Here is a 71,840-nt window from a genome sequence, read left to right on the forward strand (position 1 = left end):
AGAATATTACTCAGACATAAAAAAGAAAGAATGCTATTTGCAGCAACATGGGTAGACCTAGAGAATATCATACTAAGTCAAGTCAGAAAAAGACAAACACCATATACTATCTCTTACATGTGGAATCCAAAATATGACACAGATGAACTTATCAAGGAAACATACAAACAGAAAACAGACTTGTGGTTGCCAACGAGGGGAACAAGGAAGGGTTAGATTGGAGTTTGGGACTAGCAGATGCAAACTATTAAATACAGAATGGCTGAACATCAAGGTCCTACCGTGTATCAGAGGGACCTATATTCAATACCATGTGACACACTCTAATGGAAAAGAGTATTTTCAAGAGAATGTGCATTTGGGTATAACTGAGTCACGTTTCTGACCAGCAGAGGTGAACACATTGTAACTCAATGTATTCCATTTTAAAAAGAAGTCTGAGAAGCCTTAAGTATGGCTGAGCATTCTACCTTGAACTGAAGTGTGGCAAGGGTCCCGAGGTAGCTGGGCATCTGCTGTCCCGCTGCAGGAGGGGCGTGGAGTCCCAGGCACTCAGGGTCACCGAGCATCACCAAGGAGAAGGAGGGGAGGCGCGCTCTGGCTCCGTCTGCAGCCCCGCTGCTTCCCGGAGATCTGGCAAAGCCAACTCCCCGCGTACGCCGCCCACTCAGCATCGGCGTTCGCCATGCGCCGCGGGAGCGCGAGATCAAGGCGCCTGGGCTCTGGTGTGCTCCGCCTGCTCTTCCGAGGGGTCCATGCATAGCGCGCCTTGCTCCCGGTTTCCAGTGCTGTCCCTTCGTGGCCATGGGACGCCGGGCGCTCCTTCTGCTCCTGCCGCCTATGCTGGCCTTCCTGGGCAGCCTGAGGGAGTCCGTGGCCGGTGAGTGGGGCCCGCAGGCGGGGACACCCCGGGAGGGACTGCATCCAGCTCCGCAGCTTGCGAGCGCGGGGCTGGTGGGCTCCAGCTGAGAGCTTGGGACGCTCTCACTGGGTGCGAGCGGCATGTCCCAGGTGCCGCGCGGTGAGTTTTTAGTAGGGAAGCAAGGCTGAGCCATATGGAAGGGCCCCTTACTTCTCTGCCTCTGACTCTTTAACAAGCCTGCCTGGTGGGCGGGCTCAGCGGAGGAATTCAAAGTCTTCAGATGTTTTTCTCTATCAGTCCTCAAGCCATGGGAAAGGAAGCCCTCTCAGCACCTGAGGCAGGTTGCACCCTTCCTTCTAGGCTCATTTCCCTAACATCCCAGGGAGTGGGACTGGCTTTCTAGCCCTGTTTTCTGATGGGGCTGCCACCCAGATTTAACCAGGCAGCACATTTAGCCTCTTGGAGGCCCAGGACATGGGGAAAAGAAGCTTCCTTCCAGAAACAGCCGAGGGGAAATGGAGTTTGGGCCCGAGGTGCCGTCAGCAAGCAAATTCTGGTGGCACTTATTGATGCAACTCAGGTGTAGGCCGACCCCAAGACAGAGGAGAGAGGTCCCAGAGTGACTGAGACACCCTCTGTGCTTGTAGGGTCGGTGGCTAGTGGCTTGTGACTGAGCCAGGCTTTTGAAGTGCCCAGCGTTTGTGAAACTACCCTGCAGGATTGCCCATCTCTAATGACAGGTGCTCCTGATTGACCCTCATGGATGGAGTTTTTAAATCATTTTGAAACTTTCTTGGTCAAGGTACTGTTGACTGGTTTGGAAGAGATGTCACGTAATCTCTGACTTGTTTGTCCTCAAGGGGTTTTGCTTCACCTGGTGTAGCATCTCTGTTGTGGCACAAAGCCCTTGGCCTCTGTGGTCTCTGCTCCACTCCTGAAATGGCATTTAAAGTTACCTACCTTGTCACTAAACATTGTTTTCCAACCCCTTCTGTTGTGAAGACATCTTTATGATGTCTGTTGTAGAGCAGGACATGGTCATGATAATTTGTATATTGACATACTATGAGGCGACTACCATAAACTTAATATGTAAATATATTAATAATAAATTTTTTACATATTCACAGCAAGCATCCACCTAAATTTGAAAAGTAATGTTTGGGACCTATCTCGCGTGATGTGTAGAGTCCATGTGCACATTTGGTCTCCAGACTGAGGCTCACCAGGGTAAAACAGTGTACCAGGTGGGACTCATCTAGCAGTGTGAGTCTTTGAGGGTTGACTGCAGCCCTAACTGGGGTCCTTCTGGAAGGCTCTGCTAGAAGAAGTAGCAAAAGAGTTGATACTTCATGAGCTCGTATGTGGTGGGTACTGTGCCAAGTGGCCTTGTATTCCTTTAATCCTTGTATCTTACTCTTAAATAGGATCACTTATTTACTACCCTCATTTTATAGACAAGAAAAACTGAGGTCCTGAGGGAGACAGTAATGCTCCTGCGGTCATGCTGTTAGTAAGTGGTCTAATCAAAGCCCCATCCTAGAAGCCTGACCGCTGAGCCTGAGATCCCATCTTAAGGGTTTATGACCTCAGCTGCTCTCAGTTGAATGGTTTTGATCAAGTCAAGTGGGATTGCCTGGGTGGTATGTGAATTGCTAGCAGAGTTGTTAGCTATTTGTTAATAACCAATACCTCTGGAGTTTTTCATTCATAATGTTTTTTATAAGCCAGCCTTTTAAAATCAGACATTTAGTAACTATGCTAAAAGCACTATCTTTAGAGGAATGCAGGTAAGACTAAGGTCTGATTCCTTAGCAAAAAAGGTGTGGTCTATGCAGTGGGCTTCCATTGTCAACTCCCATCACATAGTTTTGCACATGACTTTCTATCTCATATGCTCACATCTTCCCTGGGGTAGGACAGCTGGGTCTGCACTGCATCTCGAAGAGTCTGCTGCCAAATGGGCCATGTGGCTTATGTTTTCTTGAGACCCAGGATTGGCTTTTTCTCTTTGAGAGTTAGGACAATATAGTAAACTAAGTACAGTCAGGCCTTCCCAGTATTTCTTTCTGAGCACCACATTCCATAGCACGTTTATTTTGACCATTAATCATTCAGGATTGATAAACACAAGTTCATGACCTGAATAGAACTGAAAATAGAAATAAATGACCCACAAAGAACTGAAAACTTAACAAATATTTGTAACCAGGCTGTTGAGATTCTCACAAAGATGGTATCTGAGATCCCAAACCTAACTTCATTTTAAGCTTTATCTATACGTCTAAAAATAAAGTCAAGTGCTTTGAGCTTAACCTCTAAACTTACAACACTCTGATATATGGAATGATTGGCCAACGGGGACTGCTGTATAGCACAGGGAACTCTACCCAATATTCTGTGATAATCTATATGGGAAAAGAATCTGAAAAAGAATGGATGTGTGTATATGTATAACTGAATCACTTTGTTGTGTAGCAGAAATTATCACAATATCATAAATCAATTATGCTTCAATAAAACTTTTTTTAAAAGCCAGAATCAGAACTAGAAGTAGCTGTACCTTTATAACCACAAGTGTTAAGAATGAGCCATTCTAACAAGACAGCAGGGAGGTGAATGACAGCTCTCCAGGAGCAACTCCACAGCTTCAGAAAGAGTGGTTCCCAAGATCGTCACTGGCAAACCTACATGGCTTTTAGGGTACTGAACCCCCTGTTTGGGTTTTAGGGTATTCTGGGTAATAGTTGAGAGAAGAGAATATTGACTACAGCTTACCATGGAAAGTAAGATCCCAGGAAGCCAGGTGCTCTTATGACTTTGCTTCTCTGTCGTGCAATGCAGATGAAATCCAGTGTAACATGACAAGGCAGGCTGCGTGTGGTGGAGTTCCCGTGTGTATTCCTGTGGCCTGGCTCTGCAATGGAGAACAGGAGTGCCCAGATGGGGCAGATGAGCAGTGTGGTAAGTAGTGTCACCTGTGCCTTGTTGTGTAACATGCACTTACTGACACCTGGCCCTTATTGCCACGAGCCTGGTTGAAAGTCCGTTCTTATGGCTTTTACCCTCTTAGAGGGTGTTCGGAAATGTTGAGTGTTCTGGGTTGTTGCACATTTTCAATGGGGAAGGTCAGGGATCTCTTGTTCTTTCTTTCTTCCTTTCTTTCTTCCTTTTTTGGTCTTTTTAGGGTCATACATATGGCATATGGAGGTTCCCAGGTTAGGGGTTGAATCAGAGCTACAGCTGCCAGCCTACACCATAGCCATAGCAACGAGGGATCTGAGCCATGTCTTCGACCTGCACCACAGCTCATGACAATGCCAGATCCTTAACCCGCTGAGTGAGGCCAGGGATTAAACCTGCGTCCTCATGGGTGCTGGTCACATTCATTTCTGCTGAGCCATGATAGGAACTCCAGGGATGTTTCTTTAAATGTTGGCAGAACTGTTGTCCAGACAAGTGTGGAAGGCAATTGGGATGGAAAAATCCAGCAAAAGTCTGGCTCTTCCTCTTAAATTCAGACGTAAATGTCTGTGACAGTGTTACTTGAAATGGAATGACACAAAGAGTGCTCTATAGGAAACCCTGGCAGACCCCAGTGCACACAATTATTGTTGTTTAGTAAACTTGTCCAACTTTTACATGCTTAGAGATTTTACATGACTGAAAAAAAAAACAGCTTTCAAATTGGGATCAAAAGCTATAAAACCAATAGAAGTCAGTTAGCCATTTGGTAAATGTCTCCCTGAATAAAGTTCCTGAAATAAAGTTCAAGTTCCTCTCTTTGCTAAGAGAGCTCCAAGTCCCAGGTGGGACCATGGAGCACCTATGTGTGAGGAAAGCCTCTCCCCAGATGCCTTGCTCCCCAGTGCAGTGATTATGGAAGGGAACATCCCTCTTTAAAAGGGGAAAACCTCCACCATGCTTGGGGAGTGCTATGTTCTTTTTCTCTACCCCCACACACATTCCTGGGGTGCTCACTTATTGTAACTTATTTAACATGAAACCTAGGGTGTCAAAAATGGGTACTGTTACAAAATAGAGTAGAATTTTAGACTTGCAGAAATGCCCTGTGCTCAGCCTCCCATACACTTTATCCCAGCTCCCCAAGTTTACGTCCTTCAGCCATTCCACAGACTTAGGTAGACATACTTGAACATCTAATTAAACGCCCAACCCCAGTTCCCAAGTTGCCTTAGATCTTAAATATTGAGTCTCAAACACCAAAGGAATTCAAAGAAGTGAACCTATAAAACTGGACTGTCCAGTATAGGGGCCACTAGCCACATGTGAGCTTTTAATTTATTTAAATTAATATGGAGCTCCCGTCATGGCTCAGTGGTTAACGAATCTGACTAGTATCCATGAGGACTCGGGTTCCAGCCCTGGCCTTATTCAGTGGGATCCGGTGTTGCCATGAGCTCTGGTGCAGATTGCAGATGTGGCTTGGATCTGATGTTTCTGTGGCTGTGGCTGGCAGCTGGAGCTCTGATTTGATCCCTAGCCTTGGAACCTCCATATGCCATGGGTACAGCCCTGAAAAGACAAAAAAATAAATACATAAATAAATACATGAATTTATTTAAATGAATGTAAGAAAAAAATTCTGTCATACTAGCCACATTTCAAGTGCTTAATAGCGTGACCAGTGGCTGCTGTTTTGGACATCATGGATAATTGTGAAATGATTCCATTGTCACAGAAGGTTTTACTGTCCAGCAGTGTTACAGATGAATGATGGTCTGGGGGGTATGCTTTATTGATCTGCTTAGTGATTGTCCCTAAGGTAGAAGTACTTAGTTTTATCATCAGAAGTAACATGAAAAAGGATGGGCAAGTTTAGGGTTGACTCCAGTGGCAAGTCAGGAACTAATTATTCCTTTGCTAATGACAATATGTAATATGAAATCCAAATTTGAAAGCTGCCAGTGCCCTGACAAACACCTCTTCCTTTCTGCCTCTTCTTGGACACCACTGCTGGCCCTCAGAGGAACTATGTCGTGGACACCCTCAGGCCTGGCAGTGTGATGATGGCAGATGTATTGCCATTAGCTGGCTCTGTGATGGTGTTGGTGACTGCTCAGATGGCTCCGATGAGGTTGACTGTGGTATGTACAACTTAGTTTTACTGTCAATCATACTCTATTCATTAGCAGCTTTGATTAGCATCCGCAGTATTAGGTGAAACAAGACTGCCACTGAACAAAGCCTTGTGCCATCTGTGCTAAACCCAGATGTTCAACTGTCTCTGGTATTACAGGTGACTGTTTTCACCCACTCCAACATTTTTCAAAACTACCTAAGATTAAAACGATGATTAGCTTTATTGATTTTAAAAAGCTTATTTGGGGTGAAACTTCAGAATACAAAGCTGTGGCCACATCTCGGACAGCTCCCATCCTTCTCAATTCTTGGTTTTCTATGGATTAAAGTCATGAGCAAACAATAAATCCCTCAATAAGCAAAACCATGGTACAGCGGTCCTACCTCACTGAACCAGCTCCTGCCTTTTAGAAAGATTGGCAGCATGTCCAGACCGAAAAATCCAGTGTCCAGGAGATCCCCAGTGTCCCGATGCTTGGGAACTCTGTGATGGTGATAAGGACTGTGAAGGTGGATTCGGAGAAGCTCGCTGCCCCCATAACCGTTGCCTGACTGGGCAGTGGCAGTGCCGGAACAAGGTGTGTGTCCCTGACAGCTGGAGGTGTGATGGCATCGACCACTGTGGGGACTCCTCCGACGAGGAGGTCTGTGGTGAGTCCTGCCCCTCCCCCCACCTTTTGTTCCAAGGGAATGTTTTACTATGTGGGAAGCTTTCTTTGAGTTGTGTTTTAGTTCCTACAACCAAGACTGCCATCCTATATCTAAAAATGGGATGTTTCCTAGCAGTAACCAAGATTTACTTATCTTATCCATGGAAACATAACACAGTGCTTAAATAGTAACTCTGCAGTGGACACTCATAGCATTGCCTAGAATGTTTCCACTATTCATTTCTGGCCAGTGCACAGAACACCTGAACCCCAGTATCCAAAGAAAGGCTCCTAACAAAAGCCTTACATCCTTGCATAATGCATATGAAAGGGGAACTTTCCTCAATAAAAAAAAAAGAAAGCTCCCCCAAACTTGCTAAATGCTACATTCTTTTTTTTTTCCCCCTAAACACACAATGTAGTGGAACTTCCAACCTTTTTTTTTTTTTTTTCTTTTTAGGGCAATGCTGCAGCATATGGAAGTTCCCCAAATCAGAGCTGCAAGCTGCAGGCCTACACCACAGCTTACTGCAATGCGGCATCCAAGCTGCATTTGTGACCTACACCACAGCTCATGGCAACACTGGATCCTTAATCTACTGAGTGAGGCTAGGATTGAACCCACATCCTCATGGATACCAGTTGGGCTCGTTACCAATGAGCCACAATGGGAACTCCCTAGAACTTCTAACGATTTCATTCACTCTTTCTTCTCTACAGTTAAATCTGCAATATCAACTATGTTCAGAGTCTAACATAGTTAGGTTATATTTTATAACCTGCTTTCTTAAGCGAATACTTCTTTTAGGGATAGTGCTATTATTTGACTTTAATACCATTTCAAGTAGAACTATTTAGTGCTAGTTCAGTATAATTTTAATACTATTTAAATCCAGCACCTTGACATCTTTGCTATCACGTCTTAAGTCTTAGTTCCTGAAAACTCTGCTTAAAAAGATAACTTCCTTTCCTACCTAGGCTTCCCTTGAGTTATAGAAATATTACCACCTTCCTTACCCACTGTAAGTGTTGTCTATTTTTATCACCACCCGAAGCATTCATGAAAAAGAATGCTTAACTTCCTACACAGCTTCCTGTCCAGAAGGCACGGTTAAATGTGATGAGGGGAAATGCATCCTGGAATCCTTGATGTGTGATGGGGAAGCAGACTGTACAGATGGTACGGATGAACCCACCACATGTGGTAAGAAATCAATTGCTTGGCTTAACTTAGGGGAGGGGATAAGATGGAATAAATCCCTGCCTTAGTGATCATGGTCGCAGGGGGAGGGTGGGGGTACTCTCTGAAGAAGATGAGCTCAAATTCCTCCAGCAGCAATTACCCTTCAGTAATGGGTCCCTTACATTTGACAAGTTCCAGCCCCTGGCTTTGGTCTCCTGAATGTGAGCAAGTGTTACCAGAGCTATAGAAATCAAGAGCCATTGTCATGTTGTAGCTTTAGGGAAATAGACTAGCTAAACCCCTCAAACTATATGGCTCCTAAAATTCTGGAATAAAGCATACAGGCTTAGCCACAGAGAAGCAAATCATTTGTTGAAGACAAAATGGCATAAGCAATGAGATCCTGCTGTGTAGCACTAGGAACTATATCTGGTCACTTATCATGGAGCATGATAATGTGAGAAAAAAGAATCTATACATGTATGTGTAACTGGGTCACCATGCTGTACAGTAGAAAATTGACAGAACACTGTAAACCAGCTATAATGAAAAAAAAATCATTATGTATATTAAAAAAATTAAAAAATAGCATATTTCCTAAGGACTTAACCAAAGAAGAATTGAGAAATACTCTCCTGGTGAGGAGACTTCTGAGCAAGCAGTCCTGATTTTAAACCCTTGTGGTTCTCACTTTCAAAACCACTGTTGGGAGTTCCTGTAGTGTCGCAGCAGAAATAAATCTGACTAGGAACCATGAGGTTGCAGGTTCGAACCCTGGCCTCTCTCAGTGGGTTAAGGATCTGGCATTGCTGTGAGCTGTGGTGTAGGTCATAGACGTGGCTTGGATCTGGTGTTGCTATGGTTCTGGCGTAGGCCATCAGCTGTAGCCCCAGTTAGACCCCTAGCCTGGGAACCCCCATATGTCATGGGTGTGGCCCTAAAAAGACAAAAAAAAATTAAAAAATAAATAGAAGATAAAAACCACTGTTGGTTCCATTCAGGGCAGAGGGAGGGGGGCATCTGTCCCCAGTCATTTTGTCATCTGTCTGTTATTTCCCCCAAATCTGGTCTTAGACATTATGATGATACCTCTTGAATACTGTTAAAGGCCTCGAAAGAAGCTTTTCACAAAAGGAACACTTAAGAGATACTAAAAGCATAAATAATGAGACACAAAATACAGGTTTCTGGTCCTGTCTAGATAACTCACTGGGATTAGTCCATAATTATATCACTTCCTGGGCTAAGGGTCCCAGCTGTCCATAAATTCTAGAGAAGACAGAAAAGAGGTGGCTGGTCCCTCCAAGGGTGAACAGTGCACCAACACTTGGAGTTGTCCAGATTGTCCACCCAGAAATAAAGGCCTCTCTCCTGCCCTGTTTGTTCCTAACTTTCCCTCTTCTCTGAGTTCCCCCCAGAGTCTCCACATTCCCAGGTAAGAGGGTAGGTCAAAGCTTATCCTTAACCAGCCCTCTACTCCTCATACAAGTACAGAGGGTTGTGACACAGCATAGCTTACAAAACATTTGGTCTTTACCATGTTCAACTATACTGACCCTGTCCTGTTTCCACCAGGTAAAAACTGCTCTCTGGCCAGTGGGGGCTGTGAAGGGCAGTGCAGGGACACAGACTGGGGTGTCCAGTGTTCATGTGGAGCTGGATGGCGACTAGAGCCGGATGGTCAGAGCTGTGGAGGTCAGAATTCATTGATTCATCTTTACAACTTTTTATATTGCAGTAAAATGCATGTAACACGGCATTGACCACTTCCGTCATTTTTAAGTGTGTGATTCAGTGCCATCAACCACATCCATAATGCGAAACCATCAATACATCTATTTCCAGAATTTTTTCATCATCCCAAACAGAAACTCTGTACTCATTAAGCAGTAACTCTCAGTACCCCCTCCCCAGTAACATTTATCGACTTTCTGTCTATGAATTGCCTGTTCTAGTACTGCATAGAAGTGGGGTCATACATTATTTGTTCTTTTGTGTCTGGCTAATTTCACTTAGCCTGTACTTAAGATCCATCCATGTGGTAGCATGTATCAGAAGTTCCTTCCTCTAATTTTAAGGCCAAATAACTTTCCACTATAGGTATACAGTTGGCTTTGTGTATCTGCAGGTTTTGTATCCACAGATTCAACCAACTGAAGATTGAAGGGTGGGGGCATGGGAGGGAATTCCAAAGAGCAAAACTTGAATTTGCTGCATGCTAGCAACTATTTACACAGAATTAGAGATGATTTAAAGTATATGGGAGAATGTGCATAGGTTATATGCCAATACCACACCACTTTATATAAGGGACTTGAGCATCCATGGATTTTGGTATGGTTGTGGGATCCTGGAACCAATCCCACATTTTATCTATCCGTTGATTATTATTGATGCACATTCGAGTTGTTTCTACCCTTTGGCTATTGTGGATATTGCTGCTATGAACATTGGTGCACATGTGTCTGAGTTCCTGCTTTGCGGTATATACCAGAAGAAGAACTGCTGGATCATATGGTAAATTCTCTGTTTAACTTGTTGAGAAACTATCAAACTCTTTTCCTTTTGATGTTCTCACTGGCACTGCACACGGGTTCTGATTTCTCCGAATCCTTATCATTCACTCTGAATTAGGCTCTGGCTGACTTGACAAGGGACACATCCCCAAGAATGTTGCTAGGGTAACAGAGAGAAGTATCCTGTAGCAGCCACACATCTTGGGTCCCTGTATTGATGGATCTGCTGAGATACATTCACATGTGTGGGATTCTCTGGAGGCAGGGACCTCTCTATTCCAGCACCCAGCCCAGTGATCTCCACATAATACATGGGAAGTGGCCCCAAAGAGCAAAAATATTCAAGAGATTGTTCCTTGGTCCTCTCTCATTTATGACTCTCTATCCTCAGATGTGGATGAGTGCTCCATGGCATACAGCCCCTGTGGCCAGCTCTGTCATAACACTCCAGGCTCTTTCTCCTGTGGGTGTGTCCAAGGGTACCAGCTCCACAATGGCACTGACTGCAGAGTTACAGGTGAGTTTCGCTATGGGGAGCAAAGCTTCACTTCTGATGTAATCTTAGCAGCATTTATAGAGACGAGTGACATAGATGATTCACTTTAAGGTATTGGAGATGTCTACTATTTCCATAAAGATGCTTCTATGATAACATTAGTTGATCACTTTAGACTGTCAGTTGCTCTTACATGTCTCTAAAATGATTCAGTTTTTCTGTAAGATCCATAACCAGGTGCTCCAGAGACCTGGCCAATAATCTTAACTCATCCTATGCTGCTTTCACAATGGGACCCTTAATTACTTTTGGCTGCTATATCCAAGGCATGGAGAGAAGGGCTGATCCTGAAATCAGACAGAAAAGCTATAAAGAGCAGCTTCAGTATGCTGGAGTTGAGAGGAGGAATCAAGGTTTCAGGTGGTTTACCAGATTGCATCTAAATTCACCTTAGATCAGATTCTGGGGATATGTAGATTTTGACATGGGCCATGGGCCAACCTTTTTAGTTAAGGAGGATGGTGTGAAGGAAAATTTCACAGTTGTGTGCCACTCCTTCTACTTCTATTGCAGATGATGCTGTTAAAATTATTATTGCAGCAGATCGAGAACTTGGTGTCCTGGATCAAAGAACAGGCATTTATGAGACTCTAGTACCTGTAAAATCTAGGCCTACTTCTGTCGCCTATGATCTTGAGAAAAACATGTACTTCTGGGTGGATGAATTCTTAAATGTGTTTGTTCTTGGAAAGCCGAACTCTGTTCCTCTCTATCCAGGTATATTTCTTGATATTAAGAGCCCTAGCTTCTTCAACCTACTTAAACATGGTATGAGAAGCATATATGTCCACGTGGACATCTTTGGTGACTCCTTTGTCATCAATCATGAGAGTATATAATATCCTGATTGGAGATAAGTCTGTGTAGTTTGCTTCTCCAGGAGCTGTGTAGAGCGTAAGCTGAGAATGAAATTGCTATTAAACGATACCAGAAGCTTGGGGATGCGTGCTCAGGCCAGAGTTAGTCTCACTCAATATGTGACCCTGAGCAAGTTGCCAACTCCTTTGAACCAGTGTGTATGAGAGTAACAGCACTTGTCTTATTGGGTAACCATATGCATTAAACTAGACAGTGGAGGGGAAGAAGTGCTTAGCATAGCCCTGGGCACACAGGGCTATGCTAAGCACTCTAATAGCAGTTAAGAGGTAGGATTCATAAAGGTTCACCAGAGACTTCTGTAATGAACATTGTGCTAAACTGAGGTCACACTCTCTTGAATTTCTCAGTTATGCTTCTGCTAAAGTCTTTCTATTTCCTCACTGCCCGTGTTATGTTGAGAACCCCTCACGCAGCTGTGGATCTCATTCCCTGTGTCCTGTTTGCCTCATTGTCTGGCTTGAAGTCAGAAGACGCAGAACAGTTTTGTCTGAGTCTCTTTCTTCAAGGTGAGATGGTGTATAGAAGATTACATAAATATAATACTGTCTCTGTCCCCAGAACTTAAAGCAGTGAACAGCATCTCTTTGGACTGGTTCACGGGAGAGTTGTACTGGGCTAGCAGCTTTGCAAGGGTCATCTGTGCTGGTTTAAGTGATGGCAGAGGCTACGTCAAAATCTTGGAAAAGGATCTTGTGCCAGAGCAGCTAATTGTGTTTCCTGCTAAGAAGTAAGTAGTGCTTCTTTTGGAATATATCCAAAATCATTGGCTAGCTTGGATGTTTAAGTTGATAAGAGAACACTTCAACCTTTCCCACCTAGGTCTCATTTGCTCCACAAAATTCTTCATTTGAAGTCTAAATTGAATACATGGAGCCAAACTTTTCAGTCTACTGAGTTTAAGAGCAGAAATCTCCAACAATCTTAGCAGTACAATGATATGAGGTCTGTGCAAAAGACCAGGGGAGCCTGGCTGGTCAGCGTCGTACATACGCTCCCAAGGGGATTCTCTCACCCTTGTGCCTTTGCTTTTCTCAGGTACTTGTACTGGGTAAACCAAGGTGGGAAAGGCATGAAGACTATTGAAACGGCAGGGATGGATGGCTCTGATAGGAAGGTGTTGGCAGTGGTCGACATGGAGGATCCCACAGGACTGACACTAGACCATGTGGCTGGCAGGCTCTACTGGATCAGTGAATATAAAGAGGTACCACAGATGGGTCAGGAGGAAGAGGTAAACCCACCCATTCAGTAGAGGCTTGGTGTGATTGTGGTTAAGTACAGAGCTCTCTTGAGTCTTGCATCAACTTGGTGAAGTATCTTCTGGCCATGAAAAGTGAGCAAAGAGCAATATCTTTGAGTAGAGTCAGACTGTATCAGTGTCGGTTGGGAAACTTAGTGTGACTTTCTCTAAACATGCTACAGTCAAACCTAGCACTGGAATTTTCTGATGGTTTAGGTCCTATTCTATGTGGTACCTAGGGTACAAAACCTCTTAGGATGGCAGAGCATTTCCTTGAAAGCATGCAGTTAAGCACTTCAGCGTTTTGTACTCACATTTCTAGGTCTTACTATTATAGTCCATGCTACCTCATTTTTTGAACCCTCAAACTAAAAGTCCAGTAGGACATTGTGGCTGAAAGCTTAGGTTGGGGAGTCGTATTTTTAAGCCTCTTTCTTTGGACTGTGATTTCTGGCTGCTTAGGGTGCCTCTTTGAGCTCCCTTTGCCCTCACTGAAGAGAGGGAGAATGCCTACATCAGAACGCCACTGGGAAATGTAGTGGAAGAACTTGGTACCATGTCTGGATGCAGACAATAAGTTATAATTGCTACTTGTGCAAGATATTTGTAACCCCAGTTTGTACAAGAACCAGCCCTATCCATTGGCTTTGGCATTTGCCTCCATGGATCCTAAGATGAGGTCATCTCTCTCAAGTTGATATCAAGTAAAGATGTTTATTGGGTGTCCAAGAAATGAAGGGGTGCTAATATGGTCAGTCCCTCTTGCTCACGCTGCCCTCATGAGGCTCTTTAACCCTCCAGTCCATAGAGACGGTGAACGTGGATGGCACTGGAAGGCACACCTTTCCTGAAGTCTTCTTGGAAGGTGAAGATCCAGTGGGCCTGGCTGTGTTTGAGAATTATTTCTTCTGGGCAAATAAGCAACAACTGTTTCGTGCGTCACCCCATACCCCAAAGGAAAGGGTGGTACTGCTCAAGGCTTCTGTGTCTGCCTTCTCAGTGCTCCACAAATCCCAGCAGCCTAAGAGTAAGTCAGCGGATTGCTTTTAAAGTGCTTATGCATTAGAATGCTTACTCAAAGGAAACCACCTAAATTACTACCTCAGTCTGTTACTGGAACTTGCTATTTTGAGGCAGGGGAAATGTTCTGGGTATCATTCCAGACGAATCCAGTACTTCTGAGTAAGATGAGCTGAACAAAAATATCTACTGGGAAACTCATTCCAGGCATGTAACTTGCTCTTGTCTAACTGTAGCAACTGGAGTTTTAAAGTCTGAAATATACAAAACGGGTAATAAGCTGTTCACAGAAGGACAAGAATAGCTTACTCACTGACACATCAACGATAACAAAATGGAACCAAGCCAGCATCCTGCTGGTAGGAGGAAGTCAAATGTTCATTGACTAGGAGTTAAAGTCTTGTTACTCTGAAATTGTATGTCTGCTTCATCTCAGATAATGCTTCCTCAATGGTTCCAAGAAACTAACCAAAGTGGAGAGCCTGGAACCACTATTTACTTCCTGTAAGCAAGTCATTTGGCCTTAACTCCAAGGGGAAAGATGCTGTGGGCTGAAGCTTTCTGGGCCTGAACTTAATATAGAGAGGTCATTGCCACTATCTGAAAGGCTGGGGGCCATAGAAGTTCAAGGTTGACATGACTAACGTAGAAGGTAACAAGTATGTTGGGATTCGTCTTAAGACAAAAATGCCTTCACACCCCATGAGTCTTAAGTTTTAAATAGTACAGATAAATACATCTCAAATTGTATCTAACCTGTTTTTTATTTTAAAACAGGTAGATATCCAGCATGCATTCCAGGTTCTTGTAGCCACTTATGTCTCCTGTCCCCCGTCCATCCCAAGGGCTATAAGTGCGTTTGTCCAGAAGGGATGTTTCTTTTACCTTCTGGGACATGTAGTGGTAAGTATGCTGAGTCAAATGAGTTTGGTTCAGTAGTTCCCGTCGTGGCTCAGTGGTTAACGAACCAGACTAGTATCCATGAGGACACGGGTTAAATCCCTGGCCTTGCTCAATGGTTTAAGGATCTGGCATTGCCGTGAGCTATGGTGTAGGTCACAGATGTGGATTGAATCTGGTGTTGCTGTGGCTGGGGTGTAGGCCAGCAGCTACAGCTCCGATTTGACCCCTAGCCTGGGAACTTCCATATGCTGCAGGTAAAGCCTGAAAAGCAAAAAAAAAAAAAAAAAAGGGTTTGGCTCAAGAAGGCATGTTCCATAGCAGGTCTGAAAATAATGTAGCTCCCAGTTTTTGGACCAATTGACAACCTATTTTGATAATCAAGTTTTGTCACCAAAACACCATGATTAGTTTTTTTATGGTGCTAAGGTATATATTACAGAATTTACCATTTTAACTATTTGTAAGTGGCATTACATACATTTACAGTTTTGGGCAACCATCACCTCTACCATCTGCAGAGCTTTCCATCTTCCCAAACTGAGATTCGATTCCTGTTAGACAGTAACTCCCCAGCCCTCTCACCCCTCCTTACCCCTTGGCAATCACCATTCTTCTCCCTGTCTCTATGAATTTGACTACTCCAGGCACCTCATATAAGTAAAATTATACAGTATTTGTTTTTTTGTGACTAGCTTATCTCAGCATAATTCCTTCAAGATTCATCCATGTTGTAACAGGTATCAGAATTTCCTTTTCAAGGTGGAATAATATTCCGCTGTATGTATATACTACATTTTGTTTATCCCTTCATCCATCAATGGATATTTGGGTTTTATTAGCTTTAAAACAAAAAAAGTAGTTTATACCACTCAGTTCTAAAAGAAGGATTAATGACTGAGTTGGTCTAAGAAAGAAACTCTCCGTAGTTTTATGACTGTTGTGTATTTTGACTCATGTTTGTTATGCAGAGTGTCTGCATCAACATTGTTAACATAATTCCTCATGTTGCTGTTCTCTCGGTGAAATGGTAAAGGCTCCGTAATTCATTGAACATCGCTATCCAAATTACTTGACTTTTTTCCTGTAGAACGAACATACAGGTTTTAAAAAGAATACATGCTGTAAATGGGTTGATGTTCTAACTACTTTTGAAAAAGTTCATAAAGTGGGTAGCCATGGAATGTGATTATGGTATAATAAACTGTTGTACCAAACTCAAGACTTAGCATAAAATGTATTTTGAATATTATATGTACAGCTAAATGCTCTAAACGTTTCTTCAGATAAGCAGCAGAGCTTAAAACTCCCTGTGTTGAGCCTTGCATCCTATAGGCAGGGATTTGATGACATTACTGAATCAGAGGGCATAGCACCACAGCCTCATCCTCAGGATTCTGTGTTAACCTTTCAGCAGAAATTTAAAAGACTTGATGTCTCGGGAAAACTGAGCAACACTTTCATTTACCCAAATGACCCTCTTTTCTAGGGAAGCCAGGGCATTTGTGTTGTCTGCATGCCTCAGAAGTAGCTTTGTAAGGTCCCTTTCTAGGGGAACCTCAGCTTGAGAGAGAGAGGCATTGCTCCGGAGGGCTTCTCTCACAAAAGGTCAAACTCTTTTTTTTTTTTTTTTTTTCTTCATAGAGTTAAAACTAGTGTTTTCCTCTGGCAAACGTCTCTACTTGTTGAAAGTTGGTTTCATGGGAACTGCTATAGAGAGAAGCCTAGTTCAGGAGCATCCAAGGAGCATCTGTTTACTGGATATTGACTGGAAAAGAAACCTCATATACTGGACAGATGCCCAGGGACATCTGTTCCACTCAACTGGCTATTCAGGGGAAAAGCGAGCAATTTGGACAGAGCATACAGGTGAGTTGGGGTGGCTATTTTGGATTTTTTTCCCCTTACTTTCTGGCTCTAAATTTAACCAGGGCCACCATCCCCCAACACACACACACACACCAACCCAACCTGTCAACCTTAATACCAAAGAGTGGTTTTTAACAAACTTAAATATTAAGTGTCTCTGATTTACCCTTGTCCTTTTTTTTTTTTTTTTTTTTTTTTTTGGTGGGGCAGAGGTGACCACGGCATGCTGAGGTTTCTGGGGCAGAGATCAGATCTAAACCACAGCTGCAACCCAAGCCACAGCAGTGACAACACTGGATCCTTAACCTGTTGTGTCACCAGGGAACTTCTGCTTTAGTCTTGTTCTTATGAAGGATGTGCAGACTTTTAAGAGGCTTCCATAATTTGGGAAATCCTAGGGTCAGTGATAAAGTTTTTAAAATTCTATTTTTCTGGCCTTAAGCCTGGATAGGATGGAAATGGACTTTAAATACTTTAGCTTTGCATTGCAGATTTCTCTTACACTAATTTAGAAGCAATTTGCAATGCAGATTTCAGCAAGATATTTTCTTAATATGATAATATATACTTGCTCTCCCTTCACACACTCCTACATGGCACACCCCACCCCTAGTTCCCTGTACTCAGCCTCAATGCAAATATCTATTTTAGAAAAGAAAACTGAGACTTAAATTCCAGGGTAAATAATCTAAGTTCTGAATGTCTGTGCCATTGGGTACTTTAAGTACCAAGGATCTGCCTTGCTACAGGAAGTGCAGTATAGGAATACACAACCCTGAGACATCCTTCAAAGACTACTCAGAGCCCATGAGCAAGTGCAGAGCCTTCAAAGACTCTAGTCAGCCTGTGAGCAAGTACAGAACCTGGCACACAGGGGCCTTCAGACTCTGAAGAACTTTCAGGAGAAACTGAAATTGGCAGTGATCTTACAGTGCATCTCATGGATGTCTGGAAAACCCCTGATCATGGATTTCCTCCCACTTAATTAAAATCCTACCTCCCCCCCACCCCCCACGACTGGCTAATCTTTTATAATTGGTTTCTAGATTACAATGATTCTATTAAGAATTTGTAAGAGGGAGTTCCATTGTGGCTCAGCCGACTAATATCCATGAGGAAGAGGGTTTGATCTCTGGCCTCGCTCAGTGGGTTGAGGATCCGGCATTGCTGTGAGCGTGGTGTGGGTCGCAGAGGTGGCTCGGATCTGATGTGGCTGTGGCTATGGCATAGGTAGCTCCAATTTGACCCTCTAGCCTGGAAACTTCCATATGCCTCATGTGTGTCCCTAAAAAGACAGAAAAAAAAAAATTGTAAGAAACTGATCATTTCTTTTGAGCTGGCTCTGGTGAGGAATATTGAGTCCCTGCGGTAGGTGGCACTGAAATAATAGAAAATATTTTGTGGAGTTCTTGGTTGTGGCTCAGTGGGTTTCAGACCTGACTAGTATCATACTATGAGGATGCAGGTTCGGTCCTTGGCCTTGCTCAGTGGGTTAAGGATCTGGTGTTGCCATGAGCTGTGGCATAAGTCACAGATGAGGCTCGGACCCATGTTGCTATGGCTGTGGCTATGGCGAAGGCCTACAGCTGCAGCTCCAACTTGACCCTTAGCCCAGGAACTTCCGTATGCCACAGGCGTGACCCTTAAAAAGCAAAAAAAAAAAAAAAGAAGAAGAAGAAGAAAACACTTTGTGCTTCCTGTCCCTGGTTAGTGGCACGGAGCTCTGAAGACATTTATAATTTTCTGAGTGAGAGGAGCATCTGACACAAAGCTCCTAAATCCCTTGGAATTTCCTGGGTAATGGGAATAGCTTTTGTTCTAATGAGACAACTTGTGGTGGGTTTTGTAGTGCAACACAAAATTGAATTTAAGTCCACTTCTGTCGTACCAGATTCAAGACCAGAAAAATATTAAAAACTTTATCTCTGTGTCTAGGAAGTTGGTCACCAGAAAGACCAGGCCATGGCTAGAAGCTCAGAAGTTTCAGCCCCATTCCTCACTCTCTGGAGGGGGAGAGGGCCTGAAAATGGAGTTAATAATCATGCCTATGTAATGAAGCCTCCATAAAAATTCCAAAAGAATGGGGTTCTATAAACTTCTGGGTTGGCGAACACGTCCAGGTGTGTGGAGACCCCAGCTCCATGGGGACGGAGGCTTCTGCGCTTGGGGCCCTTTGGACATTGCCCTGTGTAGCTCTTCATCTGGCTGTTCACCTGTATCCTTTCTATCATAAACCTGAGTTTTGTGAGCCATTCTAGCAAATTATTGAACTTAAGGAGTGGGTTGTGGGAACACCAGTTTAGAGCCAGTGGGTCAGAACATGGGTGACAAGCCTGGTACTTGTGACTGGTGTCTGAAATGGGGGCAAGTCCTGTGGGACTAAGCACTAGGCCTGTGGGATCTGGTACTGACTCCAGGTGGATGGCATCAGAACACACTGAAATGTAGCTGTCAACTTGAAAAGAACATACAGTGTAAGAACTATGAGTTGAGTTTATTCAGAGTTTTACTAAGGTCTATGGCCCAGGAGACAGACTCAGAGGGCTCTGAGGAACTGTACCAAAGAGATAAGGGGGGAGCTGGGATATATATGATTTTTTTTTTTTTTTTTTTTGCTAGGAAAAACATGTCATTAGCATCAAAAGGTTACTGCTCATCACAAAGAACAGACATCTCAGACGTCTCATGTTAATGATTTTAGTGTTTTTCAAAGTATGGGAAGATATAAGGATCTGGACTCATTTGAATTTTTTTTTCTTAAATAATGTATCTTAACGGTCCAGGGGCCAATCTCCAAAGCATAGAAAGCTTCCTATTTTTTCTCCATCCTGAATTTTGTTCAGATGCATTGTTGGTGGGTGACTATAGTGGTTGATGGTTTGATTCTTATAGAACTGGAATGGCAGGCAACATTTTTTTTTTTCTTTACATAGGGCACCCAGCTTGTGATGCAGAATTTTTCTTGGTATGGGGAAAAAAGCCCCACACATCTAGTGTCATGAGTACTGTGGTATAGAAAAGGGGTTGAAAAGCATGACAAAGCCAGGCAGGCCTTTTCTAGGTAGTAATCAACTCAACTTCGGCTGTCAAGGCCCATTTGCAGATCTCGTGGCCTCCTTACAATTCTCGGGCCTACAGCTTTTGTCTTATCTTTACATCAAAGTGTACTGACATCTGTGCTGTTTTCCCTTGGGTGTGTTAATCTTGTCCTCATGTTGAAAATTGAGGCTGGAAAATACAGATGAAATTCTGAATCAAAAATAGGAGCGCTTCAAAAATTCTGTTTTAGGAAAGGGTGCATGCTTTTAAGAACCCGTGTAGAATTGCTCAAAGAACGTTCTGTGACCAGGCACACTGGGCTGTCCATCTTGAACCTGGTAGGCCCAAGGTAAAATCTAACTCCAGAGGAGAGCCTATGTTTTCTGAAGATAGCGGAGCCCAACAAGGGCAAGAGAAACGGAACCCAGTGAGGAGAGCCTATGTTTTCTGAAGATAGCGGAGCCCAACAAGGGCAAGAGAAACGGAACCCAGTGGGCCAGTCTTGTGCAAACAAGACATGTAGGCTTATGGAGAGTGATCTTTGCATTCCCCCAGTTGTCTCCCTTTTGTCTTTGACCCAGAGGTTAAGACAGCATGTGAATGTGTTTGAATGCCCTTTCCTTGTCCTCCACATAGTCTGCTCAGCAAATGTTGACATTCCGACTGGGCACTTGTACTGGCTGCCCTGTGACAGAAGTGCTATTCAGAAGACCAGAATCACTAGCCCAGATACTCAGACCCTGTACAGAACAGACAGCATCATACTGCATCTCCTTCTCGATTGGCCAAAGAGGCTGCTCTACTGGGTGGAAAGTGGGGAACACTTGCAGAGTATGACCCTGGATGGCAAAAGAAGACAGGAAGTGTGGAGAGGCACCTGGACGGCAGAGACCCACATGACCTTGGACCTGGGATCATCTAGCATCCTCTGGACCACCAAAGGGTTGGGTAAGCACGTCACAACCAGTGAGGTCGGAAGAAGCTTGAGGGGATGGATGAGAATCTTGGTTTTGTTTGTTGCTGGTTGGTTTTTGCTTTTTAGGGCCACTCCTGTGGCATATGGAAGTTCCCAGGCTAGAGGTCAAATCAGAGCTGCAGCTGCCAGCCTATGACACTGCCACAGCATCTCAGAATCTGAGCTGCATCTGACACCTATACCACAGCTCCTGGCATACTCAACCCACTGAGCAAGGCCAAGGATCAAAGCCACATCCTGATGGATACTAGTCGGGTTTGTTTCTGCTGAGCCACAATGGGAACTTGAAGAATGTTTTTTGAATATCATGATTTCATTCTTAGAACTAGTTAGACATAAACTGATTTTCATAGTTAAATACTAATTCTAGGCACAAGCCACCGACCTCCAACTCTGTTTTCTATAAGTCTAGATTTATGATTAAAAAGAAAGAAAACTTTAGCAAAAACGTACTTAATTTTGAGCACTACCAAAAGCTGTTTGTTTCTGCTGCTGTTAGGTAGAACCAAACTTTCATTGCAAACGAAGTACAGGTGTTCCAGTTGTAACTTGACAGCAGGTACAAATTATACCTTTGTAGCTGACTGTGACAGTCTTTTCACCCAGAAGCCACCCTTGAGACCTGGCAGCTGTGTGCTGACATCTGGGTATTGTAGAACAGTACGTGGAAGGTGGTCAAGTTACATCTGACGTATACATGGCAGACCTCGCTCTCCTGAGCTTTAAACAGCTTCCTTGGGTTATCTTTAACTGTAAAGCCTACGAAACTTGATCAGAAGACTCTGTGCTTCTTTTTACTATGGGATCATTGAATCTTCATGCCTCCCTGATGTCACAGGTTACTTGTTCTCTATCAGCGTCTAAGAAAATGACTCTTCCTTAGGGTTGCAAAGTCTGAGTCTCCTAAAAAATAGAACATATACTTTGAACAAGACCCAGAGCGACGGGATCATCGCAGCCCACGAGCCCTACCTGGTGACTGTGAACAGAACGGCTATTGTGTTGTGGAACAGGAGGGTGCTGGAGCCCTTCTCGGTGTCGAAAGAGCCACACATACAGAAAATGATCATCCTGGCAGAGAACCTGGAGGTTCCAGGTGAATATTCCCATGCTGGGTTATTCTTTAGGATCCACACTATCTGACTCTTCTCGGTGTTTTTTGAGGAGAAAGTCCTGAGTCTCTTCCAGTTGTTATTGATAGTTGTCCTAACCCACAGTTCAGCAGAACCCCAACTTGTCCTTGTCCTGGAGGAGTAAGAATCTAACATGTTCCTCAAAGTTGTCAAATGATACAAATTCCTGTAATTCCAAATTACATGTTCCTCAAAGTTGTCAAATGATACAAATTCAAGTAATAATACTCAAAGGAGGTGCACACCATAGCCCCTTTCAGGAATCATTTTTCACATTAGCGTATTAAAGCTCTTCATCTGGCAGTAAAGCAATCCATTTAACTTGCTCCAAACCAGTTTTCCAAACTGATTTTTGCCAAGAAACCCACTTTCTCCTAGCAGTGGCATCTTGCAGGGGACCCTTTGTAAAGCTGCTTTGAGTCATGGTTACCAGCAAAGCCAGCTCTTCTGTTGAAGCTGCTCCTTGGTCATTTGGGTTAATCTGCTTAAGGCTAGTTTAATTCTTCTCTTTCTATAAGCCTTTGTCATGGCACCAAAAATGTGATCCTGGTCTTCAGAAGAAGAAGATATTCTATCAACAGGATTGACGGGGCTTTCTTGTAGAAGCAGCTGGAAGTCCTGAGGAAGAGTAGGAACAAGAACAGAACCATTCCTCCTTGTCCATTCTTGCCTGTAGAGGTCTCATTTCCTTCTCCTGTCTAACCTGCCTTACTGTTGGATTCACTGGTTGGTTTAACCTCATCTTCGGGGCTTAGAAGCATTAGGCATAGGAACATACTTCTTAGCTGGTAAAGTATGACAATGGAAGGTTAACTTTTTGGTAAAAAAAAAAAAAATCCAATCTTGATTATTCTACTAACAAATTTCTTAGGCTACTGAGATAGTTGCTGAAGAGTGTTAATTGATAATTTTTAGTAGTTTAACTTAGACATCTCAGTGTAACACTGGCCCCATCCTAGATCACAAGATGCTATAGCAGGAACCAGACAGAGCAAGTGTCTGTCTTTAGAAACATACTTTATTTCACATGCCTAGCATATAGCATCAGTTAGTGAAAAAGTTAAGGTTAAAGTTAATAGGGTTAAAAGGAGAAAATAATTGATGCAAATTCAAAGCCTTGAGATGATGGGCCAACACACCACAAGTAATCAATGGATTTAGGGTCTTACACTTTCTTTCTATGAGGTAGAAAAATATAGCTGCCCAGCCAGGACATGGTTTTGAGGAGTGGGGCAGTAGAAGCACATGTCCATTGCTGAACCCGGATGTTCTGACCTGCTGACACAACTGTTTGTTGTAGATCCTGAGGCTGAAGAGGCAGCCACACTCGTCCCTCCTCCTCCTCCTCCACGCCCCCCGCTCCTCTGCACCCGATCCTCTGTCCCCTGTCGGGACGGGCAGGAGTGCGTTTCCCGGGAGTACCTCTGTGATGGCAAGCGGGACTGTGAGGACGGCTCGGATGAAGAGAACTGTTCCTACTTCTGCAACAAACCAGGTGTGCTGTCTCCTATTCTCGGTCTCTTGTCCCAGGTATGCTGATTTCAGCAAGCTATGAATTTCCAGAGTTTTATCATTTTCATCACACTAGCTTTCCCTGTAAATTTTCATAGATTAGTCACAGTCTGTGATTGTCCATTTTATCATATTAAAGTACGACAGTATTTTGCCAGGTATAATCCGTTATTGCTTCCTTGCTTCCTCAGATTGCTTAAATATTCGAAGCCAAAGAGTGACCTAAATGGACTGTTTATAACTGACTTAGGAGTGTTTTAACAAGTCTTTAAAATAACCAAACCAGGAGTTCCCGTCGTGGCGCAGTGGTTAACGAATCCGACTAGGAACCATGAGGTTGCGGGTTCGGTACCTGCCCTTGCTCAGTGGGTTAACGATCCAGCGTTGCCGTGAGCTGTGGTGTAGGTTGCAGACGCAGCTCAGATCCCGCATTGCTGTGGCTCTGGCGTAGGCTGGTGGCTACAGCTCCGATTCGACCCCTGGCCTGGGAACCTCCATATGCCGCGGGAGCGGCCCAAAGAAATAGCAAAAAAAAATAAATAAATAAAATAAATAACCAAACCAATATGAGGCCTTATTATAAACAACCTAATTCAGCTTGCTACCTTAATTGACCTGATCATTTATTAAACCTTGCTTATGAATCAGCTAAGATATAGAACTCAAATACGATCAAACTCCAGAATGAGGGTAAGTTAATCTAATTAGAAACCATCTGCAGAGTTCCCATCATGGCGCAGCAGAAACGAATCCGACTAGGAATTGTAAGGTTACAGGTTCGATCCCTGGCCTCAGTGGGTTAAGGATCCAGCGTTGCCGTGAGCTGTGGTGGCTTGGATATGGCGCTGCTGTGGCTCTGGCATAGGTTGGCAGCAACAGCTCCAATTCGACCCCTAGCCTGGGAACCTCCGTATGCCCTGGGTGTGGCCCTAAAAAAAAGGACAAAAGACAAAAAAAAAAAAAAAATGTATGATGACCTTATATGGTGCTAGCTTTTGACCATTTCGGTTGAAGGGATCTTCCAGTGTCTGGATGGAAACAAGTGCATTGAGGTGAAATACCACTGTGATGGGACTCCACAGTGCTTGGACGGGTCCGACGAGTTGGATTGCTGGAAGCCTGTTGAAGACTGTTCTCTGCATTGTGACAACAGTTCCCGCTGTGTCCCCAAGAGCTGGCTGTGTGATGGCAAGCCTGACTGTTCTGACAAAAAAGATGAACAAGGATGTAGTAAGTTCCAGGGAAGTTCCTTGGAGTATTTCCAGCTGCACTACAGTCAGTTATGGTAGTGGTAGTTATGTTCTATAAAGTTGCCATGAAGACTAAATTAGAGGATATTTATTTGTTTATTTATTATTAAAGTACAGTTGATTTACAATGTTTCATCAAGTTCTGTTGTATAACAAAGTGACCCAGTCATACACATTTCCATGTGCTATACAGAAGGATCCCATTGCCCGTCCCTTCCAAATATAACAGTTTGTATCCAAAAAAACCCCCAAAATGCCCCTCTATCCACTCCCTCCCCTTTCCCCCTTGGGAACCCCAAGTCTGCTCTTCTTATCTATAATCTGTTTCTGTTTTTTGTTTGTTTGATTTTTTTAAATTGGGTTGTTTGTGTTTTTGTTGTTGAGTTTCATGAGTTGTTTGTGTATTTTGGAGATTAGGCCCTTGTCTGTTGCATTGTTGGCAAAGATTTTCTCCCATTTTGTGGGTTGTCTCTTCATTTTTTTTTTTTTACTAAATTAGAGGATAGTAAATCATGGCTTTTGGAGAAAATACAGGATGAAGTTTCTTTGAGTCTATGGTCACAACATTTTTTGTCAGCTGATCAATATGTAACCTTACTTTAGCTGTGCTTCTGTTTAAAGACAACTTAACATACATTGTTGGCTCATTACCACCCAGCAGGACTATAACTCATGCTGAACAAAGCTTATCTAATGCATGTATCTTCTCTATAAGACACATCTTAGACCTTAGACGTCTTAGGAGCACCAGACAGCACTTCAGCACCACACTTGGGACCATTTTAGCTAGCAAGATCACCAAAAAGTACAAAAAAATGTGAAAAGCACCATCCTAAATGAATTGCAGAAGGGACACTTTCTTATAGTCTGAGAATGGAAACAAAAAGGCAGAACATTGCCTTGTTCAGCCTCACCTGGAAACTTGTGCATTGGCAGCTCACATTTTTGCTTCTTTGTGTATCTCTTCACATGACCATAAATAAATATGAGAGGGTTGATTTAGGGCATTACAAATACACTTTAGCAAGTAGGTGAATGTGTAAATACTGAGTCCGCCAATAATGAGGATTGACTGCATTTACCACAGAATTAACAGACTGAAGATGAAGGTTTCTGAGTTAGAGGGACCTTGGAGATCACGCTGCAATGGTTTCCTTTCCATAATAAGATTTCCATTAGTTGAAAACTAGACTGTGTACCAAAATAAAGTATTATTTCTTGTTGGGCTGAAATTTAACTCCTTAAAGATTTTTTTTTTTTTTTGTCTTTATAGGGTTGCACCCACAGCATATGGAGGTTCCCAGCTCTGTCAATGTCAAGGATGACATTAAGGTCCAGAGGCGAATCTTACTGCCCTGCCTGTTCCACCATCCTTCTATGTGTCTTCCCCTCCCTGTCCATCAACCTCATTTTCCAGGACAAAGAGGACTTTCTAGGCTAGCTCAGTAGGACTTTTCTCCTTTAACACTCTACTTAAACCACTTTCTGCCCTAACGTCTGCCAGGGCTTAGTTCCCAAGGTGACAGCAGAAGATGGGGGGGGGGGTGGTCTTCAAACCATTTTATTTGCCATCAAATTGCTTCTGCATCTGGCTGTGTTCTACCTAACGCTTTGTTTTTCAGTTCATGAAAAATGCAGTGCATCTGAATTCAAATGTGAAAACGGCCAATGTGTATCTTCTTCCCTGCGGTGTGATGGGAACCGGGACTGCCTGGACTACTCGGATGAAGAGGGCTGTCCTGCCAGGCCCTTGCCGTGTCCGTCAGGGGAGGTGCTGTGCCCAAGGAGTAGAGAGTGTGTGCTGGCAGAGTGGATATGTGACCATGACTTAGACTGCAAAGACGGAAGCGATGAGAAGGTAGCCCTCGCTCCTCCCAGAGAAATACAGGAGACCGCTAATGGCGACAGTAGCAGTTGCTTCTTTACAGAAAACTTGGAGAAACACAAGAACAGAGAAGCCTCCTAATTACTGGCCAGAAGGCACATGTAACTGCTTGGGGGTGTCCAAAGTTCCTCTTGAAAGTCAAACTTGTCAACCTTTATTGTAGGAGGTTTGCAAGTATTAGGTCTTGATGGTCATGACTTAAATGTCCTACTAGAGAGATGGTTTAAAGCTCCATGTGACAGGAGTTCCCGTCGTGGCACAGTGGTTAACGAATCCGACTAAGAACCATGAGGTTGCGGGTTCGATCCCTGCCCCTGCTCAGTGGGTTAGCGATCCAGCGTTGCCGTGAGCTGTGGTGTAGGTTGCAGACGCGGCTCGGATCCCGAGTTGCTGTGGCTCTGGCGTAGGCCGGTGGCTACAGCTCCGATTAGACCCCTAGCCTGGGAACCTCCATATGCCACGGGAGTGGCCCCAAAAAATAGCAAAAAGATAAAGCTCCATGTGACAGTCATTGTGATGTGTACTGATGCTCCGACATTGTATGAGATGTAACCCAGGCTAGAACCCACTGCTTGCATTTGATCTTAAGGAAGCACTTACGCCCAGATGCTCTATTTCCTCATCAGTAAATGGGTAGCGTCTTGAGGGGGCCAAGACTATCTCAGGATGCATGGATGTTCCCCTGCCTTCCTCCTACACCAGATGAGAATTCATGTCAGGTCAGGTGCAAAATGTGATGTAGGTTTTAATTTGGTGAGGTGTGCGTTAGAAATGGTGGGAGGAATTCGAGAGAAGAGTTCCTAAATCAGATTCTTTTGCTTATGCTTCTTAAATAAAATTAAGCCTTCCCGGCTGGTTAGTTTGCAAAATAAGAGATTTCTTCCCACTTTCCCACCCATATTAGTATCACCTAAAACTCCTTCCCTACACTCCAGCTGCAGAAGAAGTTTCTTAAAACATGTCACCCGAGTCCTCAGACTCTGTTCAGCTTCATTGCCGAAGGGACTGAAAGCTGTCTCATAACCCAGGTTTCCTCCTCCTCTGAAAACCCTTCCTGGGCTCTGAGTGCAGATGTTATTAACCCAGTCACTCTTTCTCCTCAGGACTGTGACCCCGAGGAGCTTCACTGTGGCTGGAGGCAGTGGCCCTGTGCCAGCGGAGCCCAGTGTGTGCCTGAGCCCTGGCGCTGTGATGGGCAGCGTGACTGCAGGGATGGCAGTGATGAGGCCGGATGTAAGTGCAAGGGAGAAGGCAGACAGCTTCAAGGGGGTTCCTGTTGCCTGCTGCTGCTTGGCATGGGCCACCTGCTCAGTCAGCACATGCCGCAAGACCTGGCACTGCTCCCTTTACTAGTGTGGAGTTGTCTTGATTGTACACATGGGAGCCTCACCGTGGGAGGGATGTTTGGTGGGGGTCGACTCTAAAGGTAGAAAGGCATCCTCTCCAGGCCCCCCTGAGGCATGCCAAGGCTTCGAGTTCCAGTGCCACTCCTCTGCCTGCCTGGCCCCCAGCCTGGTGTGTGATGGGAAGGAGGACTGTGCTGACGGCTCCGATGAAGGTGGACAGTGCTCATCGGCGGTATGCCGCCAGGGACAGTGTTTCCACACCTGCTACCCGTCCCCACGAGGACCTGTGAGTTGCTTCGGTTCCTGTGCTTTCATAGCTTAGCTAGAGACTCAGTTTAGGGAAAGGGCCACTGTCCTCATCCAGGCTGACCCTGACAGCTCCTTATGCTCTGAATCTTACATGGCAGAGCTGTCCTGACCCATCCACTGATGTCCCTGTGCTTGAGCCTTTCCGTCTAGCTCCTTTCTTGTCTCGTGTCTTCAGGAACCCTACCACTTCACTTCCAGAAACTGTCCTCCCAAGGTCATTCCCTCTGCAGCTGTAAGCTCTGGGTGACATTTAAGATGAAGCAACAGGTTTGGGGGGATTGTCCCAAGAGCCAAACAACCCCCACCCCCGTCATGTTGCAGCTCAGAAAATTGAGTACCTAGCCACGTGGAAGTCCTTTCCTTGTGAGTATGTAGAAAAGACTTGCTCGTCAGCTGAGGACTGCCTGTGTTCTGGTTTGGCATTATTGGTTGGCCGAACTTGGTGAACTTGATCTGATGGGCAAGTGGAAGAAAACTGTGCTGATATCTGGTCCTAGTAACATTGCTACTGGTTGAAAACCAGGTTCATGAGGTCCACAGGTCTCTTCACTTACAGATTCTGCTGGGGCCCTAGGTGTCCTGTGCTGAGACCTTTGTTAGCTTGGGAACTCTAGGGTGTGAGGTGTGCTGGTGGATAAGATGGAGAAGAGTAACTGTATTCAAGGTGAAGTTGGTTCAAAGAACAGTTTGAGTTGCTCACATCTAGTATATCGCCGTGTGCCTTTTATATCAAGGTTGAGGTCCTTTTTTTTTTAATCAAAGTTGTATTTGTCTTCAGAAAAGCTAAATGTTTTCCAACCTTTTTCAGGCATGTGCTTGTGAACAAGGCTTTGAGCTGAAAAATGGTGGACAAATCTGCGAGGATGTGGACGAATGCCAGAAGTTGGGGAGCCAGCCTTGCAGTCAGACCTGTATCAATACCAAAGGCTCCTACAGCTGCACCTGTCATCCTGGCTACTTGCTGGAGCCTGATGGCCATACCTGTAAAGCAACAGGTAAACTGGAGCCAGGAATATATCCTAAGCTGTGGCTTGAGAGCTTTGAGGTATTAGAACATCCAGGAATACCAATGCAGATCTTTCCCTGCGGGTCTTAAGTGTCCCTGTCTGTTTTCTGTCTGTCTGTCTTCAGAACAAAACTAGCACAATCCCAAAGCTCCCTTCTTATACCTCATCTTTCAGACTGAATTTGAGTCTGAAAGTATGTACTAATAAGGCATTATTATAACAAAACCATAAACGGGGCACTTTACCTGGAGTAAGAATAAATATCTAAATGCTCAACAAGCACGTCTTTCCTTCTCACCTACCCATAAATATTTAGTTAGTCAAATAAAACTGGTTTTCAGTTTAAGATAATTATGCCTTTAATTTACATACCCTCAATCCATGGGTGGTAGCTTAATCATTGCATCAAGGGAAGAGCTACTTAGATGTCAGCTAGCTGGTATCACATTCCTGACAGTGAGAAGGCAAAAACTACCTTGTCCTCTGATTCCTTAGGCAGTGCTGGGTTCACTGTTCAAACCCCTTACGGCCATGCTGAAAGCAGTTCTTACTCGACAGGTACTGAACCAGTCCTGCTTGTGGCGATTCAGTTTAAGCTACTCCTCTATGGACTGAGGAGCTTGAAAGAAGATATTCTGGTAACTGCTGACAAGAACCTGATTATTTTCTCTATCGACTATGACTTGGTGGATCAGAAAGTCTTCTGGACCGATCTCGGTGCAGAAAGTATTAAGTGGATAAGCATGGACACGAAGAGGAAGGGGACTGTGGTGAAAGGTATGTCCCCCTATGTAGGCTCTCATCTTACTAAATATACATGAGAAATAAGGTAAATGGCCATGAACTTTCTAAACATTGGTTTATATCTCCTTAATGGAAAGGGATCAAGCCTTGCTAGCTGGTTTGAGAAGATGCCATCTCAAAAGACATGGAGTCAGTCAAGCTATCAGCCATTGAACATTATTTGTAATAGTTGTCTTCCCCACAAGTAGTACTTAGGAGCATTTTTTTTTCTTCATTTTTTCATTGTCCTGCAGCATATGGAGTTCCCTGTCCAGGGATCAGATCTGAGCCACAGTTGCAACTTATTTGCAGTGTTGGATCTTTTAACCCACTGTGCCATGCTGGGATTAAACCAGCATCCCAGAGCTTCAGAAACACTGTCAATCTGGTTGCACTACAGCAGGAACTCTGCTTTGGAGCATTTGAAAGAGGACTGCTCTGATGAAGATGAACAGACCAGTGGAAAATAAATTAACATGGCATCTGCATTTGATGCATGAGCTCAAACCTAATAAAAACTATAACTTAACCTAAGTACACATGTTGAATGGTTTCCTCTCTTTAGGAATAAAGTCAGACTGCATAGCAGTTGACTGGATTGGGAGAAATCTCTACTGGACAGACAGGACAGCTGGTCAGATTTTAGCAATTCAGTTGACTGCCACTTGGAGAGGAAAACCTGAATACACAATCGTCCTGGGTGATGACCTGAACCAACCACAGTCTTTGGCTTTAGATCCCCTAAATGGGTGAGTCCACGTGTCATAACACCCTGTCAGGTCCTTTACATTTGTTGTTCCTCTTTAGTTCTATATTGGTTGTGTTCCCCCAATGCAGAAGGAGTGGATAGAAACCTTATCTGACTTGACTTTAGATATGATGTTGAGTCAACCACACACATGGTAATTTTGAAAGCTCCTGGAAAAAGTTTTTTATTTCAGAAAAGTGAGATGTAGCTATACTTATTTGGTGGCCCACCTACATTTCCTTTTGCTAAAATAAATAAATATACCTCTGGAGTTCCCATTGTAGCTCAGCAGAAACAAACCCAACTAGTACCCATGAGAATGCGGGTTCCATCCCTGGCCCCATTCAGTGGGTTAAAGAACCAGTGTTGCTATGAGGTGCAGTGTAGGTTGCAGATGTGGCTTGGGTCTGGCATTGCTGTGGCTGTGGCATAGGCCGACAGCTGTAGCTCCGATTCTACCCCTAGCCTGGGAACTTCCATACCCTGCACCTGTGGTCCTAAAAAGCAAAACAATACAAAAATATACCTCTGAATGGAGAATTTTTATGGCTTTAAAACATCAGGAGGAGTGAGAATGAAACTAGGAATTGTGTTTAATTTACTATAATGTTATTGGGGTTGGTGATGGGGGTAGAATAATTAGGTGTTGGAGTTGAGACTGGGTTCTTCTCTGTAGAATCCTTTCCCTTTGTAAAGGGCCAGGAACTTAGAGATAGCATTTCCTACTTGTCTGAGCTAAGCCCTCTTTGGGATGGCCATGGATGTATCAAACATAAGAATAAAAGCAAAGCTCAGGATCCAAAGATGACCCATATCAGATACCTTCCCTCTGCTTTTCTCACCTTTTCAATACCTACAACCAGGAATCTGGTAATATTTTACTCAGAAAATAACCAGGAGTTTCCTGATGCATCTAATGACTTGTGGTCAAGAATGAGGTCTGAGGCACACGTCTGCCCATGGAACCAGCCTACTTCCTATCCCAGAAAAGGATTGGCAAATTCCCTGTATATTTTCCAGGCTAGGGACTGATGTACTTCTTAGGCTTCTTGTACAGCTATCATTATAGATATTTTATCCCTAAATGACGAATACACAATCACCATAAAATCTCAAGGAAAACCTTCTTTTACTACTTCACAAATTATGCTTAAAGCATAGACCCAATTTAAGTTTGAGGGAGAGAAGGAACTAGGCTGTAAATCAGTGATTTAAGGAATGAACTAATGATATTTTCCATGAGGTAATGCTTAAAGCTGACTTTCATCCACATAGGTTAATGTACTGGTCTGAAATTGGAGGAGAACCTCAAATAGAACAAGCTGGACTGGATGGTAGCAGCAGAAAAATACTCCTCAGTCAAGGTCTTGGCTGGCCAACTAGCATAGCTCTTGACCAGTTGAGCTGGAAGATATTCTGGTCTGATGACAAATTTCACTGTATTGGCTCTGCCAATCTAGATGGTACTGGGATAAGCGTAAGTGTTCTTTTGGTATTGGGCTTGCATGAAATATCATGTGCCTTGTGTAAAACTCATCCCGGGAACCTCACCATCACCATTTTAGATGTTGCAGCTCACACAAATCAAGAACCCCTTTTCCATCACTATGTTTGAAGATGAAGTCTTCTGGTCTGAAATGAAGACGCGAACAGTACAGCGCATGAGAAAGACCACAGGCAAGAACAGGGCTGTCCTCATCAAGCGTTTGGAACAGCCATACGGACTTAAGGTCTATAGTTTACACTTCAAAATACGCCCAAGGACAAACCATATTGACATCCATCTCTATGATTAAAAGGCAAGATCTAGTCATTTGCCATTTTTAAGGATTCGGTCATGCATAGTGACATCTAGGTGTTTTCTTCCAGATAATACACGAAGTGCTGCAGCCCAGGTCTTCCAATCCTTGTCTGGACACGGGATGTTCTCACTTGTGCCTTCTGAGCCCGAGATCCAAAGGAAGCTGTCGTTGCCCAGTTGGACTCCTGCTTGCAGACGATGGCGTCAGCTGTGTTCCACTCAAGGAGTCTGCATTCCTGTTCCTTGTGTTGCCCACAGGTATCATGCAGGTACTGTTCTGCCCCATCCCATTTGGGTGCTTGGGCCACAGTCTTTTCAGACTTTGAGTAATTCGAATTCTCTTGAATTTACATATTCTAAGGAGCATTTAAATGATAAATACAACTTGTATTTTAATATTCACTGTGCACTGGAAGCTATTATGACCAAAATAAAGTAGCTACAAAAGGAAGACCACTCCCACTTAAGTTACTTAAGAAATGCTGAGCACCTCAGAACACGGTGACGTTAGGGATCTGACAGTGCATCTAACCTGGCTGAGTTGTCCAACCATCTACCTGGTGATGTGGAGTAATTCCAAATACAGGCAACTCGGCTGGCGTCTAGCCTGAGGGGTAAGTACATTTTGTGAGGGGAAATTTTCTTAAATCATAGGAGGATAAAAGGTACTAACAAGCAAGTCACCTCTAACTTCTACCATCCAGAGTACATGGCAACTTTGGCATTTTAAAATGACAAAACAAATTTTGGGGTTAGAGGATTGACTTCATTTTCCAGAAGATCTTAAGAGTGGAATCTCATTTAAAGGGGAGAGGCTTTAATAATATAAGTGTAGTAAATCCATTCATTGTACACTGTTAACTAATGCAATATCATATATATATATATATCAATTTTATCTCAATGAAAATAAATTTTAAGAAGTAATGGAAAGGCCTTTCACAGAGGAGTAAATCTTCAGAGCACAGGAATTCAAGGAATTTAAAGTGCTCAAAGCTCCAGGAAGGGAGAGAAATCCCATCTGCTTTTAGAAGATAGAATATATGAAAACCTGAACTCAAGTTTCTTAGTCTGAATGCAAAATCAAGATGAAGGATTAGACTAGACTCAACTGGTGCTACCCACCTAATTTTTTTCCCTATAGATTTATCTGAAAAATCTAGAAGCTTCACAAGGACAAGCAACTTTACCAGAACATAGGATTCTTCCCTTTACCAGCGTGAACCAGCTTGCATCAATGGACTACCTCGTCCAGGAGAGGGCTCTGTACCTTTCAGAGTTGAATAAGGGTGTTATCTGGCTCCTGAGGCTCAGAGACTCTGGGAAGCTTTCTTGGAGGAAAATCATATCCACAGAGGGGTCAGTGATTGACCTTGCCGTGGACTGGTTGAGTGGAAACATCTACTGGATTGATAGTATGAATCCTCACATCAATGTTGCTTCCTCCAAAGGCCAGCACACCACGGTCTTGCTCAGCCAGCGTCTTTACCGCCCAACCTCCACTGTGCTCCACCCGCCGACGGCAGTCATGTGCTTTGTGGACCTGGGTTCCCTGGATGACAGTAAGCGTGGATCCAGCATTGAATGTGCCTCCATGGATGGCAGCAAGAGGAAGGTGCTATGGCAGAAATCCCAGGTCCCTGTGGGCCTGACCTTTTCAGATGCAGGGACCCGCGTGTACTGGGCTGATCCTGGTAAGCAGTTATCTTCTCCTCCCTAAATGTGAGTGTGAGGGGACTTGGCCAGAGTGAAAGAGTGAAGTTCAGCTTTCTGGTCTTCAGCTATAACTTCAAATAGCTTTTAGGTCTAAGTGAACATTTTCTGCACCACCTTCCAAACTAATACAGTCATTCCCCATCCTGAGCAGCATTTAGTAGCACAGAGAGTCATGCAGCTGCCTCTTGCCGAAGGAACGAAATCAAGAACTTAACACATATGAGTGAGCAAATCTTGGTGTACTACTGTTAGAGTGAATAAGAGCTGGTCTTCCAAAAGATACACGACCTACACTGTCCTTCTGGAGGGGAGATAGAACAAGACATAAAGCTACAGGATAGAGTCCAGCTGTTTGGGCTGCATGAAATTAACTGAACCTCTCCTTCTAGGGAGAGGACTCATAGAAAGTATTCAACGAGATGGCTCTGGATACAGAGTAGACCGCAGGGGCATTCAGGGCCTTAACCTCTTCACTTATGGCCAAGGCATGATGTTCTGGACAACAGTTGATGATGGTAGGTCTTGATTCTATATCTGATTGTCTTTGGGACTCAGATTTATTCCTGGGTGTCTAAAGCAAATCTGATACTTCTCAGCACTGATCTTTGGCAATGCCTTTATTTTGGAAGAATAGCTAAGCAACTTCCCTAATTTAACATTATATGTTAACAGTGATTCTGTGATTTGGGGGAGTTTTTACCTATTTGGTTATTCTTTATATGAATATACTTAGTCCCATTCTGCCTGAGATTTATGGCTTTCATAGGAGGCTCTTGGCTTTGGAGGACACTAGTGTATGGTACCGACAGAATTGGGCCAGGAACTGGAACTAGGTGGTATAACTGCTTTGTCAGGTAGTAGCTGTAATGCCTTTCCTATAATGTGAGACAGTACTTGTCTCAGTTGATTAGGTACACATGAAAGTACTTGGTGAATTCTAGAGGATTCTATACTTGCAAGGTATTTCTGGTATTCAAAGAGATTTCTTAACCAAAATGCTCTGCTGTATTGTTTCTGACTAGAGCCTAGATTAAGTAAAACTGGAAAATGCTTTTTAAAGTAAATTTAACTTTTTATATTTCCAAATGCTGGTCCATTGACCAGCTGAGCTGGCCTCATCAGAATTGCAAAAGTAAGTTGTCAGATCCTACCCCAAAGATCCTAAATTGTTAGGTATGTGGTGAGACCTTTGCCATTTACTTTAAGATCCTCTGGTGACTCTTGGTGCAGATCAGCCATTTTCAGAAATGTTCTGGAATAATGTTTAAAACCATTATTCATGACTTGCATGAGCTGCATTTAAATGTCTTCATTTTCTGTCTTTATATCTAGCTATGTATAAATGTGATAGACATAACTTCATAAGACTTTATTTGGGGCAAAGGCATAGAACTATTTTTATTTCTATTGAAATTTCTTCCCAGAAACAATATTTGGAAAAATGCATGTCTCTTCTGTAAAACTCTTATTATTCAACTGGGGTTTTTGCAGATGAGTAGCATTTTGCATACTGAGCAATGTTCTTTGCCCAGGAAGTTGTTGTAAGGTAAAAGTTTCATTTTTGTTAATAAATGTTCACTGCCTTTTGTTTCAGCTGAAACCAATAAAGTTTGGTACAGCAAGGCAGAACTTTTAGAAAACAGGTGGTTCCAAGTAGACCAGAAGATTGTGGATTTAAAAGTTTACAGTAAATTTAGTCAACAGGGTAAGCAACCTTGTAATGATCATAACAACACTGAAGTCTACTGAATTTCCCCATTAAGGGGCTGGTCCATCCTATAATATCTCCTTGGAAAATCTGTGTTTCCCATTAAAATATTCCCCTGGCATATTCATGTAGATCTGCATAACTCCCTTATCTCTGTGCAGTTCTGGTATATAGCTAGTCCTGTTACTTTTCTAAGAAACATAATAGTGCTAAGGATATTGGGCTGGGGTTTGATATACTTGGGTTTTATTTAAGTTGTCTTATTGTAGATTGAAATTCCCTTTTAGTTCTAAAGTGAAACAGGTCCTTGCTGTGCTGGCTGTGGTGTAGGCTGACAGCTGTAGCTCCAACTGGATCCCTAGCCTGGGAACCTCCATATGCCACAGGTGTGGCCCTAAAAAGTCAGAAAGACAAAAAATAAATAAAGTGAAACAGGTCTTGATTCTAGTCATTGTCACTTGTGTATACTTGTTATCTTTGAAATACCAACTTGAATGTCCATAAGTGTGTTTCTCTACCTCTCTCATAGACACAGATGGAGTGCCTAATTGAATGCTTGGGGAGTATTAGGACAGTAATAGATGAAATCTGTTCCTTGTTGAGATTAACACTCAAATAGTTAACAATACCTACTACTAGCGTATATGAGTGTCTTGTCTTAAGGGAATGCTGCTCCGTTGGTTGGTTTTTGAAAGCTAAACTTCATCAACTAGTACTAGTTTTGCTTAAACTCCTAAAGCCTTGGCTTTCTGGGGAGAACCTTTTTGGAATTCTAGTTCTGATGTTGGCTGTTTGGTAGAAGGGAAAAGAGAACTTGGATGAGCCAGGGTTCTCCTTCATTTTTCTTAAGCTGGTCTTTGTCTGAACTTACCTAAAGCCATCCTTTTCCATGGAGAAAAATCGCTAATCACTTGGTACTTAGTAGACTAAAAGGAATTAAATTGAAAAGTTATCCACTCTGGGAAAAACGTCTGGGTCCTATAACGCTGAGTCTGTTTGCAGAAAGTTTGCAGAAGACCTTTCTGAAATAGTCTAAATTAATTTTTTGGGGGGTATGGGGGTCCACAGGCAGTAACAGTTGCTCAAAAGACAATGGAGGATGCAGCCATATCTGTTTACCAAACCCAGAAGGGCAGACTTGTAAATGTTCCAGTGGGTACTACTTGGCTGACATAAACAAATGTGTTGAAGCTGTCCGATGCCCTCCACGGGCACAATCCTGTAAGGATGGTCAGAAATGCATTTTCATGGAGCAAGTTTGTGATGGTCGTTTGGACTGTCTGGATGGATCTGATGAGATGGACTGTGAGTAACTCCTACCCAGGACCCACTATCAGTCATTGTGAATGATTTACTTTTAGTAACATCTAAATCCACAATATTTCTCCAGATGGAATCCTTCAAACTGTTACCTCTTTCTTACTGTGTACTTTTAAAAAATATAAAACTTTTAAACACAGGCAATTGGATATGGATTATGTGAACAGTTTGTGAAAAGCTTATGTACCCCCAATTTGATTTTAGAGTAGGCAATATGTGGTATGCGCCACAGGGCTCCACAGTGTTTGTTGTCTGAAAAAACATCATCATCTAACCCAGATTTGAGTCAGTCCATGGGAATTGATCCTGATAGTGAAATCGTCTAAGGGTAAGAGGTTGGGCAGACTAGTTGACTTGTCTCGGTTCTCCCTTTTTAACTGGGAAACAGCACTTTCTATCTCAAAGAGTTGTTAAGGAATCCAAGAGAGGGTTTGGAAAGCTGTCATATTAGTACATAACACTGTCATGTTAATACTTAAATGCTGGCTGTAGATGGTTGTTACAGAAATACTGTTTCAGATAGTGCCTTCATGGGACAGTGCTGTTGTGGCCAGTCAGTTGAGTGACCATAATATCTAATTCTGCTGGAACCACCAGCTACAGCTTCATTAATATCCAAGTCCCTTTCACTGTAGAATCAAAGAGACAGTGGGCTTGGTACTGAAACTGGTCACAACTAGTAAAGGACTAGATTTGGAAAAGGAATCTTACAGTGAAGAGTTCTCTTTGGTTTCTCATCTTAAATTCTCAATTTCCTAAAACCTAGCTAGCTGAGAGACCAGTTATTATCCCCAAACACTTCATCTGAAATAGGAAAGATAAGGGACTTTGATTCCTAGAGTTGATTGTATGAGCAAATGAGGCTGGTTTTGTTGAAAGTCTTGTGTTGACAGTGACTCAAGGATGAGGGTAAATGAGTGAGAAATGTATCACCTTTACCACCTGCTTTTAAAATGAAACCAGAAACTTACCTTCACTTGCTCTCCTGTTCCTGATGACCCAGGCCCCAGAATTGACTCTGCTCCTTAGTGATTTTACCCTGACTTTTACATAAAACTTTTTGGTGGGAAATGGTCGTGGGTGTCTAAAATTTAGACTGATTTCCTCTGGGTGTACGCTACCATCAGGGACCCTAAACGCCCGGGAGTGGACATACTCCTGCGATGCCGGCTTAGAGCAGAGGCAAGAAGCAGTTGTATTGTTAATGCCACTGCCTTCACTCCTGGTTGTTTGGTCTTCCATGTGAAGACTAATACTTGTGCCAACAATGATGGAGAATATGGTGAAATGCCTTAAACACAAACTTAACTCATGGTTAGAACCCCATCACCTACTCCCTGCTTTATGAGTACCCCTCCCACCACTGCACCAAATCTGGTTCAATATTTGCAACTTGTACATGTTGCCAAACCTCCAATTTACTTGGACTGAAAAAAAAATTGAAATATTTGCAGATAAACTTAACCTTTCTTATCTAGATAATTACTACTTTGATCTACCACACTCATCCTTACAGAGTAAAACATTTTTGTAACTGGTGGAATCTACTTTGGCTAAAATTCTGCATACCATACCACTTAAAAATAAATTGGTGTGATGGACTACACTGATCTCCAAACCAAATATTTTAAGTGCCTTAAGCTATGTAGTTTTTTAAATCAGCTTTTAATAGTTTTTATTTGGCCAAAAATATATTCTTTTTCTTTCTTTTTTTTTGGTCTCTTTAGGGCTGCACCCATGGCATATGTAAGTTCCCAGGCCAGGGATCAAATCAGAGCTATAGCTTCTGGCCTCCACCACAGCCACAGCAATGCAGAACCTGAGCCTCATCTTCAGCCTACACCAAGCTCACAGCAATGCCAGATCCTTAACCCAGTGAGTGAGGCCAGGGATTAAACCTTTATCCTCATGGATACTGGTCAGGTTTGTTACCACTGAGCCACCACGGGAACTCCCAAATTTGAATTTATTTGGTTCAGCCCACTAGAATTCTTGTTCTTCTGAAACAATTTTTAATTGACAATGACAAACTTGCGTATATACCTACACTCATACCCACTGTTTTTGAAGGTACCTATCCAGATAAAACTCATTCGAAACCAACACCTAAAATGTCAGAGGCTGGAAAAAGACTTTCACCAAATGCTGCCCAACCTCTCCAGGGTACCAGGTCTAACAAGGCTAGATCTCCAAGTCCAGAAGGGAAGAATTATCCTGTTGGACAAACAGTAATACCTCTGACTCCTGCTCTAAAGAGTAAGACTCCAGAAACGAAGGAAGGCGTTCAGCCCAAGGACTCACGGAAGGCAAAATACATACTCTGTAGCAGCGATTTCTGTAATGGGAGGGGAATCTGTACAATGGAAGGAGATCTGAAAAAATGCAGCTGTCTGATGAAGTATGGTGGAGAGTTCTGTGAAGAAGCGGCACATGGACCTGCCCCTGGCTCTATGGCCCTTAGCTTAACCGTAACTCTACTGGTGGTTCTGGCAGTTCTTGGAGCTTTTGTATATTTCAGAAGAGAACACAAATTAAAACGGTGAGCAGCTACTGATGTCCTCATGGGAGAATTTTACTCCAAAGAAGGCTTATTAAGTAAAATTAAAACAAGATGAATGGGGTTGGAGGTATGAATACACTCTAGAAATTTGTCCTCTGAGGAGTGATTTGGGCAACAAAGCAGCCTTACCTGTTAAAGGACCTGGACAGATCATCTCCTCTGTCTAGACTTTCACTTTATAGACTGAAGAACAGGCCAGGAAAAATAGGTCTTGCCTAAAATAACACTGGTAATAGCCACCTGGTTAATATTAAGATGAACTGAGGTGGTTCCCTTGGGCTTTTGATTGTCAGCCAGGCCTGTCTTCTACATTAACCTACTTTCTTAACTCACCCGTGTCCAGTTGCTACTTGCCTGTTTTTGGATTCATTTCTCACAGACTCCAATTACCTCGTTCCCCCTCAATTGAGATGATGTATCATTTTGGAATTTAAGTGAATTTCTAGTAATGAATCATAACTGACTCAAATGTTATCCATTCTAGGTCAGTTGCTTTGTTAAAGAGACTATTAAAACAGCTAAATTCCCATAACAATGACTTGATAGGGGACAGGTCAGCTCTTTCTAACCATGCCTCAATCCCAGCTTCTACCCTAAGGAATAAGTATTTGACTTTGTTTCTCTGATTTCTAGAAACAGTGCAGCATCATTAAGAAATCCAACCTGCCATAAAGAAAATGACCAAGAAGAGGAGAATCTAATGAACAGTGAGATTTTTGTCAATGAAGCATATGATGAACAGGTATGCCTGGGAAATGTCTTTTCGGAAAACAGATGGCGAGGTCCACTCACAGAATGCCCTTTCTGAAAAACCTTAGGAGGTTAAAAGTAGGCAGTGCTGAAGAGGTTTTTGTTATTGGCAAATGATGCTATCATGTAGAGCAAATGAATGCTCAGTAACTTTTTTGTTTTCAGATTCTGTTCTTTGGTTGTTCTTTGGTTGTTCAAACCAGAGTGAGACATACATGAAATTGTAACCAAGAAATTCAGCTTTTGGGGGACTTCCAAAAGGGGCTCAATGCTGTTGTAGGGTAGAGTGAGGTATAATAATGGTTAGTTGGAGTTACCCCTAAAATTTATGTCCCCCTCAATCCCATGATCTCTGTATAGCTTAGCCATCTCTGTCTTTTTGTTTTGCTTTAGTGTAATGTGTCTTCTCTAATTTCAAATCTCTTTTCCTACAGGAATTGTTAACCTCTTTACAAACTGACTAATCAGATAAAAAAGGAGCTGAAACATCTCAATAAAAATTGTTTATATATTTCACTGTGTACTTTTTTAAACTTCTGTAACAGTCTGTGGTCAATGGTAACTTCATATTAAAATAACTGCTTTTCAGGAGTTCCTATTGTGGCTCAGCAGTAACAAACCTGACTAATATCCATGAGGATGCATGTTTGATCCCTGGCCCTGCTCAGTGGGTTATGGATCTGGCATTGCCGTGAGCTGTGGCATAGGTCACAGACATGGCTCAAATCCTGCATTGCTGTGGCTGTGGTGCAGGCTGCATCTGCAGCTCTGATTAGACCCCTTAGCTTGGGAACTTCCATATGCCACAAGTGTGGCCCTAAAAAAAAATGCAAAAATAAATAAATGCCTTTTAAATTTGAGGAAGCCATTTGGTTTTGTTAGTGAGTGTTGAAAAACTGAATTTTCAATAGGCAGGGTCAGATTTCAGTACAATCTCCATGTAATTTAGGTGCTGACTTATCCACAAAAGCTTTCTGTTCCCAGGATGCCTGGCTCAGTACTAATTGACAGTTCTGAATTTGAATCCAGAATCTAGGCTCTGGTACTAACTTTTTGAGCTACTTAAATCTCTCTGAACCTGTTTTCCCCATTTTACAAAAAGGAATGCTGTCTTCTGAATCTTTGCCTTATGGGGTAGAAAATATTCAAGTGTTAGTTTCCTACCGTCCCTCTCTGACACATTGGACTGCAAAGTTTAGTATTTACTTCTGCTGAAGATTTATAAAAACAGTGTTTTTCTTATGTTCTTATTTGATTCTAAAACTAAGCACAGGTAAATTGACTTTATAGGTTGTAGAAACTCAGACAAATAATTAGTCTAAGAGTTCTTTCACGTGGATACTGGTGGGCAGAGTCATAGGTATGGACCAGAATTCATCTCAACCAGCTCATGCCTGCTGAGGAACATACAAACACTACTTAGATTCCAGAGCCCCTTTGAATTGCTAATACTTCTGCAAGTCTTCCTGGATGACTGCTCTACTCACGCTCACACAAGGAATTAAGGGCATTGAATCTGTGATGGCGCACAGGTGTAACAAAGCAGGAGTATGGTCTAAAGTTCAACAGCAGCAACCTTGGGCAACTCTCTTATCATTAAATCATTACCCCAATGATAATTGAATTAAAACTCAAAAATGCTTATACACTGCTTAACATTGTATCTGAGACTGACAGCGATTCCAAGTTGTAGTAAACACAACTTGGAAGACTTCTTGCTTGAACATTTTCCAGACTATTCATATTTAGTTTCTTGTGGAACGAATTTGTAGGATGCCAAACATAAAGAGAAGTCCTAGGCTTATTACTGGGGGTGTAGTTATAAAACACACTGTGCTTTTCAGTCGAGTATAAAAATTCCCAAGTGCAGATCAACTTGACCTGAAGAACACGCCGGGGGCCCACTTTCCATGAGGCCGGGAGATACATGGAACACCATTAAATTGCCTCTGTGGTTCAGCAGTATTTGAGAGAGCCCATCTCAGCACCACTAGTACCTGACACCCCTCTCATCCACAGAGTGAACCTCACATTTCTTTCGCCACCTCTCCCAAGAGCCATCCTCTCTGCCGAGTTTGCCCTTGGAAAGGCTCTGCCTCTTATCTGTACACAAGCGCATGCCAATGGCACAAGAGCATCCAGATCAAAAGCCTACATGGATTAGGTACAACAAATGTGCTTAAGCCTCTGTCTTGGCTCCATAGACCTTATGCTTCTACCGGACTTCTAGGGCTGATGTTCTGGCTAGCTCAGCCTGCTTCCCCAGGCTCTGTGTTAGAGTGGTACGTCTGCCCTCCTGCTCTGCAGACCCATTTCCTGTTTGGGTCCTAGAAATACCTGCTACTTACTCTTTCTGGGAAAAAAGGGGAGCTGGCTGCAGCCAAATCCATCACGTGTGTGCTCCCCCCACCTTGCCCCAACTTTATATCTTTTCCCACCTTTGGTCTCTTATGAACATGTGCCAAAGTATTAGCCACATCCCCTAGCCAAGTCTAGTTTAACATGACCTGGTGTACTTTGTCTATTCAAGAATTCACAAAACACATCTGAATGTTACTTTTTCACCAGAAAGGCTTAATTTTATGAAAGGATACTCAAGATTTTATACTTAATTCCTAACCATCGCATCCCCTGAATTGGTTGTTGTTATATGTCAATTGACTGTAATATGTCAATTTTATAACTTGATCTGTTTGAAGCAATGGACACATTATAAAGCATAAGACCCTTCTAACGTGACAATCTCTACATTATTTATTAATTTCTTAATTTCTCTACAGCTAATAAATGGAGAAGTAAGGCTGTGGGAAGACATAAAATTTGGATTTCATTATAGTTACTCAATTTCTGTAACCTGTTAAATAGATTTGAGTTTTCTTCTGGAAGAAAAAGGAGCTTTGGGAAAGTTAAATATTCTATGCTTGAGGCTTCAAGAGCTCTACACGAAACACCATTTTGTGTCTATTGCTAGCAATTAAGAGTTAAATTAAGCATTTCATCCTGTTGTCCCTCAGTATGTACGAGGGATTGTTTCTAGGGGCATCTTGGATACCAAAATCCATAGATGCTCAAGGCCCTTTCAGCTGGCCCTCTCTACCTGCAGGTTCTACATTGAAAATATTCCATTCACAATTGGTTGAATTGTTTGGTTGCTACAAAAAGAGGACTGTGCTTATGCTCTTGAGAAAACAAATTAGAAGAGGGTTCATGGATGATGGGAGGGAGATACTAAGTTTCTACCATTTTAACTGCTGGGAGGCTTAGGAAATTCAGAGAAACCAAGAGCTAGAATATGGACTTGTTTGTTGCATTCAAGGCCAGTTACTAATTTTATGAGCCAATCAGCTTTATATCTTTCACTGTTCAATTTTCCTGTTTCTTCTCTCAGCCTCATCTAGTTCTTAATCTTCATTCTCAGAATATTAGATTCAGGAAGGCCCTCTGATAACATCTAATCTAGTCTGCCCGGTTATACTGCTGGAGAAACTAAAATCCAGAAAGGGCAGAGCTTAGGCTGTTTTTAGGGAACATATTATTACTCAAGTTCTAGAAACACTGCAGTGACTTGTTCAGTTTTCTTCTGCCCTGTGGTGAGTGGCAGCAATTTGGGAGGCAACCACAATGGGGTAGGGGGAGGAGTGGCAGGGGCATTTGTCACACAGGTGGCACAGAGGTCTTTGGATGACTATGGTAGAGTTGTACTTAAATCTTATGCCACTTTCTCCACTTGCCCAAGTGGAAAATTAAGCCCTCTAGTCAGTAGTGTCTCCCCTCTACCCCAAGACTTCTCTATATTTTCCTTTACTTGAGCAGATTAAACCTTGTTTTTCCCATGTTCAGTTCTGCTTCCTAAAGATTGGCTGGAGGAGGTCATGTTACTGTGTGCGGTGAAAAAGAGCAGAATGGAGGGCAGATGTTGTTGGGAAGATGGGGTGAGAATGTCACACAAATTTCTACTTGAATTATTGATCGAGTTCCTTATTTCTCTCCCTTCCCACAGGGAGAAAGATCTCATTGGTAAGTTTCTTGGGAATAGAGGAGGCATGGGTTGTGCTTGACTGGTCTTTGTAAGCCAGTCATAATCCAATTCACCCAGTAGCTCCTGTGCCACTCCCCACCTGTGTTACTGGCTTCCACCCTGAGTTTCAGGCCACAGATTACTTTCCATGTACATGATACGCTGTGTGTAAGGTGAGGAAGCACTTGGGTACAGAAACTGGCTTTAGAGGCAACTTTAATGTGTTAAATTGCTATCAAGCTTGGAAGAAGGATTTGTACCCATGCTGGGACTGCAAAACTAAATAGAAGCCATCTATGCCCCTACCTTCAGTTTAGAGATAAAATGTGAAGGTACACCAAGAAAAGCACACATTTGGACACTTAAATGATATGTTCAGATATGATACCTCTAAGCCGATGGGGCAAATTAGGGTATGTGTATGGGAGAAACTAAGCAGGGTGAAAACCTAGGCCTTGGCCAAATCATGAATGGAATTTAAGGTCAAAGTGAATGCCAGAGACGACCTAAGAGTTTTAAGACATATTACAGCCCTTCATTTTAAGAAGGCCAGAGTGAAGATGTGGAGTGAGTAGTGGGCATGTGGGAGGGATTTCCTTTTTATTAACCTTTTCCAGCACTCTGAGGCCCTGAAGTTGAAATATCTTTCTCTGCCCACTAAATTTGGGGCTGTTTATACACAGGCAAGTAGGATATTCCTCGCCAGCTATTCAGATATCAAATTGTTTATATTTGACTCTGAAAACATTTTGTACGACTGACTGAATCTGTTCCAGACTGTATTCCCTCCTAAAGAAGCAATTAGCCCAATAAAGCATAGCCCAGAAGATTTCCTGGGACTCACTGACCACCAGCTTCTTCCTATCCTTATCAGTCTGTGCTGTGTAAAGGAGCAAAACAGTGGTGCCAAGACCACCATGCCAATCTGTTTTCATTAATATTTCCTTACTGGGAACTTGAAGTTTGCTGTTCTCTCTGGTCCCCAAACTTTTCTTTCAGTTCTCTGCTCCAGCCTCACCTCCTTCCTGACTACTGTACTTAAAATATCGCCCTTTTTTCTCTAGCCCTTGACCCTGGCTTATTATTCTTCATTTTCCTTGAACATCTTTCTCATGCAAGAGTATGAAAGTAACACAAAAAGCAGACCCTGGAATGGATTTGCTTTCCAGGTATGTCCACAGATGGGCTGACAGAATAACAGGTGCTCCAAAACTTACCAGATGAATGATCTAGGCCATGAAGAGGTGGTTGGTTGTTGAAACATCCTTGACAGCACCTCTCAGAGCCTCAGCAAGGGACAGACAGCCTGTGTGCCAAAAACCTCACCCCTTCTAAGTAAGGGTGTGCATCCAGATCAAAGCTGGATTGGCAAATGGGTGGAGCAGCAGCTGTGTTAATACAGGGTCTGCTCTACTTTCACAGATTCCTCACTCCTCCAGGCAGAACTCGCATAATCTGGAAAAGACTTTAGGAATTCCCTTTTCCCATTGTGGCACAATAGGATCAGCGGCATCTCTGGAGCACTAGAACACAGGTTCCAACCCCGGCCAGGCACAGTGGATTAAGGAACTGGCATTGCTGCAGCAGCTACATAGGTCGCAACTATGGCTCAGATTAGATCCCTGGCCTGCTGGCCTGGGCACCCCATATGCCCTGGGGGAGCCACAAAAAAAAAAAAAAAAGAAAAGAAAAAAAGCCTTTACCCATTAAATGTAGACACATACTCTGTATGTCCTTAGGATTATTTAAAGTGAGTCATGATGGCACATCAGAAGCATGCAGGGCTTGAACCCAGGAGGCAGCAGTATTTCAGGGTAGTGTCTCACTGCCCTGTAGTTGCTTGGCTAGTGGGTATTAGATTCAGGATAAGTGGTCACCAGCAACAGCAGTTCCTGAGACTCCAGCCTCCTCTAGCATCTGAGCATGAAGTCCATTGTCAGTTTTTGCTGCCATAGCAAAGAATAACCCTCAAGTCAAATCCAGATCCTGGACTGATGCAGGAGTCTCTTTCCATGCCACCTTGAATATTTTTATAGCAAAAGGAAGTTTGTATCTTTTAAAGGAGTTTTTTTTTTTTTTTTTTTTTTTTGGTTTTATTTCTGTGGATAGGACCAAAAAAAAAAAAAGTGGAGTTCTGGAGTTCCCATCATGGCTCAGTGGTTAATGAATCCGACTAGGAACCATGAGGTTGTGGGTTCTATCCCTGGCCTTGCTCAGTGGGTTAAGGATCTGGCGTTGCCGTGAGCTGTAGTGTAGGTTGCAGACGCAGCTCGGATCCCACGTTGCTGTTGCTCTGGTGTAGGCTGGTGGCTACAGCTCCAATTTGACCCCTAGCCTGGGAACCTCCATATGCCGCAGGAGTGGCCCAAGAAATGGCAAAAAGACAAAAAGACAAAAAAAAAAAAAAAATGGAGTTCTAACTCTTGGCAGCAGATCTTAATCACCCAAGTGGAAATCTTTTGGATATAAACCAGTGGAGAGTAACTGGGCAGGGAGAAGTGAAAACATACAAAGCATGAGCCTTGATTTTTACCAAGGCATCCCTAGAAACATTGGAATGATGATGCAGGAAAGCTTTGGTAGATTCAGTATTTGCCAGAAACCCAGTGTCTTTATGTTGTCTGCCAGGTCCAGACTTCTCAGGTGCCCAATTCCTGCCCTTTGAGGTGTCAGCTGAAAAAAGCAGGGTTGCCTTTTCTCCACTCTTGCTCTGTTCCTGAGTTCAAGTCCAGTAACTCATTTGAACAGCAGCTCTCAAAGGTCTGATTATGTGCTGCCAGTTGGGATTGAAATTTGAGTGAGGCACAGTCCTAAGGAGAACCATGAAGCCCCACTGGGGGTCTGTGAACCAGGAGTATAGTTAGAAAATCAGTTTCAGGCCTCACTCCAAACCCGTTGAATCAGAATTTGCATTTGAAAAACGTTGTGAAGTGACACGCCAAAACACTCAAGTTTGGGGTTGCAAAAATAAGCAGGTTATTCCAGTATATTATCTATATTATCCCTTCCACTGTTAACAAGCAGTACATGCTGTTTAGTTAGATCTGCTATAGCTCTCTGCTTACTGAACTGAATGTTCCTACTTCTGAATTGGCTACCAATAGCAGCTTTAAGATTCAATTCAGATCAAGACAACTTTAAATCAACCACTTGGAATTGGAGCTAGCCCTGCTGGAGATTTAGTCCTGCTTATGGAACACAGAGCTGCCTACCTATGATTTTAGGCAGCACCGTTACAAGAGAAAAAGATTTCTAGTCTCACCTCATATGGAAACTGGTGCTTCTGGTTTTCTCAACAATAAACTTGGCTTTGCACAGAAAATAGCATGAATCTGAAAATAAAGCCATCTAGGATTGAAGTGGGGGCCCATTGGCTACTTTTAGCAATCTTATGCTAAAAGGTGTAAAGATCTAAGGGCTAGATTTCAGAAACAGTGCATAGGCAGCCAGGAAATTGTTAGTAATAACTCCCAAAGGTTGCACTGGAGGCAAAAAAGCTTTTGTGAGTACAGTGAAACTCTTCCTTTCTAGTTTTATTTAAAATTAAGAAATATATACACATGTATGTTAGTCTAATGTGATTTACAGGTTCTATTTTATACCAAATATTTAATATATAGTCCCCTTTCTGTCCAGGGTGAGGTAGCCAAGAAATAGAACAATATAGCATTAGTCCCTTCATTCTTCTTCTGGCTTCTAGAAGAGAAACTCTGGGATGACCTCAACTTTCATACTAAAAAGAAGTGAAAAAAATAAATCCTATTTATGCATGAAGAAATGTAAATATGACTTAATCAGATTATTTCATTCCTTCAAAGCCACTAAGGCTACTGGTATTTGCATGGCTCTACATTTAAGAGCCTTGTTCAAATATAGCCAGAAATAAACCAGTCTCTTGAGAGTTTGCATGAAAATGAATTATGCAGCAGAAAAAAATTAATAATTCTATTGATACAAGGTTCATAAGCATTTCAGAATGTTGTTGTTTCAAGGTGTTAAATCAGTTTTGAGGCAATTTGCTGATTTTGACTTTCTGTTGTTAGTGTCCCTGGTCAACACCATGCAAAGACACCCCTTCTAGATCTCCTTCAGCTAAAGTATGAATAACCTGTCCCTCCATAAGAGGACCCTGATCCCTCTGGGGAGGAACACTAAATTCCATAAAAAGAAAACCAAACCCAACCTGAACTAATTGTCCAAGGAGTCGAGTTTGGCCACAGGAAAGGAAGGTCACCCGGGGGTCCGACTCCAAGCCAGGTGTTTCAGCATAACAGTAACAGCTAAGTTCCAGGCTGGACCACGTGGGGCGAGTCCTTCAGCCAGACACCTCCTGGCCAGGGCAGGCTGGGGCATTGCCTACAAGTCAGAGTCGCAAGGCAGCGCGCTGCCGCAGGGCCGGGTGCTGCGGGAGGACCCGTCAAGGTGGGAGTCCGGAGACTTTTCTCCGTCGAGCACGTCCACCTGGTTGCTGTAGGCCTTGGGCGGCGGCCGGGGCATCGGGAAGCCTGCCTTTCGCCGGCTGGTAGGGCCGAGCTGGGCGGGCCCCGGCCGGTGCTGGCCGTCGCTGTAGTACTTGATGGCTGGCGTGAGCCAGTCGACGTAAACGGTGCTAATGCTGCTGCGGCGCGCGCTGCTGGGGGAGGCCTTGCGGCAGCTCCGACAGCGCTCTGCGCACCAAGGAGCGAAGCTGAGAGCCAGTGAGAAGCCACCCAGCAGCAGCAGGCAGCTGCCCAGGTAGCCCAGCACCAGGCTGTAGCCGACCTGCACGGTGACCGGGCTGGACTGAGCCGGCAGGACGGCGCGATCTGCCAAGAAGTGGTTGTACCAAGAGACTGGGATGAGGCTCAAGAGGCCCGCGGCGAAGAGCACGACGCCCGAAAGCCCAGCCAGCGCGAAGTGGGGCTCGTCCTGCCAGCAGCGCACGCCGAGAGTCGCCAGCAGCAGCCCCAGGGCTGTGACGGCCAGCGACGTGACCATGAGTCCCCGTGCCACCTTCACGGGCTCTGCCGCGAAGTATCCCAATTCGTCTGGCTGGCCGCACTGGCGTTCGCGGCTGCTCTGCTCGCGGCACATGTCCCACAGTCCCTGGTACAGCACCACGTCCACCGGCTGGTCTAGAAAGCCCTTCACCAGCCGCCAGCCTGGCGTCAGCGTGCTCGTCAGGGTGAGCAGCAGCCCGCAGGGCGCGAGCACCATGCCCAGCGTCATAACCACTGGCGTCCGCATCCTGGACGGCGCACCTGCTGCCTCCGCCGCCGGCTTGAGTTGTCCAGCTCTCGCACCCGCCGAGAGCGCCCCAGGATTCGGCTCCGCAACGTCCGCACGCTCGCCGCTGCAGCGCCCGGAGTCCTGCTTCTGGCTCTCCTCCCGCCCCCTCTTTGTCTCTGGCGCAGGGCAGTCCGCGCTCCGAAGCTTGTCCCTAGTTCGCTCCTCCGTCCAGTCAGTTTCGCCCTCTCTCACGCTTGGCAGCCTAATCGAAACCAGTTCGCAGGCGAGTCGGATCGAAACCGCGGCCCGAAGTGAGGGCACACAGAGGCGGTGGCCGCGGTGGCCAAACCCGTCTCGGTGGGAGGAGCGGGAGAGGTGAGCCGGAAGCGGTGTGGGGCTCCTCGCGGCCCCCGAGGAGCAAAGGTCGCCCCGCCCCTGCTCTTCTGCGCTGCTAGGCAGGGCCCGGCCGGCCGTGGGCGGGGAAGGAAGAGGGTGGTACCGCCCAAAAGGTCTCACCCAGCCCTGGCGCTGCGCAAGTCACTACTTCTCAGCAGATCTCAGGTGGCTAAAGTTTTTTTCCAGCCCCCGCCTGTCGCCTTATGCCTGTGTCCTGTCCTCCCTCCACCCTCAGCGGACATCCGATGGCCCTTGGAAACTCTGCCCTGTTAACATGCAACCACTCGCGGTCGAGTGGGCGGAACCACCCGAAATGCCCTGGACAGCTGTGCACTAAGGGCCCACCTGGTCAAGAAGCCAGTCCCAGAGTTTTACACTTGTGCATTTTATTTATTTTTTTATTCAAGTTTAAAATGTTTATCTAACTATATTAGCGCTTGGAAGATACAGCTTGACCATCCACATGACTTTCTTTTTTCTTTTCTTTTTTTTGAATCCATTATCCTGGTCTCTAGAATCATGGTCTCTTGTCAATACTCTAGCTCATTTTTTTATTTTATTTTTTATTACTTAAATGAATTTATCACATCTGTAGTTGTATATGATCATAACAATCTGGTTTCACAGGATTTCCTTCCCACAGCCCAAGCACATCCCCCCCACCCCGAAACTGTCTCCTCTGGAGACCATAAGTTTTTCAATGTCTGTTGAGTCAGCATCTGTTCTGCAAAGAAGTTCAGTCTGTCCTTTTTTCAGATTCCACATGTCAGTGAAAACATTTGATGTTGGTGTCTCATTGTCTGGCTGACTTCACTTAGCATGATAGTTTCTAGGTCCATCCATGTTGCAAAAAATGCTGGTATTTCGTTCTTTTTAATGCCTGAGTAATATTCCATTATGTATATGGATCACATCTTCTTGATCAACTCCTCTGTCGATGGACATTTAGGTTGTTTCCATGTCTTGGCTATTGAAAAGAGTGCTGCAATGAACACTGGAGTACATGTGTCTTTGTGAGTCATGGTTTTCTCTGGATAGATGCCCAGGAGTGGGTGTGCTGGATCAAATGGTAGTTCTATTTTGAGTTTTCTAAGGAATCTCCGTACTGCTTTCCACCAATTTCCAATCCCACCAAGAGTGTACTAGGGTTCCTTTTTCTCCACACCCTCTCCAGCACTTATTGTTTGTAGACTTTTTGGTGATGGCCATTCTGGTTGGTGTAAGGTGGTACCTCATGGTGGTTTTGATTTGCATTTCTCTCATTATGAGTGATGTTTAACATCTTTTCATGTGTTTTTTGGCCATCTGTATGTCTTCATTTGAGAACTGTCTGTTTAGATCTTGTGCCCATTTTGTGATGGGGTTGTTTAGTTTTTTGGTATGGAGCTGCAGAAGGTGTTTATGAATTTTGGAGATTAATCCCTTGTCAGTGGATTCACTTGCAAAGATTTTCTCCCATTCAGTGGGTTGCCTTTTTGTGTTGTTTAGGGTTTCCTTTGCTGTGCAGAAACTTTGAAGTTTGAGTAGGTCCCATTTGTTTATTTTTGTTTTTGTTGTCAATACTCTAAGAGGTGGATCTGAGAAGATGTTGTTGTCATTTATGTCAGAGAGTGTTTGGCCTATGTTTTCCTCTAAGAGTTGTATAGTGTCTGATCTTATATCTAGGTCTTTAATCCATTTGGAGTTGATTTTTGTGTATGGTGTTAGGGAGTGTTCTAATTTCATTCTTTTCCATGTGGCTGTCCAGTTTTCCCAGCACCACTTATTGAACAAGCTGTCCTTTCTCCATTGTATATTCTTGCCTCCTCTGTCGTAGATTAGTTGGCTGTAGGTGCATGGGTATAATTCTGGGCTTTCTATCCTGTTCCACTGATCTATATTTCTGTCTTTGTGCCAGTACCACATGGTTTTGATGATTGTTGCTTTCTTGTATAGTCTGAAGCCCAGGAGCCTGATTCCTCCAGCTCTATTTTTCTTTTTTAGGATGTCTTTGGATATTCTGGGTCTTTTGTACTTCCAAACAACTTTAAAATATTTTGTTTGAGTTCTGTGAAAAATGTCCTTGGTAAATTGATAGGGATTGCATTGAATCTGTAGATTGCCTTAGGTAGTATAGTCATTTTGATCATATTAACTCTTCCACTCAACAAGCATGGTATATCTTTCCATCAATCTGTGTCATCTTTGATTTCTTTCATCAGTGTCTTATAGTTTTCAGAGTACAGGTCTTTTGTCTCTTTAGGTAGGTTTACTCCTAGGTATTTTATTCTTTTGGATGTGATGGTAAAGGGGATTGCTTGTCTAATTTCTTTTTCTGCTATTTCATTGTTAGTATATAGAAATGCTGTTAATTTCTGTGAATTAATTTTGAATCCTGCGACTTTGCCAAATTTGTGGATGAGCTCTAACAGTTTTCTGGTAGAGTCTTGAGGACTCTCTAGGTATAGTATCATGTCATCTGCAAGTAGGGATAGTTTTACTTCTTCCTTTCTAATTTGGATTCCTTTATTTCTTTTACTTATCTGATTGCTGTGGCTAGGACTTCCAGAACCAAGTTGAAGAGTAGTGGCGAGAGTGTACATCCTTGTCTTGTTCCTGATCTCAGCAGGAATTCTTTCAGCTTTTCACCATTGAGAATGCTGTTCACTGTGGGTTTGTCATATATGGCCTTTATCATGTTGAGGTAGATTCTCTCTATGCCCACTTTCTGAAGGGTTTTTATGAGAAATGGGTGTTGGATTTTGTCAAAGGCTTTTTCCGCATCTATTGAGAGGATCATATGGTTTTTATTCTTCAGTTTGTTAATGTGGTGTATCACACTGATGGATTTGCGGATATTGAAGAACCCTTGCATCCCTGGAATAAATCCCACTTGATCATGATGTATAATCCTTTTAATGTATTGTTGGATGTGGTTTGCTAGTATTTTTTTGAGGATTTTTGCATTAATGTTCATCAGTGAAATTGGCCTGTAGTTTTCTTTTTTCGTGGAATCTTTGTCTGGTTTTGGTACCAGAGTAATGGTGGCCTCATAGAATGATTTTGGGTGTATCCCTTCCTCTTTATTATCCTTTGTATTTCTGTGATGTCCCTTCTTACTTCTCCTTTTTCATTTATAATTTTATTGATTTGAGTCCTCTCTCTTTTTTGCTCGATAAGTCTGGCTAGGGGTTTATCAATGTTGTTGATCTTGTGAAAGAACCAGCTTTTCATTTCATTGATTTTTTCTATGGTTTTCTTCATTTCTATTTCATTGATTTCTGCTCTGATCTTTATGATTAATTTCCTCTTTGATTTCTTCAGTGATCCATTGGTTGTTTGGTAGCATGTTGTTTAGTCTCCTTGTGTTTGTGTTTTTTGCATGTTTTTTCTTGTTGTTGATTTTCAGTCATATAGCATTGTGGTCGGAAAAGATGCTTGATATTATTTCAAGTTTCTTAAAGTTACCGAGGTTAGATTTGTAGCCCAGGATGTGATCAATCTTAGAGAATGTTCCATGTGCACTTGAGAAGAATGTGTATTCTGTTGCTTTTGGATGGAATGTCCTATAAATATCTATTAAGTCCATCTGATTTAATGCATCATTCAGGGCCTGTGTTTCCTTATTGATTTTCTCTCTGGATGATCTGTCCATTGCTATAAGTGGTGCGTTAAAGTTCCCCACTATGATTGTGTTATATTCGATTTCTCCTTTTAAGGTTGTTAGCAGTTGCCTTATATATTGTGGTGAACCTGTGTTGGGTGCATAGACATTTAAAATTGTTCTATCTTCTTTGTGGTTTTATCCTTTGATCATTATGTAATGTCCTTCTTGGTCCCTTAATATATTCTTCAATTTAAAGTCTATTTTGTCTGATATGAGTATTGCTACTCCAGCTTTCTTTGGATCCCTGTTTGCATGAAATATTTTCTTCCATCCTCTCACTTTCAATTTGTATGTGTCCCTAGATGTGAAGTGGGTCTCTTGAAGACAGCATATATATGGGTCTTGTTTTTGTATCCATTCAGCCAGTCTGTGTCTTTTGGTTGGGGCGTTTAGCCAATTAACACCTAAGGTAATTATTGATATGTATGTTCTTATTGCCATTTTCTTAATTGCTTTGGATTTGCTTTTGCTGCTCTTTTTTCTTTCCTTCTTCTCTTGTTCTTTTCTGCCTAGAGAAATTCCTTTAATATTTGTTGTAAGGCTGGTATAGTGTTGCTGAATTTTCTCAGCTTTTGCTTATCTGTGAAAGTTTTGATGTCTGCTTAAAATCTGAATGAGAACCTTGCTGGGTCAAGTAATCTTGGTTGGAGGTTTTTTCCTGTCATCACATGAAGTATATCATGCCACTCCCTTCTGGCCTGCAGAGTTTCTGTTGAAAAATCTGCCAATAACCTTATTGGGGTTCCCTTGTATGTTATTTGTTTCTTTTCCCTACCTGCTTTCAAGATTTTCTCTTTGTCTTTAATTTTGGTCAGTGTGATTAATATGTGTCTCAGGGTGTTCCTCCTTGGGTTTGTTTTGTATGATATTCACTGTGCTTCCTGGATTTGAGTTAGTGGTTCCTTTCCCATGTTAGGGAAGTTTTCAGCTATTATCTCTTGGAATATTTTTTCTGTCCCCTTCTCTCTCTCTTCTCCTTCTGGCACCCCTATAATATGGATGTTGGTGTGCTTAACATTGCCCCAGAGTTCTCTAAGACTCTCTTCATTTGTTTTCAATCTTTTTTCTCTTTTCTGTTCCATATCCCTAATTTTCAATAATCTGTCCTCCTGTATTCTGCCTCCTGTATTCTGCTGTTAGCTGTTTCTAGTGAATGTTTTATTTCAGTTATTGTATTTTGCATCTCTTCTTGCATAAGTTTTATATCTTGTATCTCTTTGGTCAGTGTTTCCTTTAAGTTATCCGTCTTTGCCTCCAGTTTCTTTCCAATGTCTTGTATCATCTTCAGCATCAACAGTCTAAAGTCTTTTTCCTGGAGGCTGAGAATCTTCTTCTTGCTTAGCTGATTTTCTGGGGTTTTTCCTTTCTCCCTCATATGAGTTATAGTTCTCCGTCTTTTCATTTTTATAGGTTTTTGGTGTGGTGACCTTTTGACAGATAATAGAATTGTAGCCTCTCTTACTTCTGATGTCTGCCCCCCATGGCTGAAGTCAATATGGGGGGCTTGCTGTAGGCTTCCTGATGGGAGGGGCTGATGCCTGCCCACTGTTAGGTGGTGCTGATTCTAATCCCTCTGGTGGGTGTGGCTTAGTCTCTGGATGGGATTAGAGGCAGCTGTGTGCCTGAGGGGTCTTTAGGTGGCCTGTTTACTGAGAGGTGGGGCTGTGATCCCACCTGGGTTGTTGTTTGCCTTGGGGCTTCTCAGCAGCTGCCTGAGGGGTGGGGCCAGATTTTCCCAAAATGGCCACCTCCAGAGAAAGCCATGCTGCTGAATATTCCCAAGAGCTTTGCTTTCAATGTCCTTCCCTCACAACAAGCCACATTCACCCCTGTTTTCCCAGGATGTCCTCCAAGAACTGCAGTCAGGTTTGACCCAGATTCCCATGGAGAATTTGCTTTGCCCTGGGACCCAGTGCACGTGAAAGTCTGTGTGGGCCTTTTAAGAATGGGGTCTCCAGTTCCCCCAGTCCTGTGGAGCTCCTGCACACAAGCCCCACTGGCCTTCAATGCCAGCTGCTCCATGGGCTCTTTCTCCCCATGCCAGATCCCCACACGTGAGATTTTGGTGTGTGGCTCAGAACTCTCACTCCTGTAGGTGAGTCTCTGTGAACCAGTTAGTTTCCAGTCTGTTGAGCTTCCCACCCAGGAGGTATGGGGTTGTTTATGTCATGAAATCGCCCCTCCTACCTCTTGACGTGTCCTCCTCTTTTTCTTCTGAAGTAGGATATCTTTTTTAAGGTTTCCAGCCCATTTGGGTGAATAGTGCTCAGTCTTTAGATGTGAATTTTGTTGTTTTTAGTAGAGAAGTTGAGCTCCAGTCATCCTATTCCACCATCTTAATCCTATTCCTGTGCTGTTTGTTTAATTTTCTTCATAAAGATGCCATACTTTGGATTAGCTGTGATGCAAAAGAATCAAAGCAAGAGTAATCTGGGATGAGGAGTTCTAGAATTTTTTATTTTCCTTTTTCAACCTTTGGAAAGATTTTGAAAGTGCCAAAAAAACAGAGAGAGGTGTTACTGGGTGTCTTGTCTAGCACACTTTTCAGGCTTTCTGACTCTGCAACGTCCTGTGACTTTCACTGTTCTTGAGCTATTTGCAACTGTGTAAGTTGCAGAAGAGTTGTAGTGTGCCATCGCAAATGATTTTGTCTACAGAAATGTAAATGTGTTTGTCAGTAGAATGTAAGTGATTATTGCCCAGAGGATACAGACCAATTTGTCATTGATTTGTAAATTCACTTTAGCAGGCCTGTTTGCCTGTGTGTGTACTTTGCAATCTTTTGAATTGGTTGTGACAACATACTGGTTCCCTTAATAAGTTAAATAAAATCTTTGACACGTGTTCGTTATATTTGTGTGAAAATTATGATTTTACATTTTCCCTAAAATTATCCTTTAACAGTATTTTCCTCATTTTCTATTTTTCTTACAATGGAAGTATGTTAAACTTTATAATTGCTTAAAATTAAAAGTATTTCTAAAAGCCAAAGTTAAGAGTTGCTTTGAAATAATTTTAAACATTCTAGATTGGACAACACCAAAGATAGGAATCACTACCTTTGTTTTTTGAACATTTTTAAAGAAAATTCTGGTAAAATACACATAAACATAGAATTTACCATCTTAACCATTTTAAAGTGTATAGTTCATTGAAATTAAGTATATTCATATTTGCTACTGTCACCATCATCCATCTCCAGAAATTTTTCATTTTCCCAAACTGAAACTCCACTCATTTATCAATAACTCACATTTTACCACCAGTCCTCCTATCCCCCAACCCCTGGCAACCACCATTCTATTTTCTGTCTCTATGAATTTGAGCCCTCTAGATATTTCCCCCAAGTGGTATCAGGCAGTATTTAGGACTGACTTATTTCACTTAGCATTATGTCTTCAAACTTTATCCATGTTCATGGCATGTGTCTGATTTCTCCTCCTTTTTAGGGTCAAATAATATTCCACTGCAGGTATATACCCCATTTTGTTTATCCATTCATCCTTTGATACACACTATGCTTCCACCATTTAGCTCCTGCAAGTAATCCTGCTATGAACAAGGGTGTACTAATATTTCTTGGAGTCCCTGCTTTCAATTTTCCAGAGGTGGAATTGCTGGATCATTTGGCTACTCTCTTTTCAACTATTTTAAAGAAATAGTCTATTGTTTTGTATGGCATCTGCATCATTTTACATCCCCGCCATCAGTACACAAGAGCTACAATTTCTCCAACTACCCCACCAACTCCTCACACCACAACCCAGGAAAACTGGACATTTTTCTTATTTTTTTTTCAAAGTATTGTGCTCCCTTTTGCCCCTAGACCTTGGTGTATGCTCTTTTCTTTTCCCAGCATCCTGTATGCCACTTCCTAAGCACAGCACATCCTTCAGATCTTTACCTACATGCCATTTTCTCTGGGAGGATTTTGAAATCCCACAGATGAATTTTTCCTATTGTATTTCCATACACACCCTATTCTATCATAACACTTGCCACAATTCCTTATTGCTTGAATCATCTAGTTGTCTAGGGCAGGGATAAATTCTCTGAGGGCAAGGATAATTGTTCAGTTCTGCCCTGAAATCTGTCTTGATGCCCAGTCCATAGTAGCCACTCAATAAATCCATTTTATCTCTTTTCACCCTGTATCCTTTCACATACTATCCACAGAATTCTCTCACAGATGACTGTCTGGTCAAAATAAACTGTTAATGCATTTCAGTAAAGTTGTTTGTTGTTTGAATGTTTGTTTGTTTTTAGCATAGTGTACCTCCAATATTTATAGCAAAAAAAAAAAAAAAAAGAAAGTGTAGCCCTGTGGTAATAAAAGACATGATTGCACTCAGTGTGGCATCTGATTCTAGACTTGATCTCTTTGTTTCATGAGCCTCCCAGTTCATCACAAGGCTGAGTGAGAAAAAAAGTATGAATCACAGTGTGGCAGGAGGAGTGAGTTATTGCTGAGATTAGTGCCTATCTGTGTAAGCTAATCTTCAGGTCCTATAATAACTTTCTTTTTTCAAGAGAAGCCTATGGTAAAACAGTGCCCTTGGTTTCCAGATAAATAGGGGGTTCCCAGCCACTAATTCTAAAGGGACTAATGATGTTAGCCTACCCTGGCTGGTCTCAGATACCATCTAGTACCACAAAATCCCAATATTTTGCAGTGATTTTATCTTGGAAGGTACATTTCAAACTTTGGGGAGCAAAGATCAGTGTGCTATTATGAGGTGTCCTCTGAGTCTCTAAACCACTTCTTTATATTTTACTCTCTCCACATAAGGCCCTAAACACTGTTGCTAGTCTTCCAATGGCAAATCCAGTTCAGTAGATTATAGCATAAAAATCAAACTATGAAAAAAATCAAAATATGCTCATTTTCTATTATTAATTAACATTAAAACAGCCTGAATTGAAGACCTTCTACATGGCATTAGCTTTTCTGTTGGCCTATAGCCTGACAAATGTTATTCAAGCTTTGTGTGCCCACTATTATAGAGAATAAATAGATAGTCTTTGACATCCAGTTTAAAGTAGCCTCTGGTTAGCTCAGTGTCACATCACCATAATTTGTTTTCTATATAGAACTTAATCACTATCAAATATTTTCTTATTACGTGTTTATATTGACCTATTTATATTGTACATATTGACCTATTTATATCGTTTCTTCCACTGCAATGTTAAGTTCCAAACACTAGGGACCTTGCTGGCTTTGTCTATGACTGTATTTCAGCACCTGGAATAGTGTTCATAGGAGGTTCTCAATATTATGTTTGTTAAATTAATGAAAAAAAAATTTTAAACTCCTACACAGTAAAAGGAAGAAAGAGCATTATTTTTTTAAATCATAGTAAAATACACATAGTAAAAAATCATAGTAAAATAACATGAAATTTATCATCCTAAGCATTAAAGTGTACAGTAGTGTTAAGGGCATTCACATTGTTGAATATCCATAAATCTTTTCATCTTGAAAAACTGAAATTCTCTACCCATTAAACAACTCTCCATTCTCTCATCCTCCCAACCCTTGGCAACCACTTTTCTACTTTCTGCCTCTGCAATTTTGACTACTCTATGCCAGTGATATAAGCGGAATTACACAATATTTGTCCTTTAGTAACTGACTTATTTCTTTTAGCACAATGTCCTTAAGGTTCATCCATGCTATTGCATGTGTCAGAATTTTCTTTCTTTTAAAAGATGAATAATATTCCATTGTTTGTATAGGCTACATTTTGTAATCATTTGTACATACATAGCCCTCGTCTCTTCAACCCTGTCCATTTCTGTAGACCGCAGGGCAGAAAGATTTACCAAGCCATGGACTAGGTTCATGTAGGTCTTTGAGAGAGTTTGCAGTTCAGACTGAGAATCATTTTTTTTTTTTTCACATTTGCAGGTGTTTTTGTCTCTTTGTTTGTGTTGCCAAAATTCATGCTATGATGTCAACCATGACAAAGTCCTAAACAGAAAAACAAAGTACTCTCATGATAGTAATGCTTTCCAAACTAATGGAAAGATGCAGTTCTATTCTGATAAAAAGTCACAGTAGGATGGAAGAGGTAATTTCAAAGTTCTTCTGGAAAAATGGATTAAACATATGAAGAAACTTCTGAAATGAAAGAGCATCAATGAAAGAGTATGCACATGCCAAATATTAAAAGTAATACAAAGCCACAATAATTTAAACAGTGGGATATTAGCACCAGAATAGGAAGTTAGATCAATAAAACACAATTAAGGCCAAAAAAGTAGACCGTGGAGGAGTTCCAGTCATGGTGCAGTGGTTAACGTATCCGACTAGGAACCATGAGGTTTCAGGTTTGATCCCTGGCCTTCCTTGGCAGGTTAAGGATCCAGCGTTGCCATGAGCTGTGGTGTAGGTTGCAGATGCAACTTGGATCTGGCATTGCTGTGGCTCTGGCGTAGGCCAGCAGCTGCAGCTCTAATTAGACCCTTAGCCTGGAAACCTCCATATGCCGCGAGTGCGGCCCTAGAAAAGACACCAAAAAAAGACAAAGTAGACCGTGGTTATGCACAAATTTTTAACATGATAAAGTGGGATTTCAACTTGTACGGAAAGGCATGAAAATTCAATGGTGCTGTTGCAAATGCTTAATTTTGGGAGAAGAAAAAAATGTAGTTCCTTCCATCACAAAGATGTAAAAAGAAAAAGAAAGTCAAGATAAAAAAAAAAAAGGGGGTTCCCATCATGGCTCAGTGGTTAACAAATCCGACTAGGAACCAGGAGGTTGCGGGTTCGGTCCCTGACCTCCATCAGTGGGTTAAGGATCTGGGTTGCGGTGAACTGTGGTGTAGGTTGCAGACGCAGCTCGGATCCTGAGTTGCTGTGACTCTGGCATAGGCCTGCGGCTACAACTCCAATCAGACCCCTCGCCTGGGAACTTCCATAGGCCACAGGAGCAGCCCTAGAAAAGACAAAAAAAAAAAAAGGTATTCCTGTCATGGCTCAGTGGTTAACAAATCTGACTAGGAACCATGAGGTTGCAGGTTCAATCCCTGGCCTTGCTCAGTGGGTTAAGGATCTGGCGTTGTTGTGAGCTGTGGCTCTGATTAGACCCCTAGCCTGGGAACTTCCATATGCCTTGGGCGCGGCCCTAGAAAAGGCCAAAAGAAATTAAATAAAGGAAAAGAAAAGAAAAAGAAAGTCTAGGTGGCCTGCATAGTAACATATTAAAAGGAATTCTGAAAAAGTTAAAAGGAAGTAGAAGGGGAAATAAACACATAGAATGTGAAAAGGGTTTCTAAGCAAAACATCAAAGATGGTAATTATAGAGAAAAAGGTTGATAGACAACTATTTGGAGCGTATAAGAATTAACATTTTTTTTTTTATTTCACAGATAAACAAAATTTGCCTCAAACAAAGTTAGGACATCTTTTTTTTTTTTTTAGTGGCAGAAAAGGGGTTAATATTTTATATTTATCTGGGAAATCAATAAGAACACAGTATCACAATGAAAAATGGGCAAAGAAAATGCACAATCACAGAAGAAAATAAACATCTAATAAGCATATACAAAGATGGTTAATTAAATGACCCTTTTATTCACATAAATGAAAAATAAAACTTGGGGGAGCCAATTTTTTCTCCTTTTAAATTGGAGAAGTTAAGGGGGAAAATGCTACCGATTTTGGCTAAAGCTGGGGAAAAAGTCTCTAGCCAAGGTAGAGTAAATATTACGTTTCAGAAGTGATGTTGAAGTTTGTTTTGAAAAGCCTTAAATGTGTGCTTTTTCTTTGATTTCTCAATTAATCTTCCAGCTATTTTCTCCAGAGAAATAAACAGAGTATGTGTAAAGACTTAGCTTAAGGATATTCACTGTAGTGCCCTTCATAATAAGGTAATTATAAAATAGTATTGCAACATGAAACCAGTCTAAAAAGGTATCACGGACTTAGAGAATAGACTGTGGCTGCCAAGGGGGAGGGGGAAGGAGTGGGATGGATGGGGAGGTTGGGGTTAATAGATGCAGACTATTGCCTTTGGAATGGATTAGCAATGAGATTCTGCTGTGTAGCACTGGGAACTATGTCTAGTCACTTATGATGGAGCATGATAATGTGGGAAAAAAGAATGTATACATATATGTGTAACTGGGTCAACATGCCGTAGAGTTGAAAATTGACATAACACTGTAAACCCGCTATAATGGAGAAAAATAAAAATCATTATAAAAAGTTTAAAGAAAGAAAAATACTAGAAGGATGTATACTGGAATGTCAGCTGTTCTTGATGGGATTCACAATTGATTTTTATTTTCTTTGATCTTTTATTTATTTATTTTATTTTATTTTATTTTATTTTGCTTTTTAGGACTGCACCCATGGCATAGGGAAGTTCCCTGGCTAGGGGTCCAATCAGAACTGTAGCTGCCAGCCTACACCACAGCCACAGCCACATGGGATCCAAGCTGAGTCTGCAACCTATACCACAGCTCACGGCAATGCGGGATCCTTAACTCACTGAGTGAGACCAGGGACAGAACCTGCATCCTCATGGATAATAGTCAGATTTGTTTCTGCTGAGCCACGACAAGAACTCCCTGATCTTTTATGGATTTTAAAAATTTCCCTTTTCTTGAATTCTTTAAATTGAAAAAGTTTACTTTTGAAAGTTCGTGGCTAGCTAAGCTTCTCAATTTCTCTAACTTTGAAGTCAAGTCCTATATTCTTATGACACAAATGTTTCTTCCAGAATTGTGAGTGTACAGTCTTTTATGGCTATAATTAGGCCTTGTTCTATATGAAAAGTTGAATTCTATTTTGATTTTAACATCAAATAATTTATAGAAATGAACATGCGATAAATAATATGCACATATTCTGGAAAGAAAACTGGTTGGTATTTTTACATATTATTTTTCTGTAATTCCAAGTATTTTTAGTGTTTGTACATGATAAAGAAAGACTCTACCTAACAACAAATAGCAAGGGCAAAATTAACACACAAATTGGCCACAAGCCTCACAATTCACATTTGCCATTGACTTTGAACTTCAAGAATGTATTTGGAAATTATGTTGTAGCCTGGTAAGAGAGTAACTATGCACCCTATATTCTCATTTTTACATTATTTCTTCTTTCAGAGAGTCATTTTTATTAATGTCACATTCATAATCACGGTGAGTACTGTATACTAAGAAATAGTATAAAAAAAAATGCATTTTCTCTTTTTCTTCCTGGAACTCTGAACACACTTTCCTGTGGTTGCCAAGCAAACAGGACAATTCTGTGAAAGACCTAATGTTATATTTACAATGTCTTGCTATGTGATTTCTAAATTCCTGTGAGAAATGCACTGAATCTAGTAACACAAGCCATAAACTTCAGTTTGGAAGTTTAAATTAAAGGAGAAATTTTAGCTTAAGATATCAAATAGAACTACAGTGGCTTTAAAGGAAACTACTGCCCCATCTCATAAGATTTAATTTTTTTTTTGTCTTTGGTCTTTTTTAGGACCACACCTGCAGCGCATGTAAATTCCCAGGCTAGGAGTCGAATCTAAGCTGTAAGGGCGGGACTACACCACAGCCACAGCAACACCAGCTCTGAGCTGCATCTGTGACCTGCACCACAGCTCACAGTAACGCTGCCAGATCCTTAACCCACTGAGTGAGGGAGGCCAGGGATCGAACCTGCATCCTCATAGATGCTGGTCAGATTTGTTTCCACTGAACCACAACGGGAACTCCAGATTTAATTATTTGAATGAAGTAAAAGTGAATAAATTTAACAAGCACTTGTTTTGATGAAAGTTTCTTTGGACTTGGGAATGAAAAAGAATATTAAAAATGTCTCTTTCCTGCTTTTAGTCTGAGATAATCCTCTCGCCTGGACATTTGTAGGACCTACTTGTTCTCTGGCACACCTTCCTGAGTAGGAAACGGTGTAGAATTATGCTGAAAAGTCCTTTGTCCTGACTTGCTCCTGTGCACAGCTATGTTTCACATCAACAGACAGAGATGGAGGGAATTTCCCTGAAACAACTAAAACCCAATAGATAGAGGAGTTATACATCACTAATATCTGGGTGGCAATTTCACAAGCACATCCAATAGAAACATGCAGAAATCATATCACTCACTTTATGGTTGGCGTGAGATTTGTTTAGAAGTTAGAAAGCAGGTATGCGAAAATAGAGGCCTTTCCAAACATAAGTTTTGGAGAAAGACCATTTTCTCTTTAGTTCAGCATTCCTCTCCACCTCTATCTTTAGAAGCAATTCAGAACCTGTTAAACCTGCAAAACTTGTCAGTGTGAAGCCTGATGCCACCAGTCAGACATGTTATCAGTTCTTCAGTTCACCGGGATCAGTAACAATGCATAATGTTTACAACCTGGCAGGCATACGATTCCTGACCCAGTTAGGCATCAAAAAGACTTGGACAAGACCCAGCAATGGAGAAAAGGGCAAACCCACCATGGTACATGCAAATAGGCAAACACTGGGGCTGGAAGGACCATGAGAGTGTAACTCTAAACCTTATTTTCTTGATGTGAATTCAGAGGTGCAGAGCGAATTGCCTTTCTGAATGACAGAGTGAAGGTAACTGGTGCCAGTTTTTGACATAGAGCTGAACTTCTGTGTGAAGTGGCTTTTCCTTGCATTGCTTACTATTGGGCCAAGTCCAGCTCTCAGAAGGTTCACTTTTTTTTTCCAGTTAAAACAGTACAGTTTCTACTCCACAGGATTGGTATAAGGATAAGGGAAATAACCTTTATAAAATAGGTAACAGGAGTTCCCATCGTGGCTCAGTGGTTAACGAATCCCACTAGGAACCATGAGGTTGCGGGTTTGATCCCTGGCCTTGCTCAGTGGGTTGATGATCCGGCGTTGCTGTGAGCTGTGGTGTGGGTTGCAGACGTGGCTTGGATCCCGCATTGCTGTGGCTCTGGCGTAGGCCGGCAGCAACAGCTCCTATTAGACCCCTAGCCTGGAAACCTCCATATGCCGCAGGAAGTGGCCCTAGAAAAGGCAAAAAGACAAAAAAAAAAAAAGTAACAGAGAATAGGCACTTAAAATAACATTTTATTAATATTGACAAAACTGGATTAATCTATATTTTAATGATATCAGCTTAAACCTCACTATACTCTGCCTAGTGTTTCTAAAATTTATAATGATAATGGAACCTGGATGTCTCAAGCATGTAGCAGAGAGCAGAGAGTGTTCATATGGGTAAGGTGGTAGTCACTTGGAACACAAGGCAATATTTATTAAAAAAAAAAAAATTTTTTTTCCTTTTTAGGTATTCACCTAATGCATATGGAAGTTCCAGGCTAGAGGTTGAATTGGAGCTACAGCTGCCAGCCTATCACACAGTCACAGCAATATGGGATCTGTGACCAACACCACAGCTCATGGCAATGCCATATCCTTAACCCACTGAGCAAGGCCAGGGATTGAACCTGTATCCTCATGGATACTAGTCGGGTTCTTAACCCATGGAAACTCCCATAAGGCAATATTTAGATATGTCTAGTTTTCTACAGAAAACTATAAGACTTTTGAGGTGGAGGCATTAGAACACGTATGTCCAGTCTGAAACCAGTGTAGAGCATGGGCTATTAACAATAACCTGAACACTTAGCTCACACTCCTTTTGTCATTGGATATGAGGTTTTCATCCTGTAAGTCAAATTCAAGTGTTGAAAACCCAGACAATTTTTTCCTTTTTTTTTTTTTTCTTTTTGCCATTTCTTGGGGAGGTTCCCAGCTAGGGGTCTAATCAGAGCTGTAGCCACTGGCCTATGCCACAGCCACAGCAACTCGGGATCCAGGCCGCGTCTGCGACCCATACCACAGCTCACGGCAACACCAGATCCTTAACCCACTGAACAAGGCCAGGGATCGAACCCACAACCTCATGGTTCCTAGTGGGATTCGTTAACCACAAGCCACAGCGGGAACTCCAACCCAGACACTTTTTTAAATTGAATTCATTTTACAGAAGAAGTTATATAAAAAATCTTAGAAGTTGTTTCTGGCCAATTTTGGTATAAAAGTCTACAGCTAAATTAAAAAATATTTTTTCTCAGTCATTGAAAATGTTATGTAGTGTTTCTGAAAGTAGAATGTTATACATAATTGGACAATTTGAATGCAAAATTCCAAATTGGAGTAATACAATTCAAATGTAAATTCCAAATTGGAATAATACTGTATTAAGGGGAAGCAAAATATATCCAGTTTAATGAGGAAGATGGAATCAAAAGACATCGAACACCCTGCAGTTGGAATCTCTCTTTAAGAAACCAAAAAGGATGGTCTGTTGATACCCACTTCTGTTATCAGACCTCAGCCAAATGGTATTTGTGGTTTTGATTTGAATATGTTTTAAGTTTCATGGACAAATGATCTCATTTGAGTACAATTAATGAACAATCCTGTTCCTGATGTTACTTGGCTGCTGGCCAGCCAAGTTACTTAGTTGTTTTGCTCTAAATAACAGATTTAAGGAGTTCCCACAGCTCAGCAGTCAAAGAACCTGATTAGCATCCATGAGGACGTGGGTTCGATCCCTGGCCTCATTGGGTTAAGGATCTGATGCTGTCTCGAGCAGTGGTGTAGGTCACAGACACGGCTCAGATCTCAGATCTCGTGTTGCTGTGGCTGTGGTGTAGGTTGCAGACACAGCTTGGATCCCAGGTTCCCATTTGACCCCTATCCTGGGAGCCTCCATATGCCAAGAGCACAGCCCTAAAAAGACAAAAGGCAAAAAAATAAAAATAAATAAATAAATAAGGGATTTAATTAATTGAAAGCCTTGTGCTCCCCCTTTTGCCTGGGGAACACCTGCTGATCCCACAGGGAGGAGGCTGGTTTTAAAGGATTAGTCAGCCAGGAGGCTCCCTTGGAGAAGTAACGACCTAGGATTCAGAATTGCAGAATCGTTAGTCACACCACCTATGAAAAGTTGCTTATTGTAGGGGCAATAAAACCTTCCTCATGCTTATCTATAAATAGTTAGGAGAGGAGGAAGTTTCTTGAGAGAAACCTATAAAGTATGTGAATCTTGAGCTGTATGATAAAGCAGATGAAAATAAAAGAGAGAGGATATTGGAAAGAAGTGACATACTTGTGACAGATTCAGCTAGTTTAAAATCCATCTGTAAAAGACTGGACAGCTTGGCAATATGTTTGACATTTACATATAATTAGATTATTCAATTCATTATTAATTATTCAATGACCAATCCTTACTATACAGATAGCACAGCCTTTCTCTATCTATCTATCTATCTATCTATCTATCTATATAACTATCTATCTAACTATCTATCTATCATCTTTTTAGGGCTGCACCCATGGCATATGGAAGTTCCCAGGCTAAGGGTTGAATCAGAGCTGCAGCTGCCAGCCTACAGCACACCCACTGAGTGAGGCCAGGGATGGAATCTGCTCCATCATGGATGCTAGTTGGGTTCTTAACCCACTGAACCACAACAGGAACTCCTTTCTCTTAAAGGTTGAAAGGACTGAATTAGTTTGCCTTTGCTACATGAAAATTATACCAAAATTTCATGGCTTGAAACAATAATGTTTTTTTATTATTTTTTTATTATTATTATTTGATTCTATGCCTTGGCTGGGTGATGCTGCTGCTGGTGTTGTCTGGGCTTAGCCACGTGGCTGTGGTATCTGGGCTGGGGGCTAGTCTCCCCTGGGACAGCTGGGTTACCTAACACAGCCTGGCAGCTGTTTCACATGTGACTTTAGGGTTCTGGCAGCAAGAGAGGGCAGCCCTGGAGTTCCCTTGTGGAGTATCTGGTTAAGAATCTGGTGTTGTCACTATAGCAGTGCAGGTTGCAACTGTAGTGGGGGTTCAATGCCTGACCCAGGAACTTCCACATGAGGTGGGAGTGGTCAAAAGAAAAAAAAGAGAGAGAGGACAGCCCTTATGCCCAAGCAGCCGTCAAGCCTCTGCTCATGTTTACTAAGTTACACAGACAAGCTCAGAGTGAGTATGGAGGAGGTTTTCCAGGGTATGCAGAGAGAGTGATGAGAGTAAATCTAGGCCGTCAGTACCACCATTTATCAGAGGTATGTGCAACTGCCTTTCAGTAGGAACGTCAAAGCATCTCAGGAATGTTTGCAACCAGAGTAGAATTCAGCTGGATCAGTTCTGTCCAGTACAGATATATTTAGTTATGTGTGTATCCGTGTATTCATATATGTAAAAATAATTTAAAATGCTCTAGCAGCCCCATTAAAACAAAGTAAAAAGAAACAAGTAAAATTCACTTTCATACTATACTGCATTGAATCCAGTATACCCAAAGTAGTATTATTTCACATGTTCTCATTATAGAAATTCTGAATGAAGGATTTTATATATATTTTTTGTACTAAGCCTCCCAAATCTACTTTGCACTTTATACTCATGGCATACTTCATTTGAGACTTGGTCCATTCCAAGTGCTTAATAGATTCATGTGGCTGGTCACTATTGTATTGGTCAGCATAGATGGAGATGTTAACAGGTGGGACAAGCAGGAGAAGGGGAATTAGAAGACTAAGATTAATTGACGGTCTGTATGCAGGGTAGTCATCTCCCTTCGAGCCATGCACACACATCTGGCAGGAGAGGGTGGGGGTGGGGGAGGGAGGCTTTGTATAAGAAACAGAATGAATGCCCATAATATAATCCATTGTATTAATAAATCAAAGAAAAAAAGTCATACTACAAGATTCTTTTCTATTAAAACTCTACATGAACTGCTAATTAAGACAAACAGACAACGACAACCAAAAAAATCCTTAGTGAAAAAAAAAGGAGAGAGATTTCCCTAGGTGGTAAAAAAAAATATCTACCTAAAGCAGTAGTCAAAATTTTAAGTGGTGAAACAGCAGAAACATTCCTGACAAGTTCAGAACTAGTTTTCAACAATGACCTGGAAGGGCTCATCAATGAAAATGGATAAAAACTTAAATTGAGGGTAGACTCTCAAGTCTAGTTCTGAACTTGTCAGGAATGTTTCTGCTATTTCACCACTACCATATGATATCACTTATATCTAGAATCTAATATACAGCACAAATGAACCTTCCCACAGAAAAGAACCGCATGGACTTGGACAACAGACTTGTGGCTGCCGAGGGGGCGGGGAGTGGGATGGACTGGGAGTCTGGGGTTAATAGATGCAAACTATTGCATTTGGAGTGGATAAGCAATGAGATCCTGCTACATGGCACAGGGAACTATATCTAGTCACTTATGATGGAATACAATGGAGGATAATATGAGAAAAAGAATGTATATGTATATGTGACTGGGTCACTTCGCTGTACAGAAGAAACTGACAGAACACCCTAAACCAACCATAATGGAAAAAATAAAAATCATTTAAAAAATAAATAAATTTGGAGTTCCTGTCTTGTCGAAGCAGAAACGAATCCAACTAGGAACCATGAGGTTGTGGGTTTGATCCCTGGCCTCGCTCAGTGGGTTAAGGATCTGGCATTGCTGTCAGCTGTGGTGTAGGTTGCAGATGAAGCTCGAATCTAGCAGTGCTGTGGCTGTGGTGTAGGCCAGCAGCAACAGCTCCAATTAGACCCTTAGCCTAGGAACCTCCATATGCTGTGAGTGCGGCCCTAAAAAGACAAAAGACAAAAATAAATAAATAAAAATTAAATAAATTTAAGGGTAGAGATATTGGAAAGAAGAAATAAAATAGAAAAAAAAAAATGTCCATTCACAATAGTAGCAACAACACAATTAATAGGATTTCTATGATGTATAAAGACTTAAAAATGACTGCAACTTCTTTGCCACTTTTTCCATCAAGAGGTCTAAGTAAGTCCCCCCATGTTGATTGGGGTTGGCCATGTAACTTGCCTTGACTAATGAGACCTCCATATATAACTAAACTGAGACAAAACTGCTGGTGTAACAGAGCCTGTCCAAGTAAGCAAGCTAGTCTAACAGATGGAGGATGTGAAGAAGTTCAGAAGAGAACCAAGGCACCCAACTGACAGCTAGCACCAAGCCCCATGACATGTGAGTGGGTCCATCTTAGACATTCCATCTCAGTCAGCTGAATGCAGTTGGATGAGTGAACCCAGACAAGACCAGAGGAAAAAAGCACTCATCGAACTGTAGAGAAATAATAAACAGTAAACCATAAAGTCCTGGGGTGGTTTGTACTGCAATGACAATTAACTAATACAGAAGAACACTGCTACTGAACCCTGGATTGGTAATTATTTTAGAAAGCATTGAATTGCATTTCCTTATAACAAAAGGATACTACAAACTAGGATTAGAGTTTAGATGAAAGGTGACATTGGCGAACTTGGGTCCAGAAATCTAGTTTCCATCAATTCATTAATTTATTCATTCTTTCACCAAGCGTTCATTGAGTGCTTACTGAGACTGGTGCTCAGTAACCTGGTGAAAGAAACCACTGATGCTGGTGAGAGAAAGATGAAATTGAGTCCGTCTAGAGGGCAAGAGAGAATTATAAGTAAACAGTCATGATGTGGAAATATAGACACTATAAAAGGTATGTCCTGGGTGCTATTTCTGGGAACCCAGGATCAGGGTGGGAGTTGGGAAAAGACAGTCCAGGCAGAGACAGAAGGAGCAAAGACCCAGAAATGTCTAAATGAAGCTTGGTCTGGGAAATAGGGGGCACTTTTCAGCCTGGTGACAAAGAGAACTTGATATGGTTTGCCCTTTGCCCTTTGAGGACCTGGTTCTTCCAATCAATTTTGGGTTGCTTTCCCCTACAGAATCCTAACTGCACGTAACACTTCTTTTAGCAAGAAGTTTCAACCAGGGTCTGTAATTTAGAAGGACATGTCTTGTAATTACCTTCCTAGAGAGTTCTGAATTTATACTTTGTCTCCTCTCTGCTGTCCTGCTTTTAATATAAGTTTCACTGCTGATTAATTTTATTCTAATAGGCAGGTGAACATAATTCCCAGCATGATTTTGGAGATAATCTGCACTTGTAAAATGAACTGATTTATTTCCTTCTGGGCAGAAGATGAAAGGGGAGACCTCTACTAATTCATACTAACTAAGCTTCACCATGCCCCCCTTTGTCCTTGAAACGCACCCTTTAACTTCTGTGCCTTGAATCTGAATATCACTTAATGGGATTGGCCCAGCCTTCTTTGTTGTGTACATGGGTAACTAGGGAAAGGTGTTTCCCGAGAGTTTTAAAATTCCAATCTATAGTCTAGCTAATCTTTTTATCCCTGTTGATAAATAGAAAAAAATGTATCAAGCCTTGTTTTTATTTTTACTAGCCCACATCCTCATTCAGAGGCTGTGCTGTTGACATTAATAAAGAAACCAGGTTCTTTTCTAAACATCTGAAAGTTTCTGGTGAATATAGAAATATGGTCTTATTTTAAGCCTGGATTATACTATTCCAGTGCTTAAAGTAAAATTGGAGAGAATATTACACCAAGCTGCTTGGAAATAAGAAGGACATGAAATCATCATGTCTCTTTATCTTGTGAGTTAAAAGTATGTATACATTGTCGCACATACTTCATTCTTTTCAATTCAATGATTTTTCTTTTCTCTTTTCATCTTTCTATCTTTCCTAGGGCTACACCCGCAGCATGTGGAGGTTCCCAGAGTAGGGGCCGAATCAGAGCTTTAGCTGCGGGCCTATGCCACAGCCACAGCAACACGGGATCTGAGCCGCGTCTGTGACCTACACTACAGCTCACGGAAATGCTGGATCCTCAACCCACTGAGCAAGGCCAGGGATTGAACCTGTGTCCTCATGGATACCAGTCAGATTCATTTCTGCTGAGCCACAATGGGAACTCCTAGGAGGCTACTTATTGTAATGTTTTAGGTGACATATTTTAGACTTGGACAGAGGCAATTATTCATCATTTTTATTCCCATAATGAAAAACACTTTCTAAAAGACACTATTATTCAAAGAGTGGA

At 42.3% G+C, this 71,840-nt stretch overlaps 2 protein-coding genes across 20 annotated transcripts; one reads left to right on the forward strand and one right to left on the reverse strand.

The window, feature by feature from the left end:
• The first annotated feature begins 578 nt into the window (after positions 1-578).
• LOC100524773 (low-density lipoprotein receptor-related protein 2-like) lies at positions 579-41,132 on the forward strand. Of its 19 annotated transcripts, XR_014831779.1 has the most exons (34): positions 580-880; positions 3,707-3,826; positions 5,851-5,970; positions 6,377-6,616; positions 7,706-7,819; positions 9,374-9,493; positions 10,706-10,831; positions 11,384-11,587; positions 12,308-12,476; positions 12,785-12,953; positions 13,791-14,016; positions 14,787-14,912; positions 16,554-16,778; positions 20,454-20,765; positions 21,677-21,889; positions 23,227-23,421; positions 24,453-24,668; positions 26,311-26,546; positions 27,677-27,806; positions 28,021-28,205; positions 29,037-29,223; positions 29,794-30,012; positions 30,584-30,767; positions 32,042-32,243; positions 32,332-32,443; positions 32,636-32,836; positions 33,712-33,926; positions 34,019-34,261; positions 34,673-34,798; positions 35,878-35,988; positions 37,060-37,296; positions 39,382-39,850; positions 40,505-40,613; positions 41,056-41,132. XR_014831779.1 is itself a non-coding variant. In XM_085002807.1 (33 exons), the coding sequence occupies exons 1-33, from the start codon at positions 805-807 to the stop codon at positions 41,083-41,085; spliced, it is 6,339 nt and encodes a 2,112-aa protein (XP_084858933.1). In that variant the 5' UTR covers positions 579-804; the 3' UTR covers positions 41,086-41,132.
• Positions 41,133-48,814: 7,682 nt separating this feature from the next.
• Positions 48,815-49,866, reverse strand: CLDN23 (claudin 23). The gene is given in 1 exon segment (NM_001159778.1): positions 48,815-49,866. A coding segment is annotated over 1 exon segment (870 nt). The 5' UTR covers position 49,866; the 3' UTR covers positions 48,815-48,995.
• Between the last annotated feature and the right edge of the window lie 21,974 nt (positions 49,867-71,840).

The sequence above is a fragment of the Sus scrofa genome, chromosome 17, assembly GCF_054392235.1.
Source record: "Sus scrofa isolate SSC_HxYL_T2T_F1_AM1 chromosome 17, Sscrofa_HxYL_maternal_Yorkshire_Landrace_v2.0, whole genome shotgun sequence".
NCBI classification, from domain to species: domain Eukaryota; kingdom Metazoa; phylum Chordata; class Mammalia; order Artiodactyla; family Suidae; genus Sus; species Sus scrofa.

Bases quoted from the DNA above. Each gene is read 5' to 3' on its own strand.
- LOC100524773 (XM_085002807.1), top strand. From the start codon at position 805: ATGGGACGCCGGGCGCTCCTTCTGCTCCTGCCGCCTATGCTGGCCTTC. The intron at 28,206-29,036 runs GTGAGTTGCTTC...AACCTTTTTCAG, and splicing joins ACCCGTCCCCACGAGGACCT to GCATGTGCTTGTGAACAAGG. The intron at 32,244-32,331 runs GTAAGTGTTCTT...TCACCATTTTAG, and splicing joins TAGATGGTACTGGGATAAGC to ATGTTGCAGCTCACACAAAT.